Source organism: Mus caroli, unplaced genomic scaffold (genome assembly GCF_978045245.1).
Source record: "Mus caroli unplaced genomic scaffold, Mus_caroli_1 scaffold_15, whole genome shotgun sequence".
Lineage (NCBI taxonomy): Eukaryota > Metazoa > Chordata > Mammalia > Rodentia > Muridae > Mus > Mus caroli.
In genome coordinates, this window is record NW_028227270.1 from 73,388,342 (window position 1) to 73,460,430 (window position 72,089).

A 72,089-nucleotide genomic window follows, 5' to 3' on the forward strand; every position below is an offset into this window, starting at 1 on the left:
CCTGGGACGATGGGGGCATGCCACACAGGTTGTCAGACACTTGGACTTTTGATCTAAGTTTGCCAAATATGTATCCTCAGATATGTGAGATTAAGCCATTTGACCATTTTTGGTCCTACTGAATTCTTTATAGTATAAGAATGGTGAATTTAGTTTTCGATATTTATGATAACTTTCAAATACCACAAGGGTATAAATTATGAGAAGGAAAATATGAGGAGTTTGGAGGCAATTTATGATGTAGTAATAATCTTGGCAAAAATACATTGATTGGAGAATTTACAAAAAAATAAAAGTAATGTATGCAAAGGTATTTGCCAAGATGGAATGAAGAAACAGGAGAGATTACATTCCATGGCGAATCCAAGTTATGACTTGGGTTATTAGGAGAATAGACAATTTTTGGAAGAAGAACAAAAATCAAGCCAAGGATGTGTTTTGGCGAGCAGGGTGATTATGTCGATTTGCGGCATTGGGAGGTTAAGGTAGTGAGGCTGCACATGGCGTGAAAAGTTGGCAGAAAGAAATACAAGTCTGAGGTTTCAAAAGGCAAACATGAGGAATTTATAACTTAACCTTATGAAAGTGATTCGTGAACTACAGAGTGAGCTATGGGTTGAAATATGCTGTGTCTATTGATGCTCTAAACCCCTAGAGTGTGTAGTGGCATCTAGAGAGGGAACAATGGGAGGGAACTAGGTTTAGATGAGTTTACATGGTACACTAGAAGACCATATTGAAACTCACTCTCAAATCTGACGTGAAATGGTTGTTTCGGTGTGGTACCTACATGCATTAAGAGAGTGGTAGATATATGCCTTGAGATTCTAGAATGGACAATATGATTTCCAATGGGGAGGTGCTCAAGAATCTTTCTTGATGTAACTAGTATCACTTGGATTGTGCCCAAAATTCTCCACATTTCTCATGTTTTTGTAATGCAATTCTCCATGCAAAGAGTGCTTCAAGGACAGGTATAGATGGAGTTAATGACACTGACTTTGAATGTTCTTGTAGGAAACCTGTTTTATGGAGCTATAAGAACAACCATAGAAGGGACCATTTATAGTGATTGACAGAGTTAAGGTCAAAGAAAAGAGACACTGAGAAGCCCAGGAACAAGTATTATGTAGCAAATTTCATACTGGTAAGAAGTTCCTTAAGATTCAAGGTGTTTAAAGAGAGGTGAAACATTCCATATGGCAGAAAAACTTATTGAAACACAGGAAGTAAACAACAGAATAATTTCAGGAAGTCCCTAAAACTTACTAGATTCACTAAGCCCATTCCTTCCAAGTGTATATGAACAGTAAGGGCACACTTAGTCAAGGCCAGTTACCTAGAAGAGGCCCAGATCAGACCAGCTGCTTAGAAGAGGCAGAGACAAATGAACATTTCTAGAAGAGGCAAGATCTGTGAGCTGCCTAGAAGATGCTCAGACCACCTGAGCTATCTGAAGGAGGCATTATTCACGCTGTGAGCTAGCCACAGGCATACAGGGAACTTTAGGTTCCAGCTTTTGTGGGCTGTCACCCATGTTGACATGGGCTTTTGCTGATGCAACTGTCTTTGAGTCATTTTTGCTTCTGTGACCCCTTACCCATTCTCCTATAAGAAACCTCAGTAAGTCATTAGGGGGTAATAGAAAACTAGGACCAGGAAGGTAGCTGAACAGTCAAACTGTCTTCACACAAGTGTGAAGCCAAGTTTAGGTCTCAGAAGCCATAAGAATGCCAAAACAAAACACACATCACTTGAATATGGAGACAGGGGAACCTTAGAGCCAACTGGATAGGAAGAATAGCCAATGAGTCAGCTCTAGGTTTGCCTGAGAATCTCTGACTCAATGAATAAGGTAGAATAGTGATAAAGGCTGCATCTGCTATCAATCTGGGGCCTTCATGATGCCCAGGCATGTAAATGCATATCTGAACACATGTGTGCCCATAACATTTGGAGACATGCATACACACACACACTCACACACACATGTACACAAGGAAAAAAATGAAAAAAAAAAAAAAGAAAGAAAGAAAAACTACATACTATTAAGCTGAGAGAATTCCATATGATACAAAGAGAAGCCAAGCAAATGAAAGCATAACATCAACCACATTTCATGCATGTGGAGTTTTGGTGAATAGAGACAGAAATGAGGGATCTTTGACCTAAATGATGTTTGAATTAGCATCAGTGATCCATTATGTTCACAAGACACAAGAACTTCCCATATGAGGCCCACCATGCTCACCTGTCCGTCTTTAGATACTACTGTGTCTGGCCTTTCTGTATCAATGGCCAGAAATGATACAGGTGCTCCCATTTTGGGAGAAAATAAATATTTTCAGTGGTTAAGAGCTGCTCTCCCTCCCCGATCCCCAGCTTTTGACATCGTTCCTGGGCTTAGTAGACGTTACTACTAGATAATAAAACTTTATTCCAGAATAGTGTTGTATACAAAAAGAAAGTCATTAATTTTGTCTGTTTTTTCATGTCCCCTTCCATCTTCTTATCCTTAAGTGGTATTTTCAATTCACTTTCTAACTGACATGTTTTCCATGTCAGTCACAGACATGGGGTTTCTTAGGGACTAGAAATGGGTAAGAAGTTTAACAAGTGACTGTTTGACTGATGTTATTCAAAGAGTAGAGTCACTTGTCCTTTGGTAATAGTTGATCAGCGACAAGTGACAGGCACTATTATAGACATCTTCTATCACACTGGGAGATAAGGTGTGTACTGAAAGAGCAGCGTCAGACATCACATATATGGGCTCTATCAGTGGCCATACCAGGATGGGTGTGGGGTTGCTATCAGGATAGCAGTAAAGGGTAATGCATTTCACCCTCCAGCATCAGCCATGTAAATGAGTGAAGCTCAGGTCCAGTACAATGGAAAAATGATCTGCAGTGTGACACAGGGCATAAAAATTCTACTTCCATGTGTAAGTTACCATATTTAACATCTCTATCTTAGTGTTTTATTGCTGTGAAGACAAGCCAAGGCAAATCTCATAAAGGCAAACATTTAACTGGGGCGAGCTTACAGGTTCAGAGGTTCAGTCCATTGTCTTCATGATGAGAAGCATACTGGCCCTCAGCAGACATGGTGCTGGAGAGGTAGCTTAGAGTTCTACGTCCAGATCAACAGGCAGCAGGAAAAGAGAGAAACTGGGCCTGGCTTGAGCATTTGAAATACCAAAGCCCACCCCCAGTGACACACCTCTTCCAACAAGATCATACCCCCTAATCCTGTCAAGGAGTGTCACTCCCTAATGACCAAATATTCAAACATATGAGCCTATGAAGAAATCATATATGATTTCTATTCAAATCACCACGGTCTCAAATTTTAGTTGATCTCTTCCCAACATATGAAGAACATTTAAAATGCAAATTATATGGACCACTTATAGAAGTTGCATTTGTGAAATTCTGCCACTGAGCTCATAGCCTAAAAGATCAGATCCTTGATAACGGCTTTAGCCAGAATTCTAGGTATTTTTTTTCCTGTTGCGTGTGTGTTAACAGAAAAGGGAGGTTTTCTAGAGAAGAGCTCATGGAGGAAGGCAGTGGGGTAGGGAATGGCCCAAGAAAGTGTACTAGAAACCCAAACACACTATAATAAGCAGAGACTCAAACAACACTGGCCAAATAGAAAAGTCTCCCCATTCCCTTTCAATGATCTATGCAGAAGACCGAGACCAACACTGTTGTTAAACTCATGAGATCACATGAAGACTAAAAGCTCATATTATGTTCAGAATCCAAGTACTTTGAATGTGGTTAAGGTTACCATCAGGGACTATAATTCCATGTGCCATGTACCTCTGCAGAGTCTAAGTCTGTTCTGAGAAGCCTCATGGCTCCCACCTGGTAACGCATTGGTTCCTACAAGGTATCCAATAGGTGACTGTTGATCCCACAGACTTGTGTCAAGCTGTTACTGGTCTAAACTAGCTGTGTGTATGACTAAATCTTTAGGTTACCTGTTACTAACAGGAAAAAAATATATCTTCTGGTTATAGCATGGGTAGAATTCCTAGAGTAATTTCTTTATACTGCAGTGATCTACAAACATGAGGTAAGGGGCTGGAGAGATGACTCAGTGGTTTAGAGTATTGGCTGCTCTTCCAGAGGTCCTGAGTTCAATTCCCAGCACCCAAATGGTGGCTCATGACCATCTATGAAGGGACCTGATGCTCTCTTCTGGCATGTGGGTGTACATGCAGCTGAGCACTCATGTACACAAAACACATAATTATAATTTTTTTAAATGAAGTAAAATGAGTTCAGTTTTCATATAAAAGCTCTGCTTCCATTTCCCTGGGTGAACATACTGGGGAGCAGGTTGCAACTAACTCATAAGACAGTCCAATCATACTGTGCTCAGAGTAGCTCCCTACTTGGAATTGAAATATTTATGTTCACTAACCTAGGCTTCACTTTCCAGCCAGATAAGACCTCTTCTAATCACCCTTATCTTCTACTTGCCACTATGAACTTGTCCTACTGAGTTAGTGACCTGCTCTGAACACTTACATTTAAATTGAGGCTTAGGACAGGATAGCATTATTACAGGGGTATCAGCGGGAGCGTGACACTTTGAAAACCATACTATCCAAGAAAGAGAACAATGGACTTATTGACTAGGAGTCCCCTCCCTCACCCTTATATAAGCTCTACTGATGTTCTACATATATTTGAAGTTAATCATTGTCTTCTTCCAAATTATCAACTCTAGAGTATTGTATCTGTGATGTTTTGTACATGCTTGGCCCAGGGAGTGGCACTATTAGAAGGTGTGGCCCTGTTGGAGTAGGTGTATCACTGTGTATGTGGGTTATAAGACTCTCATGCTAGCTGTCTAGAAGTGAGTATTCTGCTTCAGATGAAGCCTTCAGATGAAGATATAGAATTCTCAGCTCTGCCTGTAACATGACTGCCTGGCTGCTTCCATGCTCCTGACTTGATGATAATGGACTGAACCTCTGATCCTTTAAGCCAGCCCCAATTAAATGTTGTCCTTTATAAGACTTGCATTGGTCATGGTGTCTGTTCACAGCAGTAAAACCCTAAGACAGTATCCTATTTGAGGATTAGATCTACTAATGGAAAATTATGGTTATAATGTAGAATTAATCTACCATGATTCAAATATCAGTGGTTAAGAAGTTACAGTTTGAAACAAGAAATATACTTTAATGATCTCAGTAACAGTGCTCTCTCATAGTTTCTTGGATAAGTTAAAGCTAAGTACAAACTGAAACTCATATATTGAAAGTTAGAACATCTATGTTCATAACTGTTACAACTTGGACAGATTAGGTATCTTTCAGGAGGTAACTGACAATCTGTATAAGCAAAAGGCTAAATATTATTTGGTATGCTAAAGACAAACAGGCTGTGTAGATGTAAAAGATACCATAAAACTTAAATAGACACTAAAAAATGAAATAAACCTATCAGAGAGACTTCATACTGTGGATGTTGAACTATGGGCCTCTATGTCAGAGCTACAAGGACTGTAAAGAGGTGAATTGTTGCCAGACTTTAGCACGTGGGAGGAATAAGTATAACTTAAGGGTGACTACACATCATTATATACTTGTCCAGACACATAGACTGCACAGAATCAAGAGGGAACCACAGTCTTTAGGTGACACTGGTTTGCCTATGTAGGTTCAGGGACTGCAACAAACATACCAGTCTGGTCCTGATGCTGAAGGTGGAAAAGCTGTTGCATAGTGTGGGCAGAAAATGGGGGAGCTCACAGTGCATTCTCATCACATTTTCCATGAACCTAAAACTGCTCTAAAAATGAATTCTGTTTAAAAGAGTAGTCAGAGGTGGGTGTGAGCTATCAAGAGGTGAATATTAATATCTGCAGTGTAATCCAAATTCTATCAGGAAAAAAAAAAGCACAGCTCTTAAATCCACCTGTGGAATGTTTCTATTTCTGAACTCATGAGTCTTGATATCCTGTCGATAATATAGGGCAAGAATATCTGCTTAAGCAAATTGTAAAGGGGCACTGAGTTAGTTTGAAAACAAAGAAAGCCTCCACACCCTTCTTTCTTTGGGATTGCAGGCATATGCCTCACACATTCCAGACCTGAAGTGTTAAATAATCATCTCCATCTGGATGAGACATCCACCCTTAAATAATCTAGGGGAGATTTCTCCAGACACCAAGATATCCTGGCTTATGGCAGCTAATGGAATTAGTTATTTCACTCCAAACTCCAAGACAACTTTAAAGCACACATTATCATTTCCACTTTATTAGAATTCTGCATGAGGCAGGGTTGGGTTTCTATCATGCAAACAGCTCCCTGCTGAAACATCAGTACAGAAAAAGATAATCAGTTAGTCAGAAGTAGGGGTGATGGCAAATCCTACAGGAGGGAAGAGGCATTGCAGGTCTGGAAGAAATCTGGAGATGAAGCAATATTTTTTATCAAGGAGCAGAAAGTTGTAGAAGGAGAAGAAAACGTTGGATGTGGATGTTAAAAAGATGAAGAGAGACCAAGATGGATCAAAAACTGGAGGCTATAACCAACCATGGGTCCGTGATAGAACATAGGTGATAATAGGTCATATGGAGGATGAATGTGTGTGTGTGTGTGTGTGTGTGTGTGTGTGTGTGTGAGATATGTGTGTATCCATCTACGCCTACAGCTAAAGTGACTTCCACATCTACATCTGCATCCATCTATGTATACCATCTATTTCTATACCTGTATTTATCTACACACAAATAACATACATTTATCATACATCTCAGTCCCAGCTTGAAGCTGGTCTTTGACCTCATGATCCAATGTACCAAATATAAGAAGCAGTAGAACTGGAGCAGCAATCCTTGGAGCTTGCCTCTGAGGCCCTGAGCCTGAAATATTGACACTGTCCTAACCTTAGAATCCGGGTCTTTTTTCAACACCAAGAACAGGCTACTTCCATGGTGTATGTTACCATCACAAAGTGGGAGCATGAAATTACCGTGATATTTGCTAACTCTTGAAGAATCTAAAGCAAGCAGACTTTTCCTTTTTCTTTGCCTTTGTTTTTAATCCCTTCTACTTGATAATGTAGACATTATAGTAGGCTTCTGCCCTCTGTTCTGCTTCACTAACTGAAGTTGCCCAATGTTGCTGTTGTTCTCAAGCCCAGCTACCAAACAGACTCAACAACTGTGTAACTAAAAACAGAGAAACAAAATCCTGGGTCCCTGTGATGACTTGAATGAGAAGTTTCCCCAAGTTTCATGTATTTAAATGTTGCTTGAGTATGGCCATTAGGAGGTGTGGCCTTATTGGAGAAAGGTATGTCACTGGGGGTGGACCTTGAGGGTTGAAATTTCCACCCCATTTCAGGTTAGTTTCCTCTGTCTCTCTGTCTTTGTCTCTCTGTCTCTCTCTCTCTGCCTCTCTGTGTGTCTCTCTTTCCTACTCCATTCCCAGTTAGCACTTTCTCTGTGTGTCTCTGTCTCTTTCTGTCTCTGTCTGTCTGTCTCTATCTCTCTGTCTCTCTCTCTCTCTGTCTGTCTCTGTCTCTCTGTCTTTGTCTCTCTGTCTCTCTCTCTACCTCTCTGTGTGTCTCTCTTTCCTACTCCATTCCCAGTTAGCACTTTCTCTGTGTGTCTCTGTCTCTTTCTGTCTCTCTGTCTGTCTCTCTCTATCTCTCTGTCTCTCTCTCTGTCTGTCTCTGTCTCTCTCTCTCTCCATCTCTCTGTCTCTCTCTGTCTCTGTCTCTTTCTGTCTCTCTGTCTGTCTGTCTCTATCTCTCTGTCTCTCTCTCTGTCTGTCTCTGTCTCTCTCCATCTCTCTGTCTCTCTGTCTTTGTCTCTCTGTCTCTCTCTCTGCCTCTCTGTGTGTCTCTCTTTCCTACTCCATTCCCAGTTAGCACTTTCTCTGTGTGTCTCTGTCTCTTTCTGTCTCTCTGTCTGTCTCTCTCTATCTCTCTGTCTCTCTCTCTGTCTGTCTCTGTCTCTCTCTCTCTCCATCTCTCTGTCTCTCTCTCTTGCTCTCTCTCCCCCTGCCTCATGTTCATGGATGTTACCCCTCAGTTACTGTTCCAGTGCTACCTCCCATGATGCTCATGAACCCACCCTCTGAAACTGTAAACTAACAAATATGTGCTATGTTTTATAAAGTAGGCTTGGTCTATGGTGTGTTTTATGGGCAATGGAAATGTAACCAAGAGTGTCCTACTTCAGAAACCAACCCTAAATCAAGCAGGCATGGAGCTCCCTGGTAGTACGGTTTGTACTATCCTCCAGGTGACTGCAGTGCATAGTCCAGTGTCATAGCTCCTGAGGGAAGGCATCCTTTGCTCAGAGCTTCCTTGATGAAATGAAGGAGTAGGTGGGATTTCTGCTTGAATGGGATTTCATATATGAGCTGCTACCTTTCCTCTGAGATCATTTTTCTAGCAGTGCAACTGTTTTTAAAAAGGTTTTGGGGATTCTGACGTCTTGACCATAGCACTAAGACCAGCATATGATAGTATCAAAGCACAGCAGAGATCTGGACTCAAACAGATCAGGCTCATTACCTTTATGCCTTATTTTTAAAGATGGATTTCTGGCCATCTTCTCTAAGAGAAGCAGCTAGAAGTAACCACTTTCAGGTCACGTAATGGCAATGCCAATCACTCCATTCTAAATAATTCACCTACGCACACATTCTTCTTCCCATGAAGAAAAATAAAATGTCTGATATTCACAAGAATAGCTTTCAAGTAGTAAGACTATAAAATAATTTCATTTTAAAAAAGGTTATATCTGTATTGGGGGGCATAACTACCAGCGTTGAAAGGCCAAAAGATCCTGAGAAGTGTTCTTGCTCCAGTGACATGAACTCTGAAATAATTTCCAGCTCCTAGAAATGTGATCTTGTCAAGGATAAAAGTCATTAATTCTTGGAGGTAGGTGTTCCCAAGGACAACCATATGACTAGAATATTTGCAAACTGTGTAAAAGTGGAAGAGTGAATCTAATTATCTGGTGGAACAAGCTGGGGATGTTTCCGTAGGCATGACCCAAGTTTCTCTTCTTGGGCATCCTGCCAGTCGTGGCTGGAGACCAACATCTGTGATGATGTGTGACTTACTTCAGTACTTTCCATGTGCGGCAGCCTCTCTCTGGCCATGGCTCAGTGTTTTCCTGAAAGTTGCATAAGTCACTTAGCTGATTTCTCCAAAAATCTCCATTTTCATTTTTATAATCAGTATATAACTGTATTCATCATTGAAAAGAAAATCTAAGTTTTATCTTGTACCTAAAAGCATTTAAAAGTTAAATTATTAAATTGATTTGACAGGTTTATAAGACTCCAGCAGTGTTTCTCCATGAATAATTTTCATACATTTTCCTGTGTTCTTCACTCTTAAATATAACATCCCCGCCAGGAATTCATGTCAGGATCTTAGAAGAAACCACTTGGTCCTAACAAAGAATGTAAGGTTGGACAGATTGAAAGGCCAACAGCCCTTCCTTAATCTCCAACATTGATGAGGGCACAGCAAAAACCATAGGCCTCAGTACGGGGCTGTAAGGGAGCGACTGCTCACTGGGACAGAGACCTTGCTCAGAACCAGTTCTTAGGAACACATGAGCTTTCCTTGTCAGTTTTCTGGAAGCTCAGCTCAGGCAACTGTGAGAGCAGAAAAATTCCAGAGGGGCTGCCTCCTGGGGACCCTCCCAAGTCTGCTAGGCTCATCTTCTAGTTTAAGCAAGTTCTCACAGTAAATACCAAACACAAATGCCTTTGTGCCTGTGTGTGTGTGTGTGTGTGTGTGTGTGTGTGTGTGTGTGTGTGTGTGTGAGAGAGAGAGAGAGAGAGAGAGAGAGAGAGAGAGAGAGAGAGAGAGAGGTTTTAACAGGGTCCTTTCTTTCAGAAGCAGATTACCTAGAACCCTCTCTGCTGAGATCCTATTACCATTTTAGTGAGAATGGAAATATTCAATTGTAGGAGCTGCAATCCCTCTATGTACAGGTAGAGAAATGCCAAACTCCAGACCACTCTTACCACATTGCCCCATCCAAGGAGAGAGAAAAAGAAACTGCAGACCTTGTGTGAGCTCACAGGCTCACTAAACACTGGAACTTAACAACCGGGCAGCCACACCCTTTCCTTATTCACATGCCTGATGCTCGAATTGCTGACAGTTGGCTTCCAGATGCCTCTTTAACCTGGTGCATCCCATCTGGGTATAAAATTCATTACAAAGCAGACTAAAAGACAAAAATAAATCGAACCATCATTTGAAAAGAAAGAACAAGATAGAGCAGGGATGTTGGGAATTTTCAGACCAGAGATGTCAGTAGCAGCACCCTTCATGGTCCCTGCTGCAGCAGCTCCTGAGTTGTTCTGGGGCCCTGACTCTCCTCAGTGATGGACTGTGACATGAAACTGAAGGCCAAATAAACCTCTCCCCGGCCCCCCCCCCCCGGTTGTTTTTATTTGGTGTTTTATCACAGTAATAGAAAACAAACAAAGCCTGCAGAGACAGAATAGATTCTCCAGGGTCCGTGGGGCAACCACTTACGATGGACGCCACATATAATAGAAATACCAGGAGACAAGAAAGGAAGGAAAGACAGAGTTGGCATAAAATTAACTGAAAATTTCTGCAACTTAATCCAAGAAACTAGATTATAGGTCCAAGAAGGCTGGAGAAAAACTCACTACTTACTAACAAAGAAACAGAAAACACACCTAGGTATATAATAACCTAACCACAGAAAGTCAAAGGTAAAAGCTGAAACAAACAAAAACACCACCACCACCAACAACAACAACAAAAAGATAAGAAAGATATCCAACTTGTTGGCAACTGTTAGAGCAAACAGGGAATGGAATAGGTGTTTTAAGTGTTGAGGAAACATATCCACACACAGAATGGTAGTCTGCAATCCCAAACCTGTGAAATTGCCTTTCAGAAGTATAGGAGAATCAGCAAGCTCTCAGACAAAGATTGAGAAATATGTTGCCAGTACGTTTACCCTGTAAGAAATCCTAAGAGACTAGAGAAATGAAGTAATATGGGCTGGAGGCTCTAATCTACATAAAGGAAGAACAGTCAAGAAGTGAGCACATTAAGTGGGTTACTGTTGTGTTCCTGGACACTGGAGCTGAACCCAGGGCCTCACACATGCTGAGCAAGTGTTCATCTCCTGCCTTCCTTTTACACAAAGCATCATTAAGTTGCCCAGGCCCATTCACTCCTGCCTCAGCCTCCCCAAGAGTTGTATTGACCTGGTTTGCTTCTCTGTTGTGATAAAACATTGACCAAAACCAACTTGGGAGAGCTTTCAAAGGGTTTATTTAGCTCTTACTTCCGGTCATAGTCCATTGTCACAGTTCTATGCCACCAGGTCTGGTTCTTTGTCCCATACTTGAACTGACAGACTACAAATTATTCAAAACAACCATTGCAAGGAAGTACCTGGTTACTTTCTTAATGTGCTTTGTGCTACCGCATAGATCACCAGGGACTCAGGGTCACAGTTCAGTGTGGGGAAACTCGTGGTCAGGGTGCAGGCCTCTGGGGAGGACCTTCTCCTGTATCCTCTGAAGGGAGCAAACACTTTGTCCTCACCTGCTGGAAGGCAGAGAACAAGACAGGAGAGTGCACTGTGCCTTCACCTACATGACCTTTTAGGACAGTCACAAGCTGCAGGAGGGAGGGAGGGAGGGATGAGCAGGTAGGATGGCTTTTAGGAGCATAAGCTACACTGATGATAGAGTAACAAATACATCTCATTATGAGTTAATCTCCAGACATCAAATGTACAGTACCCAAAACAAAACACAATGCTTGCTGTGGCTGTGATGAGGTATCAGTGTAGATCTGTAAGTTGTAACCATCAGCAGAAAATCTAAATAATGGGAAGGCATGGGTGTTGGGAATGTATGGAAAACCCTCTATACATATCCTTTCATTTAACTGTGGACATAAAACTGTTCTAAAAATAAAGCTATAGATGATTGACAGGTAATAGATAGATGGACAGACAGACAGACAGACAGACAGACAGACAGACACACAGATTGATCCATTGGTGGAGCTTACCTTCATCATGCACTTTTTAAATCAAATTTAAACCACATATTATAATGTATAATTCTGGCCAAGCTGTGAAGAACAGCTTCTAGGAGGGTTGGGGTGTATTTGTCACATGGGGTATGTAGTGGGGTAGTTTGACATAAACTGATTGTTTTGTGTCTTGAGTTTATACAAGTAGGAGATCCTATTCACACCTAACAAGAATGTCCACGTACAATTCTCTCTTTCATCATCCAACTTCTGTTAAACTATTCTTTTTTGGACATTAAGATCAAGGAAGAACTTTGTCCAGGTCTAAGAAAGGCTTTATACAAAGTTGTGAAGAGGAATCAGGTAAGACAAGCTCCTGGCACAGAGAATGGAGTTAGTGGCCTCAACATCTCTTGGCTTCTTCTGGAAGAGCGCAATGCCTGGGGATTACATGTTCACAGAAGTTAAGAAGGGCTCTTCTGGCCCTTATCCCCAGCCACAATTTGATGGCCTTGAGCTTCAAGAATCTTACTCTAGCCCCAGGGGTATGTTGATGCTCAGTGGCATGAGTCGCATGTGTCAGGAGGCAGGCAGGGCCTGGGAATTTGCTCCTGTTTCCAGAACCACGAAGGATCCAGCTTGAAAAGACAGCCAAAACTTCATGAACGCTGAAAGGACAAACACACCAGCAATCATCTCCTCTTGTATTCCGTGTATCTATGGAGAATTATCCCACGAAGCCGAACTCTGCTGAACACAGTCCAGGAGAGCTTGATCCAAAGGAAATGATGACATTTTTCTATTTGCTTCTGTGCTCTGAGAGAGATGATTAGAATGATGTCCTTCTTCATCATGTCAGAGAAGGTTGCCAAATTAAATGGGATCCACTCTTGTTTGCTAAATCAGAGGCCTGATACTAAAGAGTAAGAACTCCATTCAGTCAGACTCTAGCTTATTTCTCCTGGATTTAGATGTCTATGAGACAAAGGACATCCCCACCAGCTCTCAAGAACTCTGGTCTCAGATAGAGAGGGCTTAGGGAAAGAAATGGGTGGCATATGTAGCTCTTTCTTTGTTTGCTTTTTTTTTTCCCACACATTTACTTATCTCTGTGTGCCTGAGTGTGGATGTGGAGGAAGTGGAGTGGGTACGATGCATTACTGTGACTTAAAAGCTAAATCACTAGATTAGAGTAAAAGATACCTCTTCCTACCCCCTTGGGCTGACAGCCTAGAAACTCAGTGGTATCTGCTACGTTCCTATTTTACATGACCTACCATCACCTTAATACTGGCCGTCTGGCTTAGAGAAGATGCTATAGATATTAGAGTGAGTCTTAAACCTACAGCTACCACTGTGGGACATCTTTCACAACTGCTACCACCCTTTTCCTGGGGACAGGTTTGTGATCTTGTTTTCTCCACAGAACACAGAATTAAACAAACAAACAAACAAACAAACAAACAAACAAACAAAAAACAAAGAAACCACAAAACCACCTCTCAATCTTAGCCTTTGAGTTACAAGCTCTGTGTTTTCATCAAGGAAGAAAGAGTGCCAGGCCAGTAAGGGCTACCTATGGACCATACAAAGAAAATCTTGTGGATCAAATGAGCGATGCCTTTATCTTTGCTTCTGGCCTGTGTTTTAGAGAAGACTTTGAAAAGGACTATCCCATTTCATTCTATGCAATGGGGAAACCTTATACTTGATTTTTCTCTTCACTGTGACAAAATGTCTCACAGGAGTAACTTGGGAGAATGTATTTTGGATTATGCCTTTAGTCTTGGCAGAATTTGTAGCATGGGAATGTTCGGTGGAGGCTCCACACATCTTGAAGAACCAAAATGCAGAGAGCTTAGACCAGAAGCAGAAGGTATAATCCTTAAAGGCCCATCCCAGTGATTTATCTCCTCCAGCCACACCCCATGTTCCAAAGGTTCTAAAATCAACCCAAAGAATGTCACCATGCAGAGACCAAGTGTTCGAACACGTGAGATCTTTGGGGACATTTCTCATTCAAACTACAACCTTGCATTTTTCCAGCGGGCTCATGGCCATCTTTCATTCAGTCTGATTTCTAACATCTCCATCCTCTTAACAGCTAACACTACCCTAAAGTCCAGAGGTTCTTCTGACACTTAGGGCAGACTCTGAGCTGTAAGTCCTTCAAAACTCCCAAACAACTTACTTGCTTCCAATATCCATGGAATATGGCAGAGGAAATAGTTGCACTTCAAAAGGAAGGACAGGGAAGATGACAAGGAAAAATTGGACCAAACCATCCCAACAAACCACACTGGGAAAACATTAAACCCTACATTCCATGTTTAATATCAGATCTAATGATGAAGTCATCTAAGCCCTGGTAAGTTCAGTCCTGGTAAGTCTCTATGGTCCAGGTTCATGAAGCACACGTGACCTCTCTGTTTGGTCAGATCTGTGGGGTTCTTGGAGCTCTGTCAGATGAGCCAAACTTCTGTTATCATCCACAGCCTGATGTGTCCACTGCAACTCAAACATTACCTTCACAGCTTCACATCCAGCTCAGGTTGCAGCCCTATATGGCCTGGGTATCAGGGTAATGTTGGCTTCAAGAATTGTGGTGTTAGTAAGAATCCAGCAGTTACTCTACCCAATTCTAGGCTTTTCTCTGTGGGGAAAACTTTGATTACTGTTTCAGTCTCCTTCTTGTAATGGGTCTATTTAAGTGGTTGATGCCTTCCTAATTTAATTTTGATAGTTATATGTATCTGGGAATGTGTGCATTTGTTCTAGAATTTCCGGATTTTTAGACTGAAGGTTTTCAAGAGATTCTGCAGATTTCACTGGACCCTGAAGTAATGTCCCGTGTCTCATTTCTAATTGTATTAGTTTTGATTTGCCCATTCTCCTCCCTTAGGTAGGTTTGCTAGAGGTTTGTCAGTCTTATTTATCTTTCCAAAACCCCAACTTTAATTGATTGATTGTATGTATTGTTCTTTTAATCTCCCTTTCATTTCTTTCTTCCTTCATCTGTATTTATCTCCTACTGGCCAGTGCTTTTGAGCTGCCATGTTCTTGTTTGAGTAAGACCCAGAGGTGCATCATTAGGCTACTTATTTGGAATAACTCTGGGTTTTTAATGTAAATAATTATAGCTATCTAGATTGTTTTGTTATCATATATAAGAAATAACAAATAATATATAATCTATATGCAAATACAGATTATTTATTATTATAATATATTATATTGGCTGTATCACAATGGTTCTTATTGGTTGTACTCTCACTTTATTTGATTTTCTGGTTTTAAAATTTCCCTCCTGTTTTATTAAAAAACCTATTCATGATTCAAGATTGTATTTTTCAGTCTGAAAGTTTTTCTAATTTTTATGGTTTCACTTGCTATTGATTTCTAGTGTTATTCTAATATAACTTAAAGAAAGAGAGAGAGAGAGAGAGAGAGAGAGAGAGAGAGAGAGAGAGAGAAATTATTTCAGTTCTTCTACATTTGTATGACCTCATTGGGTATATTTTAAAGAACATTCCATGAGCTTCTGGGATGAATGTGTATTTGACATCTGTCTGGATAGGGCATTCCAAAAGCTTCACTATACATTAATTTTTGTAATAGAGCATATTCTGTGCTAGGTATTGCTTCATTGCTTATGCCATTTCTTAATCTGCACATCGGTGTTACAGAGCACCGCCACTACCATCATCCTTTATCTCAAGGACATTAGAAGCACAGAGAAGTTAAGTAACCTGTACAAGGTCAAAGATCTGGCAGTGGGGAGACAGGCAGTTGAGTTGTATGCGCCATTTTGTATTTGAGAACAGGAAGTTCTCAGATCTATCAGGAGATCACCTCCCCTCTGCTACATACCTGAGTATTTCCTTTCTGTTTCCACCATGCCACTCCTTCTCTTACATGGCTGGTTAGACACAATGTCTCTCTCTTCTTGCATTCCTAGCTTATGTAGTCCACACAGATTTATGCAGACTAAATGTCAGGGTGTTATATGGGAATGAGAGAATGGATAAACTAAGAAACATTACCACAAGGCTCATCACCATTGCCAATTTGAGTGAATTTGGAATTACCAAAGAGGCACACCTCTAGATATATCTGTGATGACATTTCTGAAGTGGTTTGACAGAGGAGGGAAGACCCACTCTGAATGTAAGTAGGTACCATCTCATTGGCTGTTGTACTTCATTGAATAAAACTGGGAAAGAGGCGATTTTGAGCTGGGACCGAGCATCCATCTGCTTCCTGGCAGGGCACACAGTGTGACCATCTGCCTCACGCTCTTGCACCATAACTCAAGCTGCTCCTGCCACCACAGTGATGGACTGTGCCACAAACTATGAACTGAAATAACTCCCCTTCCTCATACACATACTCAGATGCCAGAGGATTTTATCTTTAGTGCTAGAGCACGCCACTAGTTCATGGGACCCAGAACAAGATGACCTCCCTTCCTGTAAGCTGCTCTGTCAAACAATCAAGTCGACCTTTGAAATATACTTCTTTCCTTTCAGATAATACTCCCATTACTCAAGCTTTCTGATAGCTCAAGACTGGAAAGGGGATGCAGAGAGTCCATATTCCTTTAAATCTAATTGCTGTAACATTGGTTCGCTTAGATTTGAGTGGCAGCCATTGCCTTCTTGGCTAGGCTGGATCCATTAACCAGGATTTCCTATAGTACTGTACAAAACTCCCCCACTGTCAGAGCAGAAACAACCAGTCATATTCCTTTTATATGGCCAAGCATGGCCAATGTGCTTCATTTTATGACATTTTGAGCTCTATAGTTGTTAATGACTTGGGAGTAGTAACCACTCTAATCTGAAGGAAATAGTGAATCTACTACCCTGAACAAACAGACAGGCCAAACAATTCAGGAGCTTTTATTTCAATTTCAGGGCCTTAGGTAGCTACAGTAGACCTCTCTCCCTTCCAAAAGCCCTTTGACATTGATAATGACATCGTCCATATGAGAATGGTGGAGGCCTCTATTCCAGATGAACTGTCCAGGCTAGAAGGAGTGCCGTGTATGTGTGTGTGTGTGTGTGTGTGTGTGTGTGTGTGTGTGTGTGACATTTCTGTCCTCTGCAGAGTATGTTGCTATATTCTATCAGGTGTATCTGAGTCTTGCAGCTGAACACTCCGTCTTTATCCCTGTAGCCCTTCAGCCTACTCAAAGCTCTTCTCCCTCTGAAGAGGCACCATTCTGCGAACCTCAGGAAATAATGATGCTACTCATAGTCAGCCCAAGTTTCCAGTGGCATCTGCAAATAGAGTAGCGGGAACACCAGTTCAACATCTGACACCCAGAAGGCTTGCCCACATGTAAAGCATGAGCAAGCCCATCAGAGACACAGAGAGTACACTCAGTGCTTTCTTTTTCATTTTGCTTAATACTAAAGGGGTCAGGGAGAAGCCCTGGATGCTTTCGAAAGTGTGCTTATAATTTTGGAGCCAAGCTGTGCGGGTACCCATTGGAGACAACTGTTCTCTCATGGTTTGCTTTGAATAAACAATCAGGGCTCTGTGTGATATCGCTTCTCAACCAGATTCTAGCATTGAAGCGCAGGCTCGCCATGGTTACTTGCATTTTAAGCCAGTCACTCCTTTTCCTTCCCCTTGGCTCACCTCCTGCTTACTTGGCGGTGCCTCCTTCTCATTTGAACTTTTGGCCTCTTTTAATCTCCACCAAATTTTGCCTGAAAGAACCTTTCTTGAGCACCTTTTGTTGCTCTGGGCTTCTTTCTCCTGTGAGAGGGAGCGCGGGGAACTAGGGATTGAAAAACACTCAGTGGTCTGCCTTCTTCCTCCAAGGCCAGCAATGACAGGCTGTTTTGTGTATGGTATTTCTCTCTCTCTCTCTCTCTCTTTTTAAATCAAGGAAGCACAAGATACAAGCTGTTTGCTGAAAACAAAATGTTTGCTGTCCAAAGACCACACACACACATTTGCAGAGGTCCACACACGGGGCTCCGTTCTCATCTGAGGCCCGAGCCTTTCCTTTCTTATTTCTTCAGTGAAATGTTCTGTTGAAACGTAGCTCAGATCAAAAGCCAAGCCAACGCAGCTTTGTACCCCCGGTTACTTCCCACTTCAGTCATATCTCAGACAGCTCCTCCAGGACCTCAGCAAGCCACACGAGTAAGTTTCCATTTCAGAGAAAAACGAATATTCCATTCTCTCCTCTCATTGCAAAGTTAAACAATCTACCTCCCATATCAAAGATCTGCTGTTTCCTCTGAACCTTGTGACTGATGCTGATGTCCCTTCTATCCTTCCCATCAGCCTGAAGTCTTTAGCCACTGTGTTCTGTCCCGTTTTCCCCTCCTTCCCAGGGCTGTGGCTAACCACTGTCATCTTTCTTCTCCAGAGCAAATCTGCTACCTTCTTCTGCCTTCTCTCTCTAACCCTGCGGCATACACAAGTGAGATCACAGCTTCCAGACCTACCAACAGCTTCATGTCCCACCCATCTAGAACCTCTTCTAGAACCCATAATTCAGCCCTGAAAATTCTTCTCCACTCTCCATGGAATAGACCTTTCTTGTGCATTTCCCTTAACTATTCTCCATTATAGCTTCCTTGTCTCTCCGTCTTTTCCTCCTTCCATAGAATGCCAAAGAAGGGCTTCCTGTCGTCAACTACTCCTTTTGCTTAATTAAGCTTCTCTCACACTCTCATGAATACTCAGACACCATCATTCAGCCTTGGAAGGGAAAAGAACTTCCTCTTCTCCAAGCTAGTCCCCAAGTTGTGTGAGTTGTGATCCAGTGGTCCCAGCTGGAGGACAGGGCACCATGTTCTCACCTCCGTCTCAGCCATTCACTCTCAGCCAACTCCTGCTCTGCTCTCAAAGACACTTAAGTTGTTACAGAACAGAGAAACTCCAAGCACTCACTTGCTCCATACACCACTCAAACAGTATCCAACTTTTACACATCCTTATAGATGCCCTCCTGGAATTGTTTGCCTGGACCACTTTTGAGTCATCACCTCCCTTCCCTTTAGCACTCTCTTGCTTTCAGCCAGCTTCAGCATCCTATTGAGTGTGTGTTGGGGGGGAGAGGGTTCTCTTCTCACCCCTTCTCTTCTCTGTCTTTCTCTGTCTCTTCCTCCCTCCCTCTCTCTCTCTCTCTCTCTCTCTCTCTCTGTGTGTGTGTCGTGTGTGTGTATGTGTGTGTGTGTGTGTGTGTGTGTATGTGTGTGTGTGCTGGCAATCAAACCCAGGACCTAGAACATGCCAGGAAAATGCTCACAAAGCCACAATTGCATACAACAGGATTTTCCTAAGAAAATCATCACTGAACACACAGATGTTTCTTTCCCCTTTAGCCTCATTGTCTTCTCTGTTACAAATGCCTGACTTTTCATAGAACTCATCAGGTTCTTGCACACTGTCTGGATTTCCTTCTTCTCATGCCTGCTACTTTCTTATCGGTGTCTCTCCTCAAGCTTTACACCTTAATTCAGTTAAGTTTGTCAAGGGTCTATAGGACAGCACCAATGTAACAGGATGGTGCAGAGTTGAGATTCTCTTGCTATCTGGGGGTTTTCCCCATAAGCTTCAAACCAAAGGAAGCCAGGCAGTTATCCAGGTTATCATTCAGCTGGTTGCTGAAGTTAAAAGACAAGGATACTGAGCTGGTGCTATGGTTATTGCTTTTTGATCCTATGGGGCTTGGTCTTGGGGTGTCATACATACTAAGCAAGTACTTTACCACTGAGATGCACCCCAATTAACTCTCAGTGAGCCAACACTAACCTCCCTGGGATTCCTCATCCCACTGCCCTGGCCTCTTCTTCCTCGATTCTCTAATGATCCCTTAACTAAAGGACCATATCCTGGCTCACTAACACCCTTGCAGATTCCTTCTTTAGCACTGAGTCTGCATCCACACATGGTTCCCCATAGTGGCCAGCAAGCATACAGAGCATCAACCTTGTCAACAGATGTCCTAGCATCTCAAAAAGCAGTTGCCAGGGTGATGCTATAGTGAACTGAAATGGAGTTTGTTATTGTTGTTGTTTTATTTATTTTTTTCTTTTCTCTGCACAAGCTACTTCTTCAACCTTCAGACAAAGACAAGAATTCTTGGTAAGGAAGCTATATCATGGAAAGAGAAAAATATCTGTATAAATAAGGGAAGAGTGGGTGGAAATCTGCCATAAAGAAGGAGAGAAAGGGCTCTCCCCACCTATCAAAGTTAAGGAGGCTCTGCTGAGACTTTTGCAGATATTTCAAATACATTCAGAGGCAAGGAGTCTCGGAACAGACACATCCAAACGCCAGAAGTTTTTAGCCTTAGTACATTGGTATTTAACAAGAGAGGTCTGGGGAGCACTTGACATTTAGAAGGGATTTATGGGCATACCCTGAAGTTTGACAGTGTTCTTAAAAATAGATACTACTTTCTGTTGCCAAACTGGAAAAAAAAATCAGCGAATCTGGCTAGCGCCATCTTCGATCATCTGACAAGGAAGAGAACGCATGGCTGGGGTGGAACTCCCAATGGCCTGCTTTAAAAGTGAGTCAGGAGTTTCCTTCAACCCGAATAGGCTTGAGTTTCACACTGAGATTGATGGGAACATGTTGTAAAAGGAGCTGTGAGGGCAGGGAGCCTCATAGAGATAACCCCTGTAGACCAAGGCTGAGAGGATGCCACTTGGGCTAGATAGAGGGTGTGTCACCTGAGTATGCTGGCTGATGAACCCAAGAAATGGATGGGAAGAGGAGAAGAGGAGAAAGAAGAAGGAAAGAGAAGGAGGGGGAATGGGAGGGCAGGGGACGGGCCAAAAAGCAAGAAGGAGGGGGAAGGAGAGGGCAGACAGAGTGCCAGGGCGAGCATTCGGAAGCTCTTCACAATGGCACACCAACTGCCCACTAACTGACAGCCAAGAGACAACCATAGAAGCAGCAGCTAAATGAAAGCTTGACCCCATGGGAGGAGTTCTCAAAGCTGAAGTGATCTCCCCTCCTCTACTGCAGGCTCAGAGCCACAGGTCTGGCCTGAGTTGTGAGAAAAAGACACCCAGATCAAACCCAATGTAGCCAGACTTTTGATTTCAATTTGCCTAGAAAGGTGACTTTCCTGAGTGTGTTATGTGGTTCTAAATGTTCTCAAAGGTGTAAATTACTGGAAACCATGGATTCAACCCAGGAACTCTAAAGGGAATAAATGTGGGAGGGGGAATATGAGGAGTCATGGCAGGAGTCAGAGAAATGTGTGTTTTCTCTGCCCAGGAATAATCAATAGCTGCCCGTACAGGTTTTCGAATGCTCACACTGCAGACCCACTTTTCCTGCTAATTGCTGTTTTGTTCAAGACGCTTTTCGTTGCCAGTGACACAGTCTTGAGTTAAGTGCGCTTGAATAAAAGAGTTGGCACCACAGAGAACTGTGGGACATTTCAGATTCGTGGATGAGCTAAGATTCTAAAGAATGTCCCCAAGACCTGGCTTTCTCATTTGAAATCCATTCATCTCTATTCAGTTGGATTCCATGTGGTGAACTTTGTCAATTGTAAGCAAAATTTGTAAGTGTAGCATTGCACACACACACACACACACACACACACACACACACACACACGATGTAGAATAGAAACAAATTGTCATTTGGTTCCCTAACTAGCTAGTGGATTCTATCTTAAGGCCAGACCTCACATTACCCTTCATCGGTAGGGCATGCATTTGTTATATGACTACTGCATACGTTACCTTTCTTATTCTAATTTTATCAGGACAAAATTCCTAATAAAAGCAACTTAGTGAAGAAAAGGTCTATTTAGACTCACAGTTAAGAAGAGTACAGTTCATCGTGATCAGATGTCCTAGTAGCAGGAGTGTGAGGTGGCCAGTCACAATGGCCTGTCAGAAAACAGGGAAGAGACAGAAAGTATGTTCTCAGGTCCCGTTGCCAGTGACCCACAGTGATGCTCCACCTGTTTAAAGGTCCCATGACTTTCCAAATTAGTGAACCTTTGGGGAGAATGTTAAGAGTAACTGATTTCACGCAGTGGTAGAGTACTTGATTAGCAAGGACAAAGCCCTGGGTTTAGTTCCCAGCAGAAGCAGTGGATGATGGGATTGAACAGGATAACAGAAATTAACCATTGTACTATTCAAAAATGTCTTTGCGATGACAATTTTATCATCTTAAAGTCCGTTTTGTCTGACATCGATATATTTAAAGAGAATGGAACGAGGAACCTGTGAGCTGGCTAATCAGGTAAAAATGTCTTGTCACACAATCCCAATGGCCTTAGTTTGTTCCCTGGAATCCCTGTGAAAATATGGGTGTGATGGAGAACATCTGAGATCCTGGAACTGCTGAGGTAAGACAGAAGGTGGGGATGGGACAGTCACCTGGACATTCACAGCCTCAATAGCCTGATACACAGCCTGACAGCAGACACAAGAAGAGTGATCCTGCATCCACAAGTCAACAGGTACCTGTTAGGATACATTTCATGAAGGTGTGTCTCTGTATAGTCAATTGCAGATGCTGCACTGGTCACTGTTAATGCTGTGTAGCCAGATCTTTGTATTGTTATTTCTATGGCCCGTCACAGGCCTCAGACTTTGTAAGCATTATACCTCTTTACTTGTCTATTGCGTGTCTGACAATAAAGATCTGACAGTCCATAGCTGAGCAGGAAGTGCAAAGTGGAGATACTTACAGATGAAAGAGATGGGTTATGAAACTCAAGAAGAATGAAGACCGAAGTGTGGACACTGTGCCCCTTCTTAGAATTGGGAACAAAACACCCAGGGAAGGAGTTACAGAGACAAAGTTCGTAGCTGTGATAAAAGGATGGACCATTTAGAGACTGCTGTATCCAGGGATCCATCCCATAAGCAGCTTCTAAATGCTGACACCATTGCATACACTAGCAAGATTTTGCTGAAAGGACCCAAATATAGCTGTCTCTTGTGAGACGATGCCGGGGCCTAGCAAACACAGGAGTGGATGTTCACAGTCAGCTATTGGATGTATCACAGGGCTCCCAATGGAGAAGCTAGAGAAAGTACCCAAGGAGCTAAAGGGATCTGCAACCCTATTGTTGGAACAACATGATGTACTAACCAGAACCCTGGAGCTCTTGTCTCTAGCTGCATATGTATCGAAAGATGGCCTAGTCGGCCATTACTGGAAAGAGAGGCCCATTGGACTTGCAAACTTTATATGCCCCAATATAGGGGAATGCCAGGGCCAAAAGAATGGGAATGGGTGGGTAGGGAAGTGGGGGGCGCTATGGGGGACTTTTGGGATAGCATTGGAAATGTAACTGAGGAAAATATGTAATAAAAATTAAAAAAATTAAAAAAAAAAGAGATGGGTTAGAAAACTCAGTTATCTTTGGCTGATTTTTTTTGTTTATTGGTCTTTTTAGAATGAAAAGTCCATTTGCCTCTAAAAGATCTCTAGTACTATGAATTACATTACCATCGGAATGAGACACTGATGGGTGATACCAGTATGTGAATTTGGTAAGTTCGGGGCTCTTAGTTTAACACCATAGCAATACTTAAATAAATCCAAGGTATTCTAATACATTATTATTTTGTGTATCCACAGAAAAAAAAGAAAATAAAGCTGTCTGATTATGCTGTGACAATCATTTAAAGGTAATGCTCAGAAGATACACGTCAATTTCAGAGATATTGGAAGGTAAAATAAATAACACCTCTCACCAACTCCATTAAATTCTAGCTGAGACACAGTTTTAACAGGCAGAGTCCCCCCCCCCACACACACACACACACACATCCCCGGTATTCAACACCTTATAAATCAAATGAGGGGTGACGATCTTAACCACACAGGTGTACAGACACAAAAGTCAGCCAGCCTAGGAACCAGATGGGCTGGTGCATTCCAGGGAAGGCATTTCATAATTCTATGCACTGATATTAACGTTCAAAAAAAGAAACCCAGGGGATTATTTGTCACCATCAAATGACAAATGCCCCCTTCTTATATTAGAGATATCTCATTTATCTTAACAAAAAAAAAGTTACTTTAATTTTCCTACTGGCAGAAGCCTGGGTCCTAGTATCTATCTCTAGTGGGTGGAGGGTTTGCCTAGGAAAAGAGACTTGAATTCGGTTTTCAACAGACAGAGAAATCAGAGGTATGGATGGATGCTGCCCTGGTGAGGGTTATGTTTGCTGTGAGGATAAGCCATGACCAGCAAAAGTTGGGGAGGGAAGTGTTCATATGGCCTATGCTTTCGCAGAACTGTTCATCATTGTAGAAAGTCAGGACAGGAACTCACACAAGGCAGGAACCTGGAGGGAGGAGCCGATGCAGAGGCCATGGAGGAGTGATGCTTATGGCTTGCTGTACTGCTCACTGGCTTGTTCCCCATGCATTTTCAGCCTGCTTTTTTGTTTGTTTGTTTTGTTTTGTTTTGTTTTTTCGAGACAGGGTTTCTCTGTATAGCCCTGGCTGTCCTGGACCTCACTTTGTAGACCAGGCTGGCCTCAAACTCAGAAATCTGCCTGCCTCTGCCTCTGCCTCCCAAGTGCTGGGATTAAAGGCGTGTGCCACTGTGCCCGGCTTAGCCTGCTTTCTTATGGAACCCAGGACCACCAGCCCATCGATGGCACTGCCCACAGTGGACTGAGACCTCCATCAATCACTAATTAAGAAAATGCCTTATAGGCTTGCCCACAGCCTGATCGGAGGAGACATTTTCTTAATGAAGGTTTCCTCTTCTCAGGGTATTTGGTCAAGTTAACAGAACATTAGCTAGCACAGAGACCTAATGGTATACATGGACTTTTTTTTTTCCTTTTTTGTTTTCCTTCTGTCACTTGGACCTTTCTCTCAATCAGAAAGTATTTTGTAGCACTTGGTATTCAATACTTCACAGGAAGAGTGAATCAACTTCATTACAAGCCCATCAAATTCTAAACCCACAGTGATGATTTCGAATTGATTTTTCTTTGCTAAAATTTAGCTTCCTTGCTGCACAGTGCTTTGTTTTGTTAAAAAAAAAAAAAAAAAAAAAAAAAACCTTTATTCCCTTCTTGTCTCTTTATTTTCTCCTTCCTTTAACACTGCAATTGAAAAACTCTTCAACTCCTCCACCTCTCACGTTGCCCTCTCTACCTGGAACCTCCTGTCCTCCTCCCATTTCTTTGGCAATCACAGAAGCATCTTCATTTTCTCTGGAACTCATGCAGAAGAAACATTTTAAGCTCAGCAAAATAATTATCCACCTACTTTATAGTTCTTCCCAAGGGGAGGGGTGGGGGGAGTCCTGATTGACTTACAAATCACCAGGTTGTGTCACCAGAAGCCTTCCCACGAAACTCTCTTTATGCTTTTTCCTTCTTCGGATTTTTGTGTCTGCTGTGGGAAGTGGCGAAGTGAAGTGAGGGGGATTTGTGGGCTGTCTTGGAAAATGCCACCAGATAAATGAAAGGACATTTAATTGAGCTAGTCTTCACAAATGTACCCTCTGCACATAACTGAAATTCCAGAGAACCACAGAACATGAGGGCTGTGTGGTTATCTTCCAGGGCGCCACCAACTCTTCCAGCACCAGGCTTATTAGATCTCCTGGGAAACTTGCTGGAAGCAATGCTCACAGTCCTGGAAATACAAGTTCAAAGTACTGGAAATACAAAAGAATGGTAAGAGGGTTGGCAGCTAAGGAAGGACTGGACAGGACAGGTCAAGACAATGTCCTTCTCAGCAGAACCACACTTCTGTGGTTTCTCATTTCGATTTTGTGGGAAATGCTCTGTTTTGAACCCGGGAGAGGAAACCAAGAACTGGATTGGGAATGTCTCTGACAAAGCAGCCTCATGAAGGCTAGCAAACTGATCCTGCTTGTAAATACTTAGACACATGGGAAAACAGATCCATGCATCCTGTATTCACAATCAACTAAGTCCCTGAGCAAGATGGCGATGTAGTAAATTTGGATTTTCTGTCCCATGGCTTCCATGGGTTCCATGGCTGCCATTTTTCATTTTCTACTTACCCAAATGTATCTCTTAACTCTGATGGCTTTAAATGTATATGATTTAAGTAAGTGGGTGCCTTAGTCTATTTGCTCTGCTTTAACTAAATACCTTAGTTTGAGTAATTTATAAACACATGCACATATGCACACACAGGAGCTCACACAAACACACATATACAGACAGAGAGACAGAAAAACAGACAGACAGACAGACACACACACACACACACAGAGAGAGAGAGAGAGAGAGAGAGAGAGAGAGAGAGAGAGAGCGCACAGTCATAGTTTTAAAGGTTAGAGAATCCAAAAATCAGTAACTCAAACCCTTGATGTCTGTGAGAATCTGTGTTTAACATTTCATGTTGTTATCTTCACAAAAGATGGGAGCCCTTTAAGCCTAAGAGGCACTAATCCTATTCTTTGCTACATTGCTTCCCTGGAAGTCTCAGCTCTTACTGATTTAAACCCAAAATTTAGGTTCAAACATGAATTTTGGAAGGTCCCAACAGTCGGAATATAGCATGGGCTGTCAGGAAAGTCCTTCTACCTCAGAAGCTGGCAAGTTGAACGAGAATGGCCCCCATTGCCTCATGTCATTGACTGCTTGGTTCCTAGTTGGCAGAACTGTTTTGGGAAGGATTGGGGGTGTGGATTGCTGGAGGAGGTGTGTCACTGGGGTTAGGCTTTGAGGTTTTAAAAGCCCACATGATTTCTCATATGCCTTTGGATTAGATGTAAGTTCCTGCTCCAACTCCATGCCTGCTTGCCTCTGATACTGTAAGCAATCCCCCAATGAAATACTTTCTTTTATGAAGTTGTCTTGGTTGTCGTGTTCTGTTGTGGCAATAGAAAAGTGACTAAGATAAGAGAACTTTTCAGTGAGAATAAGACACCCAAGATTTAAGAGTACTTTGTTGAAGATGATATGCATTTTGTAAGTAAAAGGACCAAAGACTCTACCAGAAAAATGCATAAGACTGTTAAACCAAGCCGGGCGTGGTGGCGCACGCCTTTAATCCCAGCACTCGGGAGGCAGAGGCAGGCGGATTTCTTAGTTCCAGGCCAGCCTGGTCTACAAAGTGAGTTCCAGGACAGCCAGGGCTATACAGAGAAACCCTGTCTCAAAAAACCAAAAAAAAAAAAAAAAAAAAAAAAAAGACTGTTAAACCACTTTCATAAAAATGTTGGGAGACAAACACATAAAACCAAGCATGGTTTCCATAGACTAATGATAAGACTAGTGAGAAAGAAATAAAAATAAACAATCCCTTTCACAATAGCCTCAGAAAAACACTTTGAATAAACCAAGGAAGTGAAAGATTTCCACAATGGAAACTTAACAATATGAAGAACACTTTACAAAAAGAAAGACTGTTTGTACTCACGGATTGGAAGACTCGATAGCATGAAAATGGCCATCATAACAACAAAAGAAGCAATCTATAGGTTCAATACAGTCTCAGTCAACATTCAAAAATTCATGCAGAAGCAAAAAAAAAAAAAAAGACCCCAGATAGTTGAAGCAACCTTGAGCAAAAACAATAACACAAGAGATAACACTATGCCTGACTTCAAGATATACTACATGCATGGTATAGTATCACAATAACATATATATTATAATGTAGTAATAAAAACAGCACAGCATTGCTTCAAAAATGGAAGAGGTAGGCCAGTCAAATAGAATAGAGAACACAGCTGTAAGTCCATACAATCACAACTACCAGAATTTTTTTTAGAAAGATGCCAAAAATACACACTAGAGGAAAGAGAGCATCTTGTCCAAATAGTGCTGAGAAAACTGGATGTCTACACACAGAAGGATGGAACCGGATTCTTACCTCTCATTCAGAACAGCTCCAAATGGATCAAAGACCTAGACAGAAAATGTGAAACTCTGAAACTTCTGGAAGAAGAGGTCAGGAGTGTGTGACAAGGTAGAGGCATAGGTAAGGATTTTTTCTAAACAAGACTCCGGTGATTCTGGAAATAATGCCAAAAGCTTCCATATGGAATCCCAAAGCTTCTGCAGAGAAGGAGCCCTCATGCTGCGTGAAGGGGCAGCCTACAGAATGGACAAAATGTTTGCCAGCTATACCTCTAATCGAGTATTCGTGTTATATAGATAACTCAAAAAACTACACACAGATAAATCAATAAACCCACATTAAGAAAATGGCCGTATAACTGAATAGTTTCCAAAAGAAGAAACACTAGTAGCTAATAAACATTGTCAACCTCATTAGCTGTCAGAGAAATGCAAATGCAAAATACCTTGAGATCCTGTCTCCTGCTGGTCAAGATGGCTAGCATCAAGAAAAAAAGAAAAACAAAACAAAACAAAAATAAGTGCTGGTGAAGATCTGGGGAAAGGAGAATGTGCACCTGCTGTTGGTGGGAATTCAAACCATGAAGTCAGTGGAGAGGCTTTTTCAAAGGCTACAACTAGAACTGCCATATGATCCAAGCCATTAAAGAGGCCTTATGACCTCTGACTTATGTCGATGTTGGGTTCAAAATTGTAGGTTTCTGGGCTTAAATTTGAGTGTCAATAGAGACCAGAGAGCAAGAACATAAGGTGCCATTTATGGTGTGTGTGTGGCAGATGGTTCTTGAAGGGAGGGGAGGGGAAATACAAATGATAGGAAAACAGGCAGTGCTAGACTAGGGGTGCAAACGATTAAACAGGGGATGGGGCAGCATTGCCAAAGGTAGGGATTTGGAAAGAATAATTAAAACTTCGAAGACATAAAAAGCCATATAGAAACTTACTTTATAAACTAAATGGTACCCACAGAAGTTATATATTTTCCAACAACAAAAAAGCCAGTGCCATGTAAAAAATTCTTTATCTACAAGTTGTTGGCTAGGAAGCACCCAGACACTCCCAAAACAATGTAAATTACTGCCATTGTTTCCTGTGTTGGACTTCATAATCAGACCTTACTGCTGATAACATCAGGTTCTTGGGAGATAAACCCAGTGGGAACCAAAAGGCAGCTTCCCCAATGCTGGCTACTGTTCACAATGTCAAGGGTGTTAGAAGGCTGCTAGGAGAAAAAATACCCATCAGTTTGTTTATCCGAATGTGGACCCTATGTACTGCAACACTGATCTGTCAGGGAAGATGTGCCTACCGATGGCAGTGATACAATAACGACACGGTTCATAAGTAACCACTTTCTGATTGGACCTGAGTTTCATTCCCTGGGCCTCAGTACCATCGTGCAAACTTATCCAGAAGCTTATAGCTGGGGAGGCTGCAGGCCCTACGAGGAAAGGAGGTGTACTGGTTTATATATGCTTGGCCCAGGGAGTGGTGCTACTAGCGGGCGTAGCCTTGTTGGAGTGGGTGTGGCCTTGTTGGAGTAGGTGTGGCCTTGATGGAGTGGTCATGTCTCGGTGGGCATGGCCTTTAAGACCTTCATCCTAGCTGCCTGGAAGTCCGTATTCTGCTAGCAGCCTTCAGATGAAGATGTAGAACTCTCAGCTCCTCCTGTACCATGCCTGCCTGGATGCTGCCATGTTCCTGCCTTGATGACAATGGACTGAACCTCTGAACCTGTAAACCAGCCCCAATTAAATGTTGTCCTTATAAGACTTGCCTTGATCATGGCGTCTGTTCACAGCAGTAAAACCCTAAGACAGCGACTATGAACACTATTTATTCTTGTACAAAACTGACCAAAATGTGAAAATATTGGAGGTTATGTATACGTGGTCATAACACGTTCATCCTAAGTGATGTATGCAAAGTCCTTGGAGGCAGAAGAATGATTGCCACAGGCAATTCCCACCCCACACATCATAGTAGTTTCCAAAAGTCCTGCTTGGCCAAAGCAATACTTGTTACATACCTTGTTCTGGGAAAGCTAAGGAACTTAGTGTAAGTTGTCTGAGAATGCTGGACTGAAGTGTCTAGGTTACAACACAGCCTCCCATCTCTGAGATGTTTATAATTACAAAGGCTTTTTCTTTAGAAGACATATATAACATCTCCCAGCTATTGACAGAAAACACAACAGAAAACCAAAGACCACAAACACAGACACCTCATAGTGAAAAACCCAAGTGCCACAAGGTCCTCTGAGTTGTCCATAGTCAAGGAAATGGAAATTAGAAAAGTCCAGGGTTTCACGGATTTTTCTCCAGTTAAAATATCTGTCAATTCTAACAGCTCCAGAGAAAATGAAGACCAGCGGGCATCAAAATGTCACAACCCCTTTGGGAAAGAATTTGCCCTTCTCTTTGGAAGATGAGTATTTTGTATCATCTCTACCCAATAGTTACATTCCTAACTCGGTGGCTTTGATCCATACAAGACATGTGGCTATGTCCAGAAACACTTCCAGTGGTCACAACTTGGGGACACTAGTGGCATCTAGTGGGAAGAGGGTAGGGAAGCTGTCAAGCATGCCCCAATGCATGAGGCAGTCCTCATAGCATATGATCTCAAGGGTGTCAAAGGGTCAGATGCTGTGTTTGTTTGTGTGTGAGTGTGCATACATTTATATCAAGGAAATATTTGTGTATATGTGTACCTAGTAGCATAGAATACTACATTAATAACAGGAAACTGGGAACAGTAATTTCCCTTTAACAGAACAAATACATCAACTGTAGAATGATTATCCACAGTAGTGTATTTAATGTAATGCTCAAAACAAGAGAGGCCAGAAAATGTTATTTTATCACATTTTTAAGTATATGAACAAAACATACATTTTTAAAAGTGAGGTAATAATATGGAACTCACGGTATTGGTTCTTTCTTATATAAGAGCTTGAGAAGATGTGGAGAAAAGATGATAAGTAAATATCAGGGCACTACTTGAATGATATCCAGATTCTTGGATAGATGGTGGATGGAGTTATTCATTACAGTATTAACTTTATAACTTACGTATAGACATGTATATCACAATTGTTCCTTCACACCAAAGGTTATATTATAATTTAAGTGAATAGAGTGCTTGAGAGAACTCAGTTTGCAAACTGCCTTCCTGGCAAGCAAGAGGATCTGTGCTCTGTCCACAAAACTCGCATAAAAAAAACCATAGGTATGGCAGAATGTGGTTGTAATCCCTGCTCTGGAGAGACAGACACTGGAAGATCTTTGGGGCTCACTGGCCCACAAGTTTCCTACTTGGTACATCTGGAGCCAGTGGGAGACCTTGTCTCCAAAACTAACCCAGGCAAAGGCTTCTGAGGAATGACCTCTCTGAATGACTGCTGGCCAGCGCTGTCCTCCAACGCACACCCCTACATACACATACAGAAACACATACACAAACTAAATGAATAAATTAAAAAATCACTTCCAGGCTCAAGTCATTGGATTGAGTTGTAAATCTAACCATAGCATAACCTTTTGAATTTAGTGACCAAACCTCTTTTTGACGACTCTGAAGGGGAAGATGCTGCTGTTTCGGCTGAATTATGCTGCAGATAAACAGGCAGTCACATGATGAGGTCTTTTCTGTCAGATAGATGGAAGAGAAACCTCCCCCGCCCCATACGACTACGGTTAGCTCAAGAACCCCAAACTCATACTTTCAGGATGTTCTGCCAGTAAACGTCGGTCACAGAAAAACACATAGACAATGTAAAGATACGTTTCTCTGTGTGCCGTGGACATCTATGATGGGACATGCTGTTTATGTTACAGCAGTAAGAAGTGACTCCTCTGCCGGATCCATTCATCCACTATGGAGATCACTGATCTGTTTATAATCGTGTACCTTTAACCACAAATTAAAAAGCTGAAGTCCCCAAATGGTTTCTGCTACCCTGACCACTCATGAGTTCCAAGCAGAAATGTCAAAAAATCCTTTCCTTCCTGTTCCTTTGTTGTTGTTGTTGTTGTTGTTGTTGTTGTTGTTGTTGTTATAACCAGGTTTTCCAAGTGCTAGCCTGCCCCTTACTCTCATTCTCTGCTGACTTCTGTGTAACCCTTGCTGGAGTGTTAATTGAAAAGTAAGATATTAACTGATTATTTAGCCTAGGACAATCCCTCCTAGGGTGATTTTATTTTCACTGGGGACCCATAATAGTTGGTGTGGGTAGCAGGGAGTAAAGGCTCAGACATGACCTTCAGAGGGCTATAGCTAACTTTAACACCCAACAGAACAAATAAAGAATATTTGTTATGCGGCCCCGGAAAGGTTGGCAAACCCTTGCTTCAGGCCCTTGTTTAAACACCCAGGTCCTGTCTACTGCATTTGGAAGCCGAGCTGCAGAAAACCTCTTATTTTCCTGACTCGAGGGGAAATATTTTATAAATAATAGTCTAGAGAATTATTTGGTCAATATTTAGTCACGAAATACAGCGCCCCCCCCCCCCCCGTGCTCGCGTAGGAGTGAGAAAGCTGATGTGTGCAGATGTGGGGACGGTGGAGAACGTACAAAGGCCAAAGACAATCAATAACATGCTGCAGAGTGCAAAGAGAAGAAACTGCCCAATTGTCCGAGTACAAATGTCAGGAGGATTTCAGCAAAACTGGAAAGGCTGGACAGCAAAGCGAGTGTTCAGAAGCGGGGAGCGTTCCTGGAGAAGGTTCCTGGGAAGGCCCTTACAAGCATACTGGAAGGGCTTCTCTATTTGCAAAACAATTGGTCCAGCACTTGTATATGCCCCACTTCTTGGTTGCTTTGCATCCTAAGAAACGAGCCGCTGAAGCTGCCTGCCCAGTGCTGAGTCTCGATCTAGGTATGTGGTGGATGCTCAGTGTACTTTACAGATTCATCGAATGATCTTTATTTAAGATGAAGACTCCAGAACACCAGCCAGTGACTCTGACTCACCAGTTGCTGGGGAGGACCGAGGCCTCTACCTTCCTTAAAAAGAGCACGGCAGGTAATTCTAATGCATGAGCAGGCCACAGTGCAAAGGTCCTGGAAACCTCAGGCAGGGCCACAGTGCAAAGGTCCTGGAAGCCTCAGGCAGGTTTGTGCCCACCATGTGTGCCCAACCTTGCATCCTCCGAAACTGCCTTTGTGACAGTAATTGCTGGAAAAAAACCTTTCTTGGTCTAGTAAAACCAATAAGGTCCTCCTGATATATTACACAGCCTTGCTTCCTGTTCAGGTGAGGTTTCTGTAAGGCCGCCTGGGGAAGGGCCTTCTGTCCATCCACGGGAACAGAAATGGAAAGACAGGAAAGTCAGCAACTGCTGAGGGATTTCTCCAGCCACCACGGCAGGGGCCAGCAGAAAAATGATTCCACATAGGACACCTTGTGTGCCCCAAAGTATAATAGCAGACATAAACCCATGACCTACTGCCTTCCACACTTGCATATCTTCAAATGTGAAGATCATATGAAGGACCCTCTGGAGAACAGAGTCTGGGAATGGAGCAAAGGCGATGAAGCACGTGAGTTACCGTGGGTGAGTCACTGCCCATTTGGATCTTGTGTAGAATTAGTAGTTTCCCTGATCTAGCTTCTGTAAAACTGGAGTTACAGGACTCCGTAGCTATGCGTACAACATGGTGCCGTATACAACATCCATTTGCCTAAGGGCAGGGGAGTTAATTGATGCACACTCTTATATGCTTGCTTTTCTTGGGTTCTTCCCAGATTTTGCGTATTTTAAAGGTAGCTTCTATGAATATTCTGAAATCTTGGTGGCGTGGTGTGCTGCCCTGCTTAGAGAAGTGTGTTTAAAGCAAGTCTCTGGCTGTCCATGATCACTGTTTGCCAAACTATTTTCCAAAACTACTGGCAATGAGCAAGACAGTTATGAATTTATAGGTAGGGCCAAGCACAGTCAAGACATTTGAGGAGGAAAAAAAATACTTATGTTAAAAGTGTTTATATCAAATCTAAAGTTTAAGGCAATGTGGTATAGATAGCAACTATACAACTGAATGAGTGATGGAGTCTAGCAGCATGCATACACATACATCTGATTTATAATGCATGTGGTACTGTTGATAGCTGTGAATGAGTTAGAGTCCTTCTAGCATGTTGTGTGAAGTCAATACTAGATCCACATTGAAAAATTAAGTTAGATGCCTGCCTCACACCATACACAAAACAACCACATTGCCTAAATGGGGCTATCAGTCCTCACTAGGTATTGACTGTCAGAAATGAATGAACTTCTAAACCTTAAGCAGTAATAAACTTTAGTTCTCTTTGGATCATGATTTATTTTAGTACTTCAGAGGGTCTTTACTGATATTGACTAAATTGCCTATACACTCTGAAAAGCAAATTTGTATCTCTCTTTCTCCATTGATTCTCTCATCTTCTGCCTGTTTCCCAAGACTTCCACCATTTTTTCCCTTCATTTATGTCATGATATAAGTGATTCATTGTGGGTATAAATGAGCCACCCTCTAGCAGATATGATCTGTGGGGGAAAAAATCTTAGAGATGTTTTTAAAATTCCATTATCAACCTGATTTTGAGATTTTTTTTTTTTTACATGAACTCAGGATAGGCTGTCTCTGAAGTTTCTAGATCTGGATACCACAGACCAGCAGTCTTTCATGGTAACAGGATGCAAATTTTACAAAACACAAGTATGACAAGTTCACTGTCATACCCACCAGCTCCTCCTGGCCCACTTCCCTGGCCCTGCCCCCTGCCACCACCCTGTAGGAATTTGTGCTTGTGAGTCTTATCACCATAAGAGTTTGAGTATAGCTGCTAGATATTACAAAAAAAAGTTCCTAAAATTATAGATGCAGAGACGTCAATATTGTTTTCTATTTATGCACAGTTTCGAGTACTCTACATATGGTAGCTGAAAAGATTTTCTTCTTCGCCTTTAGTTCTTGGGTGTAAATCTCTTCTTGTTTTCACAAGAACATTAGCTCAACTCTGCAGATACTGTGAGCTGCAGATAAAATTGTCACATTTAAAACCATATGTCACACTGAACTGTTCAGGAGGCATCGGGCCCTCTCACTTGCAGGTCTTTAAAGATACAATTCTATGCTCAGTTAGGATGCAGGAGGCCAGCCAGGGAATTTGTAGATAAACCGATTTACTGTGGAAGAATCCACTAAATTATTCTACCAAGTGACTAGGTAGGAAGACACCGGGGTACTATGTTAAACCTGTAAGTTTTCCTTCTGATCCCAGTTACTAGGAGGAGAATACAGATGACAATGAGCTAGGTCAAGATCTGCCAAGTCCTGGCCCCAGCATGATTGCACATTCACATTCCCGTTTTAGAAGATGTAATAAGGATCTCAATTCACAAAGTGGCTATGAATCATTTAACGCTTTATGGAAATTTTCCCTCTACTTCAGGTCATCATTACATTATGGTTATAGAAAGGCATAAAACTCTATTACTATTTCATAGAGGTAAGAAAAGAAATCAACTTGAGTTGTACATAATAAGTAGCTCGTAACCATGGAAGTCCTTCTGGAATAAAATGCATTCCACTATAATTATTCTTCACTTCCAGGTAAATACCTGGGGCATTCGCTTCAGACAAGGAAATACATAATGGAAGTGTATGTTTGGTTTTAAGAAAATATGACCCTCGGGGCCTTCCTCTCTTCAAAAGTACATCTCAGACAAAAAAAAAAAATTCAAATGACAAACAGTTGGACTAAATTCAGATCTTAACAAAATAATGGCTTCAGGATTGGGGCTATAACTCAATTAGTAGAGACCTTTCCTAGTATGCACAAAGCTCTGGATATTATTCCTTGATCCTAGATAAACCAAGAATGGAGATGCATGCCTGTAAACTCAGTATCTATCTACCTTCAGAAGTAGGAACATCAGTAGTTCAAGGTCATCCTTCATTTAGCTAGTGTGAAGCCAGCTAGGGACACACCCAAAACTGTCTTTAAAAACTAAATGAGGAGCTAGGCAGATGGCTCAGTTGATAAAATCCTTGCCTTGCAAACATCTGGAGACACTGAGTTTAACCCCTGGAGCCAATGTGGACGAAGGGTGGGTGTACTGGCCTATATATATATATTTCTTACTACGCAGAGGCTGGTGGATGCCTAATAGATATGCTCCCAGCCAATGAGTGACTCTGTTGGAAAACTAAAGTCCACAGCACATGAGGAATGACACCTGAGGTTTCTTCTGGCCAACACACACACACACACACACACACACACACACACACCTGAATACAAATACAGAAATCTAAAAATTACTTTCTTCACTGCCTGGCATATATATAAATTCTTTTTTCTCATTCAAGTGAGTCTTATGAAACAGTAAAATATAAACAAATATATACAGAACAAGAAGCAGTCCACGGTGGTTTGAATGAGAATGCTCCCCAACCCACCATCGTCACCAACCCGTAGGTTCAGATGTTTTTATGCTTGGGTTCCAACTGATGAAGTGTGTCCTTGTTGGAGGAGGTAGATCACTTTGGATGAACTTTAAGTTTTCAAAAATCCAAGATAGGGCAGAGTCAGTATCTGTCTGTCTCTCCCTCCTCTCCCTCTCCCTCTCCCTCTCCCTCCTCTCCCTCCTCTCCCTCCTCTCCCTCCTCTCCCTCCTCTCCCTCCTCTCCCTCCTCTCCCTCCTCTCCCTCCTCTCCCTCCTCTCCCTCCTCTCCCTCCTCTCCCTCCTCTCCCTCCTCTCCCTCCTCTCCCTCCTCTCCCTCCTCTCCCTCCTCTCCCTCCTCTCCCTCCTCTCCCTCCTCTCCCTCCTCTCCCTCCTCTCCCTCCTCTCCCTCCTCTCCCTCCTCTCCCTCCTCTCCCTCCTCTCCCTCCTCTCCCTCCTCTCCCTCCTCTCCCTCCTCTCCCTCCTCTCCCTCCTCTCCCTCCTCTCCCTCCTCTCCCTCCTCTCCCTCCTCTCCCTCCTCTCCCTCTCCCTCTCCCTCTCCCTCTCCCTCTCCCTCTCCCTCTCCCTCTCCCTCTCCCTCTTCCTCTCCCTCTTCCTCTCCCTCTTCCTCTCCCTCTTCCTCTCCCTCTTCCTCTCCCTCCTCTCCCTCCTCTCCCTCCTCTCCCTCTCCCTCTCCCTCTCCCTCTCCCTCTCCCTCTCCCTCTCCCTCTCCCTCCACATTCCCTCTCCAACCACTGCCTTCAGATCAGGATGTAAAGCTCTCAGCTACCTCTCAGGCACCATGCCTGCCTGAATGTTACCACACTCCTCATCACCAGTGGTGGAGTAACCCTCTGAAACTGTAAGCAAGCCCTAATTAATTGTTTTTTTAAATAAGAGCTCCCTTGGTTATGGTGTCTCTTCACAGCAAGAGGACAGCAACTAAGACACAGTCACTAAGAATATCAGTGGAGATTTCCTGACTAGAACTCAGTACCGTTTAACCAAAGTCTTAAAAACAATACACCAACATTGTGACAGTCTACATAAAACATTAACACTCCAAGAAGATGAACAGGACTGTGGGAAGCCACATGTGCCGTTGCAAAGTGGCTCAGGCTTCTGCTGGCCACCACGCATATATAGGCAGGAAAGTTTTTTGCCAAGATGAGGTTTTGAGAATTGACCAAAATTGACCAATCAGAAGAGAGAGAAATTGACCAATCAGAAGAGAGAGAAAGTAACCAATCAGATAAGAGAGAAAGTAACCAATCAGATAAGAGAGAAAGTAACCAATCAGATGTAGGAATGCAAATGAGGTTGTAAGCATCAACCAAACACAACACAATCCGGGTGTGAGACACGCCTCTCCTAGGCCTATATAAAGCAGCACCAGGGCTGGGCTGAGGGTCTTTTCGCCTCTGCAATCAAGCTCTCCCAATAAACGCGTGCAGAAGGATCCTGTTGCAGCGTCGTTCTTGCTGGTCGAGTCGGACGCGCGCAAGACAGGACAGCTGGTCAGTGTAGGGGACATAAACACATACTGAACACAAACCTCTTTCTAACCTAGTACTGAAACTACACACTATTATACTTTGATGGTCTAACCCTCCCCACTCCTCCACAGAACAGAGACCTAGAGCCTTTTCTTTGGCCCCACTCATTGTTCTGCTACCTCCAGTCCACGTCCTCTCTCCTGCCCTGGACCAGTAATTTTATTCTGAACAAAGGCAAAAATAAAACGTGGCACCTATGCTCTCCTCCCAAACTCTGCTTCTTCCCTTATCCCAGGGCACAGTGTACCAAGGAAGAAAGGAAGTGGGGCTGAAGATGCTCAATGTAGCTTGGACACAAAATATGCAAAAAACAACAAACAAAAAACCAAAACACTCTCTTAATTCTCTCCAAATCTTTCTGTTTCTTTAAATCACATGACTGCCTTTTCTCAGCATAAATTCATACGCAGCCATGGTTTCGCCCAAGCACACTGTGGTTTGACCACATTCACTCCCATAACTGTCCTTTTTGTCCCCTTCCCTCCTAGTAGATAGGCTCACTTCTTTTCCTGTCATATCTATATATACATGTATATATGTGTGTGTGTGTATATATATGTGTGTGTGTGTGTGTATATATATATATGTGTGTGTGTGTGCATGTGCCTGTGTGTGTGTGTGTGTGCGTGTGCGTGTATGTATGAAATAGAGCCGTAGAGGATACAAAGTGTGACATTTACCTTTCTGATATAGGGGAATTTTACCAAATTGAATGATCTCAGCATCCACCCAAATTTCTAAATCCTTGAAATTGGCATAATCCCATTCTTCTCTGTGGCTGAATAAAAAAAAAATCAGCTTCTTCAAAAGGCAAGTTTGAGATGAATATGAAGCAGTTCCTCCTTCTTCCCTATCTTATTCACCTCCTAATATCTCTCCCCACATCCATATGGTCATGAGCTCCTGACTTTGACTGCAGCTTCAGAGTAAATTACCATGGGCCTTGCTGGATGTCTGCCACAGGAGATGGCTAGGCATTTGGAACTTGGTGCCTGAAAGTGTTCTCTTCTGATAGCTCCCAACCCAGTTACAAACACCAGAATACTCGCCACGGACTCTCTCGTTCCACTCTTTATGTTCAATAAGCACTAAAGAGTGCAAAGCCAGGGGTTAAAGCTCAGTGCTCCACTTAGCCGAGATGTCACTGAGCCACCACAGCCTGCTCACCAGCTGACCAGAGAAAACAGAGGCTCAGATAAGTATGGCTGTTTGGGTTTTGTTACTTTTATCACCTTAATCAGAAGAGACAGCTAATGGCTGCGGAGTTCCCTTTGAGAGGAAACTCATTTGTGTTCAGAGTCCCATCTTAGAAAAGAGGAAAGCAGAACTGGTTTCAATTAAAAATCTAAAGACATCTATTCACCTAGCCAGACTAATTCTTTGTCTTTTTCCCTTTAAGACCATTACTTCCTAATTAACACATGAGACGACTTATCTAAGTTGGCCTGCTATTAGAAGTTGGGAAGGAAACTGATTTTTAAAATGTATCAATTTGGGGAGCTAAGGAGATGGCTCAGTGATTGGAACATGGCTGCAGAAAGGGCTTGGGTTCAAACCTCTAGCACCCACATAATAACCAGGGAGGCTGGGCAAGCCTGTAGTGAAAGTACAGGAGGATCAAGCTTGCTGTCAGCCTGCTGAACTCCAGACTCTGTCTTAAGGTAATCAGATAGATTAACAGAGTGATAGAACAGGACACCAGACCTCCTCCTCCTCCTACACACACACACAGACACACACACACACTACATGTACACACACATGCAAAATCCACTTATTAAATCCTGACCTCCAGGTAATAAAGTGCAGCTATTTTTCCTTGGTATTGTTTGAGGCAGGGTCTCAATCAGCATCCCAGGCTGACATGAACTTCCGGCAGTCCCCCTGCTTTCTTCTTGCCATATTGATGTTTAACATGTTTTGAGGGGACCACTGAGATGGCTCAGTGGGTTAAAGCATTCGCTGAGCAGTCAGCAGTCCTGGAGACCTGAGTTCAGTCCCTGGAACCCACTTAAAGCTAGAAGGCAAGAACTGACTGGGCAAAATGACACTGACATTCACAGGGCTCCATAGCACCCATCTTTAAGCCAACAGATATAAGCCAACTTATATTCGAGAGTTAGGTCAAGAGAGAAACAGATAAACCCTCACCTATTACTTGGTCTCTTATGAGTCAGAGAGTATATAACAGTTCAGGGACAGATAGCTTTGGGAGTCAGAATCATTATTATTACAATTCATCTGTTACAGAAGTTTTACCTATAGACAATGATCATATGTTTGGTGACCAACTAAACTCAGAATACTATAGTGATCTGAAGTCCACTCTGCTAAGTTTAATTGGTCATGACTCATTGTGGCATGTGGGCAATGGGAACCTCAGGGAATCTCATGAACTAGCCATCAACATCACACTATTGGCCGACTACTGGCTTCATCTCTGGGTTTTTTTTGTTTTGTTTTGTTTTGTTTTGTTTTGTTTTGTTTTTTGTTTGTTTTCTCTATCATACAAAGAGTCATAGCTGGTGATTAGGCAAGTTCCACATCGTGATTCAATCCCTGGACACCTCAGAAGAAACACCTTTATAACAGTTTGTGCCTATGTCCCAGCATAGTGAGCAGAGACAACCTTCGTTCCCACTATGTATTTAATTGCCTGATCATTTGCTGTACCATGTGATCCTTGAGGCCAGATCTGTGTCCTTTTCACTTTGAATATTCACTGGGGGCCCTTTACAAAGGATTATGCCCTTGCACACACAGAGCGTGTATAAGAGATGGATAAGTACCCACGGAAGCTGTATTTCTATGAGCAGGAATAACCACTTCAGTTGTCATTTTCATCAATACTGTACATACTGATGCTAGCATTTTTTATCTTCTATATCCAAGAGCTGTTCCTAAAAAAATTTAAGAATATTAAGGAAAACCAGTGAATGCTCAGAATTGCCTACCTCTTTGATTCAAAACATGATAAACATGCAACCAACACATGCTTTGCTGTCTACTCAGTGTGGGCAAAGGAGAAATTATGGCATTGGAGACTGTCAGCTCTCTCACTGCTGCTTCTCAAATGTTGTATTCTTCAAGAGTTATCTGTGAAATAGAAGTGTACCAATATTTACCTAATAATAAAGAGAGAGTACTAAATCACATAAAATACAGAGAAAGTATGACCCAGTGTAAGTGCCTTATGGCCTCATCTGCTCCTGTTCTCTCCGTGTGTGTGCGTGCAGAAGTGCCTTAGTACTGAGTACTCTAGAGCACCAGAGTGAACATGATAGTGGTACAGGTGTGGTTGAGGAGACCCAAGCTTAAAAGAAGAAAAGAGGGATTTCATTTCTCCATAACTCAGACCTCCTTTCATCTTCCTCTGAGTGTTATTTTGAAGGTCAAGCTCTTAAGCATTGAGAACCATCATGGGATAATACCCCACTATCCACAAAGGAAAGTAGACTGCACCCCTTCCCCAACCCAACACCCCCCCTCCCTGGAAAACACACATTCCAGAGAAGAGGAACAGAAGTCTGGCAGGGTTTTACACTTCCCTCTTCCTCTTCTAAGGCTCCGAATGTCTCTCCCTTGCTGAGAAACACTTGCCCTTGGCCCTCCTTCACTCTCCATCTTTCTGTGAGTTACACTTGACCTAGGCTCAGAACTTCTCAAACTTCTCAAGTTCCCTGTCTCTAAATCATAGAAACTCCTGCAGATCTTCAGTTTCTTTTGTCAATAATGCTACCTTTGGCTGTAGCAAGTATCTGATTTTTTTTTCCCCACCACGGTAAATCTGAAAATGTCTTAAAAGAGAGAAAGTTAAAGGATGATAGATAAAGGGAAGTCATTTTAGGTAAAATAAGGACAACTGTTTCCCCCATATTATTCGCATCTTAATTTCAGAGGCATGTAGGTATGTTGACCTTACCCTCAACCTATTCAGATTCAGTCAGCATCCCTGAGATGGATAGATGATTTTGAATGACTCAAGTGGAGCAATTTAACCATCCCTCCAGGTTATGGTCAGAGGGAAGAGTGCTATCGATAAAGGTTAAAGAGCTGTTCCATGGTTTGGTTTGGTTTGGTTTGGTTTGGTTTGGTTTGGTTTTTAAATTGAGGGAGGCCACTACCCAAGCCATACATACATTCTCTCTGCGCTAAACAATCCAAAGCCCAAGATCCTGCCACAAGTCCTACAGAAACACATGAAGCCCTGACAACATCTTCATTTAGACCTATAAGACTCATGTTGGTCTCCAAGTCAACAGATATGTTTGTGTTGTTAGTAGGATACCAAATAGCATGGGGATGGATCAAGATGAGTAAAGGGGTCATTACCCAAGAGAGTGCAGCTATCTCCAGATGCCCTCGTTAGGATAGCCTCCCCCCACACTGGGGAGGAGTCTTTGTGAAGCCATGGATTATGACCTATCTCATAACAACCTTATTTCTTCTTCAAGACCACAATCTTCAATAAGATCTACTTTTCCTCCTTTACAATATATCTCTATGCATACATAAGACTATAAAAATGTAAAGAGCAGAGTTGTCATAGGCAGCACTTGTATACCTTTAAATCTTCATTACGGTCATTAGCTACTGACCCTTCCCAACTGCAGGCTGCATGGAGGATACATTGCTATGTATTAGTGATATGGGAAATTGATCAGTTAAATTTTACCTCACAGGAATATTTATTTGATTTATTGAGTAGATCAAATTTTCTGAGCACTTTTTTAAGGATGAACTGATAAGTAAAGACATCCTTAAAATAAATGCTAACCCTTGTCTATTTCATGCTCTACAGTGGTGCTTGGCTTTCCTAGTTATAGATCCTGGAAAGCATGAAATTCCCAAAGTAGACACCTGGGGAACAAAGTCCTCATAACCTTCTTCCCAGAAACAGCAAAAGGCGTTTTACAATTCCAATGGAACCACAAAGGGCCTCAGACAGCCAAAGCAACAAGCACAAGACTGTAAGACTTAACATTCCAGATTTAAAGACAGGCTGCAGAATTATAACAATAAAAAACATAAAGGTATTTTGTCCTGGCACAAAAACACACATGTACTCCAAAAGAACAAAAGAGAAGACCCAGTTATGAGCACACATAACTGCAGCCCTCTGATAACTTGACAAAGATGTCAACAACACACACTGAAGAAAAAGGGAGCATCTTCAAGAGATAATGCTTGGAGAACTGGATGTCTACATGGAGAAGAATCAGAAGAGACCCATATCTATCGACCTGCACAATAATTAGCTCCAAATACATTTTTTAAACCTTGCCGCAGACCCTCTGGGCCCCTTTGTCTGCATGGAACGGGTCTCTAGTTGCAGGTGGGCAAAGCGTCAGATGAATGACAAACAGATGCACACAGGAGAGGTCGTGTGGAATCTGAATGTATTTGTCAAGTCAAGCATCAGACTTTTTATATAGAAGACAATAAGTTGGGTGACATACCCGCAAGGTACAAATGAGGTAGCCGGATGCTAAATGACTCTTACACAGAACAGAGGAATGAAAACGCAAAGACTGGAAGGAACTGGGCAATAAAATTACTGAGACAAAGTCAGCCCTATCTAAGGTCAGCTATAGTCTTAGAAGCCAGGTGTGAGGTCTTTTCACTCCTAGGGCAAGGGCTTTCACACCCAAGTAATGGTTCTAACTAGGGAGTTCCGTTCTAGCTAACCATCTCATGAATAATGCAATACTCTAAAACCATAGCCCAATCTACTTCCTAAACCATTGTAAATTCCTGTATATGGGTGCGACTTGGCTTTTATTCTAAGTGATAGTGTAATACCAGAGGCTATTCTGAATGTCACTGTCTAGCTCAAGGATGTTCTAGGACGGTTGGAACACTGGTGGAAGGCTTTAGCTATGTCAGAATTCAATCTTAAAAGGCACTTATAATAGGGTAATACTAAACGAGAGCACGTGGATCCATACACTAGACTAACGCGGGAATGGAAAATTAATGTATGGGTTAGAGAGAACGCCAGACTCCAGGAGCAAGTTTCTGTGAAACTCTTTTGCTTCATGAATAGCTTTTAAGCCTCTCGGCTGGTCAAACTGACTCGACCAGAGAGTGTGGCAAAACCTCACAATGTGAAACTTGAAATGCAGAAACTACTAATAGTGCTTTTGAAGATATAGATATAAGAAGGGAACCTTCTGAATAGAACTCTATTTGCCCAGGAATTAAGGCAGCAAATGACAAGTGAGACCTTCTGTACAGCAAAGGAAAGTGTGAAACAAAAGCCCAGAATTAGAATAATTGATATATATGTGTATGTGTGTGTATATATATATATATATATATATATATATATGTATATATATATACATACATACATACATACAGTATTTGAACAGAGAAAGAAGAAATTAAAAATGGCCAAGAAACATCTTTAAAAGCATTTAATAGCCTTAGCAAATAGAAAAATGTAAATAAAAACCAGTTTGAGATCTCATCTCACCCAAACAGAATGGCCAAGATCAAGAAAGCAATTGATGACAAATGCTGTCGAGGATCTGGGGAGAGCAGAAACTTCCTCACTGTTGGTCAGGTTGCAAAATGGTGTGCTCTGTGTTAACTATGGGAAAATCTTACAAAGACCCAACAGAAAAATCACAGGATCCAGGACCAGGGAAGGCTAGCAGGAAGCCGTTCTCTTAAGTGCTTGTTAGTGAGGACCATAAAATTTATTTGCAATCAACCACACAAATGTTAAAATGTACTGAGGGTGGAGCTCAGTTGGTAGGGTTCTTGTCTACCACACACAAAAACCGAGGTTTGAGTGCCAGCACATAAAACAAGAGTGTTGGCATAGTTCTATAATCAGAGCACTGAGGAGGAAAGAGGAATGTCAGAAGTTCAAGGTCACCCTGGACTCCTGAGCAAGTGGGAGGGCAGCCTGGGCTACATGAGCTCCTGTTGAAAAATAAAGAAACAAAGAAGAACAAAACCAAATCTATACACAACCATTCCCAAATATTAAGTTATTCAGAGGATGGGATAAATTTTCAGTTAAGGACAACAATACATTTCTATAAAGACTGATGAGAAATAACTTAAGGGAGCAGACACCTAAGTTGTCTTCATGCACTTGTATGATTTTAAGCATTCTTTCATTCCAGTCTTTAAATATATGCAAGTTTCTGTGCCACGGAATCGCACTCAGGATCAGATTATATGAGTGAAAAGACCCACTGGTGTGTCTGGTACACACACCAGCAAAAGATCTCTGATCCAGTCAGTCATTTGTTCAAAACCTACGTGGCCTTTGCAGATGCAGCCGCATAATCCATGAACATAACGATTCTAGGCATCTTAGAATCGCTGACTTTCAAATTCTGACAGTTGCAAACGGAGTTGCCAAAACGCTTCAACAGAGCAATTATAAGCTGGCTCCCTCTTGTCTCGTGCATGAGTTTTAGATGTTTCATAACTAACTCCGAGGAAAAGAAAAAGACAATCTAGCAATATCAGCATTTTCGAGCACATTAGGATGTGAGCAGCTGAATGACAGTCCCTCCTAGAGGAGAGATTCTCACTCGCAGAACCTGACCTGACAACCATCGGCCCTCGTTCTGCAAATTAGGAACAAGTCTCCAGTGCCTTTTCTGACAACATTTGCTGATGTTAGAGTTCTGATGGAAACATTCAAGTCCAATGCAATTTTACCACTAATTCTTTTTTATGATTTAAAAAAAACAAAACAAAACAAAATGTGTTGTTTTTTTTTAATTTTATGTGCGTGGGTATTTTGTCTGTGTGTATGTCTGTGTACCTGCATGCCTGATGCCTCCAGAGGTCAGAAAAGGGAATCCCATTTCCCTGGAGTTACAAATGCTTGTGAGCTACCACATGGGTAAGAAAAACTGAGTCCCCTGGAAGAGCTGTATGTACTCATATAACTGCTGAGCTGACTCCCCAAACCCTCACCATTGGTCTTGAAGAATTGTCTCTTTAGTTCTGTCCTCCAATCCATGATAAAGGAGTGTGTGTGTGTGTGTGTGTGTGTGTATGTGGATGCATGTGTGTGCATGTGTGTGGTATGTGTGTGTGTCTGGGTCTGAGTCTGGGTCTGGGTCTATTTGTGGGTATGTGACTGTGTGTGCATGCATGTGTCTGTGTCTGTATCTGTTTTTATGTATGTGTCTGTGTGTGCATATATGTGTGTCTCTGTGTGTCTGTGTTTGTGTGTATGTGTCTGTAAATACATATATTTTCATGCACGTGTATGCTGTTGCTTCCCAAGATCCAAGAAAACCTGTTTAGACAGATGAGAATAACTGAATTTTAAAAACTTTACCAATAATTCTTAATCCAGGACAAAATATGGAATTGTCTAGGTGTCTTTGAACAAATATCTATAAACTGAATTGCCCTGCTCAGCTTTGATTGATGATAGGTTACAGATTATATTGGAATTTTAAAAGGTTTCCTAGGTGATTTGAATGAGTTGCCAACATTGCCCCCGTTATCAGCTAGGCAAAGTCTTGATTGTACATCAGTTTTAAGAATGCTAACCTCCTGTGTATGTGCAGGATCTATTAAATAAGGAGGGAGGTGAAAGCCAAGCTTCAACCTGTTTTAAGTCTCCCAAGTGTGTGCTACCGAGGTTGGAAAGCACTATCCATGCTGTACCAGGGATGCAATGGCAGTGATGATGTACATTAAGCATCAAATGACCCATCCTGCGGCCTCATATTTCAACCTCTGCAACTGGGACTCATATTAGACGGCTCATCTTACTTTCACATATGGAATTAACAAAATTAATTTCATGTTCCCTCACATCAGCTTTATCATGATGAATACCTTGTCTGCTCAGAGAACTGCCTCTCCTGCTTCTCACACATTTGCTTTGACAGTATCTGGAGAACCAATAGTCTACTTTGAACAAAACGAAACAAAACAAAACAAAACAAAACAAAACAACAACAACCACAAAACCCCCACCATTCCACAGGGGTACATTTTATGTAAGAGTTGACCCTGGGCAAGGCATAATTTTGTGAGCATCCAGGTTCTTCTTTTCCTTTTGCTAGAGATTGAGGATCACTGATATGAGATAGCTTGTTATAGGGATTGGGAGCCACAGGTGCTTTATGTAAACCTCATTCCTTCATGCTCACCACCCTTCAACATCTGCCAATCTCCAGCGAGCTCTGTAATATTACAGCAGAGTGTGTTGTCCTCATTGCTGGTGTCATGATCATCTGTTCTAAAACCCAGTTGTAGTCAGAGACATCTCCATGGCCTGTAATCATTGTACCCTTTGTCCATTAAGTCGAATATGTCTTGCTGAATAGCAAGGGAAGCAATGGGCCGGATGTAGCGAGCAGTTTGGCGTGGTAACAATTAGTCCTCCTGAGTCCTCCTGCAAATCTGTTTCAGAGTAAGATCCTCAGAGACTAGAGTTGGACGGAGTCACCAATAGACACGAACTCAAATCTATATTCTTTCTATGGCTCTGGCGAAACCGCACTGTGTAGAAATAGATAAGCTCTGACCACCTCAGCCTATGTCCAAGAGATTTACTACATTCTCCTCAGCATCCTCACAGTGCTTCCAAATTCAGCATCATTCTCTTTTATCCTGCTGTTGTTTATCTCTTTGTGAGAATCCAGCTTTTAAGAAACTAATAGCAGCATGGAAATACTTTATGACAAAGAAATGATAGAGCTTCATTGAGTTAGGGATGGTTACTCATACCCAAAACCTCAACATTTAGCAGCCTGGGGCAGGAGGATCAAAATTTCAAGGTCATCTACAGTGAATTTAGATGAGCCTGGGCTATAGAAGACTCTGTCCCAGCATAAAACAATTGCATCACCATGATTAAGTGATGCTTGCACATTTTCTTCTAATTTCACTTCTGCATGTGGCTGTGAATGGCTCGTGTGATCTTCTGACATTGCCTGCAAGCACAGTGAATCCCTTGAATTTCTCTTCATGTTAACATTTTATTAATAGGAATTGATTCTCAGTGACATTACCTCAGCACTTTTGCCAAATAAGGTCTTTTTTAAATTGGAAAGCTCCGTGTAGAATAAATGGATTATACTGTGCAGGTGGAAAGGGAGTGGAAAAATTAGTCTTTAAGTAATCTGTGCACACACATGCCTGTGAGCACGCACATACTCCAGTTATCTCGGTCCATCTATGACTCAGAGAGCCACAATAAAGAAGCAGCTCACTGTCCCTTCCTTTTCTTTATAGGCATAGGGGCCATCATGAATGGCAGCCCTGGTCCACAGGCATTGTTCTTTCACCTCCATTACAAGGGACATAGAATGTCAAATGCTAGAGTCTGGATCTCGCTTGTATCACTCTAATTGGGGACACGATTATGAAAATAGGATGGGTAAGGTCCACAGAGTCCATGACCCTTTGACCTGGCTAGCATCCATTGTGGCAACCATGTACCTTCTTGTACATGGTAACAAGAGAGATGGGGTTTCTGTAATGCCTCTCTTTTTGATCTTGGAGATATAGATATATACATATATACACACACATATATATACACATATATAGAGACAGAGAAGTCTAAAGACATCAATAGCATATTTTCTCACCTTAAATATATATATATATACACATATGTGTGTATATGTATATGTGTGTATATGTATATATGTGTGTGTATGTGTATATATGTATATATACATATGTATATATGTGTATGTGTGTATATATGTATATATGTGTGTATATATGTGTATGTATATGTATATATATATATATATACATATACATGTACATACACACACATATATATAAGCTGAGAAAATATGCTATTGATGTCTTTAGGCTTCTCTATTCCTAAACGACTATTTAGTCTTATTTTTCTTGGTGGTGGTGGTGCTGCTGCTGGAGATTTAAGCAAAGGTATCATTAAAATCATTAATATATGTCAGGCAAGTGCTTTCCAACTGGACTATATTCTCATCTGATGGAAGCCTAGCTTTAAAATATCATTCACTCCCAGAGAGAATGGAAGCCAGGTACTGAGCCCAAAGCTACAATCCTTGAATAACTATGCTCATAGATCTAAAGCTGTCATTTAAAAGAATGATCCAAAAAAGCTCAGGCTCCTGAACCTCATGAGTTAATGTCTCTAAATGTCATGTCATGCACTTGTTAAGCAGAGACTCTCAGGCTCCTTATTTCTGACTCAGGAGATATGAGTTCAGGCTTGGGACAAGAGGCTATATTAATTTCCTTTTCACTTGGACAAAGTACTCAATGAGAAGCAGCAAAAGGGTTTATTTTGAAGCTTGAGGGTCCACCATGATGAGAAACCAGTGGTTCTCAACCTTACTATTGCTCAACCCTTTACTACTTACTGTTCCTCATGTGGGGTGACCCCCAACCATAAAAAGTTATTTCTGTTGCTACTTCATAACTGTAATTTTGTTACCATTATGAATCATAGTGTAAACATCTGATATTTCTGATGGTCTTGGGAGACCCCTGTAAAAGCGTCATTCAACACCCCCAAGCGGTCGCTACCCACAGGTTGAGGACCATGGGCATAAACAAAAGCAGTGAGGAATGCTGGCATTCAACTGTTTTCTCCTATGCAGAGTCCTGAACCCCAGCCTAAGGGATGTCTATAATCAGGGTAAGTCTTCCCTCCCTCAGTTAAAGTTAAAGCAACAGTTGGCATGTCTACTAGGTGATTTCAAATCTAGCTAAGTTGACAGTCAAGAATAACCATTGCAGGAGTTGATATATCTCATTGCACATAGTCTTAAGATATATTTGTTCTTTACCTGTAGCTTATTTTGGGTACCAAGTTACCCCGAGAGTCGCCTAAAGCCACCTGGGCTGTGAAAGGTGCTGAAGACCAGGCTGATGTGAATGGCTTACTCTGCCACCTAAAGCCAGCAGATTCATGCTGCCACTTAGGGCCATGTCCTGGGTCCATAGTTCTGCCACAGGCAAGGGTCTGTGTTGATGTCTACAGCCTATGTTACCAACAAAGGCCATGCAAATATCCCTGGCTGTGCTGCCACCTGAATCTATGTTGATGTCCATGGGTGCTGCTGTGGGCCATGTAAGTGTTCTGCATTGCCAACCTGGGGCCACAGTAGTGTTTGTGGTCAGAGCTGCCTCTGAGGGCCTTGTCTGGGTCCAGGGTCTTACGGAAGCCTGGGGCTGAGTTTGTGAAATGTATTGTCACCAGAAACAATGTGGAGACCCATGATCTATGTTCCCACTGACTATAAAGAGCAAGAAAACCTACTTTTACAGAGATCTCAATGATGGAAGACACTTAGTTGAGAAAAAGGAATGGGAGGCTTCTGCAACAATCCCTACCTCCAGTCCTAACCCCACCCCAAAAGTAGCAGCTTAACCAGAAAGCCACCAAAGAGAACTAACTCTTAAAATGTATGAAAAGGATGTGGTAGTTAGTTCTCTACAATTGATGGTTTCTGGTGGGGGTGCGGGAGGGCTATGTCTCAGTTTTATTTAAGGGGCAGGCCACCAAGAGTTTGACTATATCCCAGTGAGTATATAACATAAGTTGGACTTGCTATTTTATGCTTGTTTGGGGTTTTGAAGTTTTTATTTCTATTTTAATTTTTATTTTCTTTTGGGAGGATCACAAAGGTGGCGGGTAGACATGAAAAGACTGAGAAATGAGTGTGACTAGGGGTGCATAATGTGAAATTCCCAAAAAACTCAGTAAAGGTATCATGTTGAACAAAAAGAAAAGAAAATGATGGAGAAGCAGAGAAAAATCATATGTACAAACAGAAAAGAGGCAGCAGTGTGCTTTTAGAGATACCTAGATGAACGGACTAGAAGGAAATAAAGAAAGAAGGGAACCATGAGAAATAAAGCGAGTGTGCCAGACTCATGAAGCTCCTCTACTCTGGAGCAAACGAAGAATGGGAGGCCTCTTAGGGATGATACAAAATATCCTTAAAAGCAAATAATGAGTATCTCCCTAAAGGAAGGAGAGTGCTCTGGGTTTAGGGGCTGGGAGAGTCAATATTTTAAAGATACCTAGTCCTTTTAAATAAATCCATATTTCAAATCATAGAAAAACAACCTGTGTGAATCTTCGTGGCATTTCTTTGTCCTGTTCTAAAACTTGTATAGAAATGTTAAGGTTAAAAGAAGAGCCCCTGTGATCTGAAAAAGAAGCCACGGGATTAGGCCCCTTCGTGACAGGATGTACTATAAAGCTACAGTGACTCAGATGGAGTTGTAGGGCAAAGTTGTCAAAACAGATTGATATAATAAAACAGAAATGAATGGAACAGAATAAGGAGTGACTCACAGGTAATTTCCCTTTTAGATAAATTCCCTGGGAGCCCAACAACTGCCATCTTCACCATCTTAAAAATCTATCCAACGGGAATGAGCTCATAGTCACTCATAAAATCAAGTTAAATTGTTTACAGAATCTCTCTTTAAATAGTCTAAAACTCTAACATTCAGTTGTCAACCAGTGGCAGACCCGATTAATTGATTGTGGTATATAGCCATAATCGCATTTCATACATTTCATAGTATAATTAACAATAAACAAACCACTACTATATGTAAAAAATAAACAGGGATTTCATAGTTGAGTAAAAAGAGTCAGACATACTGCCTTCCCTTTATACCAAGTACAAGAACGGAAAAGAAGAAGGGGCATGCGCAAGAGTCTGTGAAACTGAACATGGACAGGGTCTTCAGAACACTCTTTTCATGTGTGGTGGTTATACCAGGGAGCTTGCGTTTTGAAGATCCATCCACTGAGCTCCCTGTAAGCATGCACACACCTTGATAGAGAAGAAACCATGGTATAATGAAAGTCCTAGTAATTAAATCAACATGCAGGAAAACTGCCTTTGGCTTGGATGGGAAATGGCTTTTGCTAGCCTTACATTTAAAAAGAAGCCTTTTTATTTTTTCCTTGCTGGACTTCATTTCTCCTTAGATGGTTTTCAATAACAAATATTGAAGTGGTTTGCCTTGAAAAAGAGAGATTATAGACCAGGGTAGGAGATAGATGATGCGGGTATAATTGTGTGGAAAGAGAGACAAGAGGCCAGCTAGAAGTAATGGCTCAGAGATAGAAATCACAGGAATTGAAGTTTAATTATCTATAGGATGAGGGAAAGGGGAGATAAAAGTGACTCCAAAGTTTCTAGCTTGATAGATCTAAATGATTATACGAGGGGCATACTGGGTCATTTTTTTTCAGGAAGTTTAGTTTGAGTTATTAGATAGTTGTTGGTTTTTATGCTATCTAAAATACAGATCTGGAATCTGGTAAGAAGTCTAACATTAGAGGCATGAGTTTGAGTCCCTTCAAATGCATGTGTAAAGCCCCAAGAATACAAAATAATTCCAATCTGGGGGAATTGTATGATATGAAGAGGTATTATAATTACAGACGGACACCAGGGCCACGAATTAAGGAGAGTCTAAATAACAAACCCACATGTCATGTATCTCACCTGCTTTTAACATATATGTTCATTCAATTAGCATAAGTAATTATCACACTTTCTGTCCTTCGATATCTACTTCCTAAGTATGAAAATTATTGTTAGAAGTATTATAAACAATACCCGTTGCTTGTGTTTCACAAACTAAGTTTGTCACTCATATCCAAAACCAGGAAACAATATTATATGAAATCTCTTATGATGGAAATTGTATCAGAGATCCTTTACAGTATAATAAAAGATGTTAACTTATGTTCACAACTTCACATGGGAATATCATTAGTGTAGAACAAATATAATAATCTCTTAGAAAACAAACATTTTTAGGCAAAGTATGATTATTAATGAATATTTACAGATTTGTATAAGATGGTTAGTAAACAGTTAAGTAATTTTTGCTGTTGTTGTTAGTAAAATACAGTTTTTTTCCCCAACATCTAATGGTCCATTCTCATTACCTGGAGACCATGATACAATCCTCTAACTCTAAAAATAATCCCCAGTATAGAAAAACTCGTTCTGCTTCCTCTTATGTGGAACCCCTTATTCAGCAAACTATTTCCAAGTCTAGTATCCTACTACAACCCCTGTTTTACTGTATCTTAGTTTGGGGATGGTAAGAGCTACCAAGCATCTACTGGGCAGCCCTTGTGTTCATATGGCATGACATTGATTGACATGGACCAGGGATGTGCAACTGGCAGACAGACACAGCAGAGAACAGAAACTCACATGACTTCACTCACCTTTGTGACTTTCTCCAGGATGGCTGGAAGTCTGGGTCCAACTGGAGCTGTCAACTGGAGCTTAGGAGAGGAACCTCTCAAACACTGCAGCTTTGGAATAATCATACTTCCTGATGCTCTAGGTTCCTGGAGACTGAAGGCAGGAAATAGATACAGCTTCCCTCTTAGACTCTGAATCTAGAAACATATACGCTATCAATTTTGGACTAATCACTTTGACTATTTTGGAAAAGTCTCAGATTCAAGGGGAAGAATAACAAAGAATTTGGAGATCTGTTTAATCCATTTCACAAACAAATAAATGAGATGCGTCCTCACTTGTTAATGTTTGAATGTGTCAGTCCAGATTCCAGAAACTGAAATAAAGCAAATCTGAATATGGACAAGCTTCATAAAGTAAATGAAGGCTTCAAAAGATAGATCATTATATCTACATCGAGACCTACCAAGGCACAAAAATGGGAAGTTGAGACATACAGAGGTGATTTGGAATTCTGATATATGGTATTAAATACATAGAAACAGAAAAACTTGTCATTGTTTTGGATGCTTTGATTTACTAAATATAAATAAGAAACTTGTGCTTAACACAGTGTTATCCTGGGACTGAGGAGTCAGATCAGACATTAAAGCACTTGTCATGATGTAAGAAGACTGACAGAGTGCAGAGACTCATGGAAATGCCAGGTGGCCAAGGCAGCCTGCCTGGAATTCCAACCTCAGACGGTGGAACCACACAGGTGGTCCCAGCTGAGTACAGAGACTAGACTACTGTAGTTAGAGAGCTCTGGATCTGCTTAGGAGACCCTGCCTCAAAGAATAAAAGATGAAGGAGGAGGCATCACCCCAAGTTGATGTCAACCTTGGGTCATCGTAGAGAGACCCACACATATGTATGTCCACATGTTTAAGACTATGCATACACACACTACCCACACACATTCTTGGGAGTTCTTCTCTAATAACCACTGAAAATAATATTTATTCAAATTTTTCCACATGATTTCTGCATATTTGTTTTTGATGTTTAAGCGTTAAAGAAACTTATGACCAATATGTTCCTTGTGGATATCATCTCTTATTTTGGACACTTTATTGATTTTTAATCAATTAATCTTCAAAGAGAATCTTTGAAATCAGCATTCACATCCTTGTTTTATAGGTAAGGAGATGCATGTTCAAAAGTACCATAAATATGTGGTACACTATATAAATCTATATGATATATATACACATATATATGCTAAGATATTTAGAAGCTCTTTGTAAATATATGTATATTTATATGTATATACAATACATTTTCATAAAGTATAACATAAAGTATATATGAGTATTTGTAGTTTATATAATATAATAAATTATAAATATTTTATTATATATAGAATATCCTTACATGCTACATGCTTACTGTAATATAATATATATTCTATAATAATAATTGGGTATACATATATCAAGTATCTGCTATCCTTCTGTTTCTTATATTGGGACAAAGGCACTTTGTTAACCTCTAGGATGTATTACCACTCTAGACAGTATAAGATCCTAAAATACGTTTCCAAATCAGCATACTCTTGTGAATATGTTAGGTAAGCCAACTGATTATGTGTTTTAGAACAACCCAAATTCAGTGAATGGGAATAATGACAGGCACTTTTGCTGTAGATAGAACAGATAACATACTTCCAATCTGGGGTTTCAAAAGAAGCCTATGCCATAAACATCCGATGAATGTCAGTCCTCCTTTTTCTTCACATGATCAGTTATAGTGAGTGACCTGACAAAAGCTAAGAGCGTCACCTTGATGTGAGTTGAAGAGTCAAGATCAATGCTGGGTTGAGGCACAGGTCAGGCTTTCAGTTCTCTTGACAACACCCTAGGAAGCCATGATACAATGACCTTGATTAGCATTTATCTGCTTTTGGTAGAGATATTCATGCAAAACCTTCATTCACATTGCTCTTGAAAAGAAATCACCCATCCAGGAGCATGGGTCCTAGGTTGAGAGATGCCTCTACGCATTATGTGACCATACCATGCTATATTCCACTTAAAGCCAGATTACTATGTGACAACTCCACTTGCTTTTCTCTGCAGATATTCACATTTATGAAGAATCTATGACATTTCTTGGGAAGTCCAAAATAGAAAGTAGGTTAAAAGTTGCCTTAAGCTAGTACTTTAATAGTATACAATATGTAGATAAGATCAACCCCAAGGGATGGCAATAGTTACTATCGACAGTAAAGCTAGTGAGAGAAGCCAGCTCAGTCAAGCGAAGTCTGGAGAACAGCATCCCAAATAGAACACGGAGAACCAGCAAAGCCTGTGGGAGATGGAGTCAGGTATAAAGCTGGCATGGCGGTTAATCTGGCACCATAGGAACTAGAAGTTAATTCAATTTTTCTTCAATTCTAGTCCCAAGAGAGTATCTGATCTTATAGAACATCTTCTAAAAGTGTCAGAAAAGAAGGGAGATAGAAAGGGTGGATCACATGCTCATGCTTGCCTTGTGGTCATGTAAACATTGTAAAGAATCGTAAGACATGAAAAGCTCACTTAGTGATGTGTTTGCATATAATGAACCAGATGGTAGATATACATACATAGCCACATATGAAGATCTTGCCGAGCCGGGCGTGGTGGCGCATGCCTTTAATCCCAGCACTCGGGAGGCAGAGGCAGGCGGATTTCTGAGTTCGAGGCCAGCCTGGTCTACAAAGTGAGTGCCAGGACAGCCAGGGCTACACAGAGAAACCCTGTCTCGAAAAACCAAAAAAAAAAAAAAAAAAAAAAGAAGATCTTGCCGTAGAATTGAAGCAAACATTCAATTGAAAGTAAACTTGTTCCTCAGACATGCCTACCAGATTTAGAGAAAAACTTACCACATAACTATAGTAATCCTGCCAGAATGGCATTGCCAAAGGGGTAGATAAATGGATTGTTTATCCACATAAGTGTAATCATCTGATCTTTGGCAAAAGAGTAAAAACCATAATGCCGGAGAGAACAGTGTTTTCAACTGCACTGAGAGAGGTGTGGGTTAGACGCAGACTTTAACCTTTTAGAAATACTCTAAGAAGATAATATAGAAGAAAAATTTATAGCCTTGGATTTGATGACATCTTTTTAGATGTGACAGCACAGCCAAACTCCCTGAAAGGCACGAGTAATCAGGACCTGGCTCATTCTAAGAGGTTCTGCTCTGCAAAGGGTACCATCAAAAACATGCTCCCAAGACTGGCATCCAAACAGAGGATATCCACAAATAGCAAACAAAGTGTGGGAAGAGGCTCTGAATCATAGGTCATAGAGGGATACAAATAAAGATGGTGATAAGATGCTGTTGACACACTATTAGATTGGCCTAAACCAAAAACAATGGATCAGATGCTAGCAAGGGTATGGAGAAATGAGACTGTTGTTCACTCTTGGTGGCAATGTGAAATGAGATTGCCATTCCACATGGCAAGGTAGTGGTTTCCCATAGAACTTATTCTATGATACAGCAATTTCACCCTGTGGTACTTGTACAAAGAAATTGAAAACTTTTGTCTATATGAAAGAATCTACATGTGAACACTTATAGCAGCCTCCTTCATAATTGCTAAAGCACAGAAGCCACCAAGACATCTTTAAATAGATCACTGGGTAAATAATTATGATACATCTGGACAATGGAATGTTATTCAGTGCTGAAGGAAATGGGCTACTAACCCCCCCCCCCCCCGAAAAGACCCGGAGGAAACTTAAATGCCCTAATTGACAGAAGCAAAACTGAAAAGGTCACACTGCAGATTCATTACTCTGTCTTATTAGAAAAAGAAAAACCGAAGACAATAAAATAAGCCTCTTGCTGGGGTTTAGAAAAAGGAGAAAATTCATAGACAGAACAAAAAAGAAATCTGAGAACAATGAAACAACTCTGTGAGAAACAATGACAATGGCTGTATTAGTCAAAATGTATAGACGATACAACCCCAAGAATTAACCCAAATACGAACTATAAGGGACACACAGTAACAAGGTGTCAGTGCGCGCACCTCATTCATAAAATGCAGCATGCTGCTAGAGAAAGTTGATAGAAAGAGGGTGTGCCTGTGTGTAAACAGAGATATAGGATACAGCTTTACTCTTTCTTTCAATGATGCTACAAACCTTAAACTTAGCACTCTCTAAAGAAAAAGAAAACTTGATGACAGACAAGGGGATATGAGTCAGATATCAACAAACTTCACCCCAACTGAATCCCATCTTGACACAACACAGCAACAAGAAAGCTAAGTTTCTATTATGAAGTATAAACTCTTCTAACCATTCATTTAAAATCCCATCAGAACCTACAAATAATTGTTCAATATTATTCCTCTTTGTACCTTACCACTTAATCAAAATATTTTTTAAAAAAATACTTCTTCACTTATTGGCTTATTCAAGTCTGCACATTTGTCCCAGAGACTAGAGTCTCAGTAAGTAATGAATAAAAGACAAAGAATATCATTTCCCTGTAGAGCCTACATTCTTCATCATCGGGGTGAATGAGGGATGACAAGGAGCCAACAGCAATTTATTATTGATTTTAAAGTCTCCCCATGTAGAATAACAGGAATGACAGAAAGGGTTATGAAAAGCTTCTTTCAACATCAAATAATGACACCACATCTCCCAGACATCCTTTTGTTGCCCAGTGTGGCAGAAGCATCATTTGAGACCCACCTTTAGAATGCCAATCATGCTGTGGCCCTCCACAGATCTACTGCACTGGGAAAGGATCTGTACTTCACCACACAGAATGTGGCGGCAACAGATCATGCCGAGGGTTGTTGCTAAGGGGCTGCTCTCCATAAATTAAGTATCCAATATTAACCCTAGTTTCAAAAGACAAGGGATCTCTCTCTCTCTCTCTCTCTCTCTCTCTCTCTCTCTCTCTCTCTCTCTCTCTCTCTTTCTCTCTCTCTCTCTCTGTCATCTGCATAAAATGGAGAAGGACTCCCTGATGGTTGGGTACTGGTCACCCCATGCCTTATATACACACCAGCCATACTGTGATGTTAAGTAATATCTGGTTTATCTTTTCGATTTTATACTTTCTTCTCCCCTTATCCCTTCCTGTTTTCTACAGTGATATTTATTCTTTCTGATATGCCTCCATTTCTTTCATGAGGATACAAGGAAAGGATCAAAGGTATCAGGTTGTCCCCACTTTTAAAAGTACACAACTCATAGGCACTTCTTCCCTATCACCAGGCAAAGACTAGAGGCACTGTTTATAGAGGGGTGTGCCTCAACCTCACATCCCCACACCCCTTTCCCCCTTCTAATTCATATCAAGCCCCCTGACTCCCTCTCAAATTCATTACCTCTTCTTTGTTATTGTGACATTATCTTACATGTATGTGTGTGTGTGTATACATATATAGATGCATACAAGTAAAAATGTACACATACTGCTAAGTCCTTTTAGCATTGCTCTTACATATATGTGCTTAGGGCTTATAACCTATCAGCTGAATTACTGCTGGAAAAGACCCATTCTTCCTCTATAGGAAGTCTTTAATTGCCTATAGCACTTCAGCTAGGGATAGGAACCCTGTAGGATTCCCCCCATTCACACTGGTACACCAGTTGGTGATGCTAGTATGCAGGACATGTTTAGATAATCATTTCATGGGTGCAGCTTTCCTATTGCATATAGAAGGCATTATCTTGCCGCAGTATCCTGGTCCTCTGGCTCTTACCATCTTTCCACACCCTCTTCTGTGATGTTCCCTGAGCCTTACGTGCAGGAGTTGTGTTGTAGTTATATTATCAGAGCTGGGCACCTCATGGGCTACATTCCCTACATTTTTGAACAGAGATGGATATGGACACCATTACAGAAATCCGCCATCTTTGTTACCTCCCTCTTGCTGTTTGTAATATTTGCAGTCACTTTCGAATACATGTAGTCCTTGGCTGGTTTTCAAAGAGCTGGAAGATCCTCTGAGTTCCTGATGGCAACATAACTGAGATAAATTTCTTCTGTTCCCACGTGCAAGTGATCATAAAAGGAATGGAAAAAGCAAGCATTTAAGAGACTATTTTCACAAAAATGTGAATGCCTGTACCCTTCAATTTCAAACTGAAGGTAAGCAGCCTGGTATATACACTTCTCAGAGGTGGGAGGTTAGACTTTCACTCCATGGAAGCAATATACCACTGTGCAAATAGGATTCTAAAACAAGAAGACAGCATAGACAACCTGTTCTGTCCTAGCTTGAAGCTGTATAGAATAATGGGGGAAATTAACATATAAGCAGAGTTACCATTTAAGAAACCATTGCAGAATTTCCCTAGTATAGCTAGTCCCTTCCTCTACTTCTGGTAGAACTAAATGCTTAAAAAAAATTCCATAGTAGACTTTTGACTGTGGCTTTTCAGTTTATTTACCTCAACCCATCATCTCAACTTCAAAATAGGAAATGAATGCTTAAGAACCAAACCAAGAAGCTGGGGAGAAGACCAAAGTAAACAGGTTCCTCCCAGCGCTGACCTTGACAATTGGCCTGGGCTGGTACCAGTCACTGCGGCTGGAGTTCTCCTGTGAGAAAGGCAGATGCTTTCTTCCTTCCGCCCTTGGGATCTGCTCTCTGACCTGATTTAAGCTGCAAGGCATACACACCTAGAGAGAGGGTTGAAAAAACAGATATCTGGGGGATGGAGTGCCAGGACATAGTACCCACAGAAGAACAAATTCCTCTTTCAGCGGGCTGCCCTGCGTGTGCGCAGGTCACAGTCAGGCTTTCTCATTAAAATGAAAATGCCTGCTCACCTTGCTTTCTGGTTTGCATGACTTCTTTCTCCAGGAAATCTTTAGAGGCAGAAAATAGGTGTGCACAATGGAGAACATCTTGCATTGTTAGATTGTTTTAAGTCATTAGACAGTTCAACTAATGACTAATCAGTTATTGGTAAAACAAACCAGAAGTGAGAGAGACATTTTCCCTTACTGATCTGTGATCAGTTAGCTAGGGAAGACTTTTATTAGCCAAAACCACGAGACCTCTGTCTCCTACATATCTTTTAGCTTCAAAGTCTAGAAAGTCAGCAGTTGTCTGTCAGGAAGTTGCCCACAGTGCAGGAGGCACAAAACACCAATTTATCAAATACCTATCCATGCCTTGCCATAACCTTATTCTGGCTGCTGCCCAACCTGAGCTCTGCAAGGGCCAGCCTGCCAGCCCTGAGGAGGAGATGCTCAGAGGTTGACGGCCGATGAGCTCCCCCTAGAGGCCAATGATGCTTCGGAGCAATGAGGGCACCATGGCAGGTTGCCAGGAAACCAACTCCTTGGAGCCAGGGCAGAAAAACACAGGAGCAGAGGTTCCCCTGTCAGCGCATTGTTTGGTTAGAGGATTTCATCTCTCTGGAGGGCATAGCTGAGTGCAGATCCCGTCTAAAACCAAGGAGAAGCGGGACTCTATTAGTCCCAGCGGGGGAGCTTCTTTTATCATCATCATCATCATCATCATCATCATCATCATCTCTATGCTTCTTGGGGGCCACCTCCTTCCCTTGCTTTGCTTACACTCCTGGTATTTATTTTCCATAGCAGCTCTTGCAAAGGCAAGGCAGAGCTGGAGGGGAGCCCTGTGTTCAGGAAAGTAGATGGCTGAGCTCCAGCAGTCAGCATAGCAATGTGTATTTGGTTCCCGCGCCTTCATACCTACAGAACTCCTTTTCCTTTGAACGATCTCGGCCTTGTTTTTTTTTTTATCCCCCCTCAGCAAGATACCATAAGGTTTTAGAAAACGCAACTTATAAGCGAAGGCTCTAAAGAAAACTCACACAGCATTTTCTGTGATTATTATGTTTATGTAGCATTTTAAGATGTATGTAGTTATAAGTGTTGCTGGAGCCAAATCTTTCATAATACTGATTATTCTTTGAATGGTCTTCATATACTTTAGGATGGATTTTAGAATTGTCTCCCTTACCTCCTCAGCTCTGTGTTGCCAAGCCTCTTGCTAGGTGTGAACCCCCTGTGTGTGTTATTTATAGCATCACTCTTTCCCTCTCGTACTTTCTCTTTCCTGTTCCATTTGCTGTTTCAGAATGCATTCGTGTGTCAGAGGTCCTTCAGGACAGCCAGGCCACTAAGAATAGAGTGGAGCCTATATTATTTATAGAAGCAGGGCCACACCCAAGAAGTTGGGGAGTGAGAGGCTGAGGAAGGGCTAGGGGCCCAGAGAAGTCTGCCCCCATTAGCCCTCGGGGAGGGGCACAAATGAACAAGTGGGAGCTTGCAGGAGAACTCGGGGGAATGAGGTCAGGCGCACCCACCTGAGGTGAGTGTCAGGACAAGCTGGTGCAGTCAGCAGGAGAATCTTGCCTCTGCCTCTGGTGATCAAGCTGAGTTAGCGCAGGTTAGCAAGAACACAGAGTGCCCAAGAGGTAGACACAGGGCAAGGACTGAGAAGGTGAAACAGCCTGTCTCCTCTCTGTCTGTCTCTCTCTGGGAGCATCTAATCATGACTGAACTCACCTGTGTTTACAGTGTCTTGGTTCTACTTTCCGAACGGTGCAAATGATGCTTTGGGTCAACTTTAACCTGGAGCCATAAAAGGAAAAAAAAGATTCTGAGAGCCAGGCCGATCTGAGACAAAGCTAAGTATTTGGCATTCAGCTTTCTATGCCGCATACGCAATTATAAATTTCTTATTTATCTATCTACAAAGACCTACATAGAAGCACAAACCGAATTTCCTCCTGAGGAACTTGGAAGTGACAACTTGAAGACACGATAGCCTGTGTACCAACAGCTGCCTGGGAGCTTTCGTTGGGAGTCAGAGTTTAGTTGGCTGTGGGCCCCTTGCAGACCTTTACATCAGTTTGCACCACTAATAAAGGAATCAAAACAACACTGCACGAACAATTCAGGAGACTTATTAGCTTGAATGATTGAGAAGTTCAGCCTTCGGGCATGAACTGATTGGAGCTCCAAACACATTGCTCTTTTTTTTCTCTTCCGGAGCCGAGGACCGAACTCAACGCCTTGAGCTTGCTAGGCAAGCGCTCTACCACTGAGCTAAATCCCCAACCCCATTCCAAACACATTTCTTTTGCATTTTTATTCCTCTGGCAGTTTTGCAGGGCACTGGCCCACAGCGATGCAGCTACATGCTTCTTTAGCCACATGCATGAGAACTAAAGCAACAGGCTTCTCTGCTGGAAAACAAATCCACTGTGGATAGTGTCACTGGAGTCCCTGTGATGTCCAGGGAAAAACCATGAGACAAGTAGCTATCAGAGACAATATTGGTGGGGTCACAGCATCAATTACTCCCAATTTAGCAGCTCATGCATGTGCATTGCTTTACAATAACAGACTATCACAGGCTACAAGGCTTCATCTACAGAAATTAATTTTGCATAGCTCTGGATTTTCCTGAGGCCTTTTGATTTCCCTGGGGTAAAGGTGGTTGCCACCTCATTGTGTCCTCTCATGATCTTTGCTGCTCAGAACATGGTTGTATCTAGTGTCTCAGGTTCGTCTCCTAGGGACACAGGCACTGCTGGGTTGGGTCTCCATCCTCATGACATTGTTTATCAGTAATTGGCTTTGTATCTCCAATGTAGTCACACTGGGAAGAGGTCAGGCTATATTGTATGACTTTTGGGTGACACAGCTCAGTTTAGAACACATGGGAACAATGGAGATGATCTTTTCAAAGAACAGGACCTCCATAGCATAAGAAAGTGACAGACATTAGGGAAGCAACTATAACGTTCTGTACAATCCACAAAGCCCTCTAAAGTTACTTCCTTTCACCCTAGATTCTAAAAACATCATTAATTAGGTGTTTGTCTTCCCAGGGGGCAAGCTACTACTATATATGGGCCTCCTGGGCCTTAATATTTTGTCTTAGTAAACATTTTTTAAGGCATATTCCAAGGGACACTTGACTGTCAAATACTCCTCTCACTTAAATAAATGTTGGTAAATCCTAAATGATACTGATCAAGATTTTAAATTACAAATTAACCTATTATTTAAATGTCTCTAAGAAGCTCTAAGAGTTTTTTTAAAAAGGTATTTTACCATCACACATCAGGGGACCAGTCAACCTCTTTGTCAATGCAGGACTTTCCCCCAAATCTGACCTATGAAAATATTCCCACAGAATACATTTCAGGAAATGCTATTCTCAGAAATTCTCTATTCAAAGCAGTATGAGATGAGCTGCATGAGAGAACACTGCAGGTTGAACGATTCCCTGGGTATAAGTTAGGCAAAGAGGACATCCCACTATCCACTCGTCTAATTTATTTTTATTCTGCTTTTGTTCTTGTTGAGAAACAAAGTTTCCTGCTTTGGGAAAGTAAGCCAATACATGTCTATTTCAATCTCCTCTCACAGAAAGGCTGTTATTCTGGTGTTGTTTGATAGAATCCATTCAAATGGAACACCTGGAAGTGTGTGGTCCCCGCCTAGGTGCACCTGTTGTGGCCAAGGGCTACGAGAAACTATTAACAGGAACAAGGAAGAGAGGTCCAGAATAATGGAATGTCTGTGCCAAAATGATTATACTCTAAGAACTCTGCAAAACAAGAAAGTGAAGAGCCAGTGACCAAAGGAGAAAATAAAGTGGCAGCCGCCCAGAGACAGGAGCAGCTCAGAGCTTCAATTTGTAATGACTGAGTGGGATGCTAAGCCAAGATCTCAGTACCGCCCCTTTGCTCTTGGGACGCTCTTTCCTATTTTAAACACTTGGACACCATAAGGAGCGGATGCATCCAACATATAGCCTGAGACATCTGTTAAAGCAAGGTAAAACAGAAAAACCTGAAGGTAATTTGGAAGCTTCCAAACACCTGTGAGTCCGACAACAGTCGAACCTCCCCTTCTTCCGAAACACAGATGAGCTTGAACCTTCTGGGCATTCCGGCAGTTTACCATCTGTACCAATAACCCTCGTCTGCAGTACAGAGTCTTCTAGGAGGATGTAAAATCCAGGAACCGAGATAAGAAAGCTGTTTACACCTGCAGCATCTGTTTCAGCATTTCCAGGCTCCTCGCACTGGACTTGTGTATAGGCATACTCTGAAACCGTCTTTTCAATTTGTATTTCAGATGAAGACAGAAAACAAGATGAGGAGGAGGAGGAAGAGAAGGAGAGGGAGGAGGAAGTGAAGGAAGAGGAGGGAGAGGAAGAGGAGGTGGGGGAAGAGGAGAAGGAGGAGGAGAACAAGAACAAAGAGATAGAAAGCAACCTTAACCCTCCCATACTAGTCAATGGTGGTGTTTAGAAGGAAATACCATCACGAATTTCTCATCACATTAAACGATCACTGCACCTAAGTCATCATTAGGAAGCTTAAGTGCAACGCCAGAGACAGGCAAGGCAATTACGAAGATGGAAAGGGCATTCAGTCAGTACTGTTGAAAAGTAAGACCTTGAGGCCAGCTAATCATGGAAAAGCAGGAGATAAAACAATAGGTTTAAAAAAGAACAATAGTAATCAAAGGCCACCATGTTCCTGTCCTTCAGGAAAAAATGTTAACAACCCCAATTCACCTGCTTCTCCCAAGATGGTCAAAAACTTCCAAGGGGCAATCAAACCCAAGGGAAAGTGTGATTCACACAAAGCACTCTGATATAGTTGGGTCTTCAGATTTGTTCAGTGGTGGAGCACACCAGGGATGAGAAGTTCAAAAGGACTCAAGGTTTATAAAAGATCCGTAGTGATTTAGGTAAGAATCAGGCCACCCTCTGCTCTGAGAACCGCAGGAAGGGTTGGCCTGTACAGACCAAGTGCAGTGACAATCTTACTGCAACACTGATGACTTTGTAGCTGTTCAGAGCTCCTAAGATGTGACATTGAAGGAAAACAAATGATGTCTGAACTACAAGAACTGTTTTCTATTTAGTAATAATGCTGAAATCCATGTTGAGATGTTTGGGGAACCTAGAATCATCAGATGGCATATAAGTTGATAATGCGTGTTATTCTAAAAGCAAACAATTCCCTTGGGCTTATTCTCAGGTTCTATTTGTTTTCAACCTCTCCCAAAGTGGAATTGACTATAAATTAGAAGGTGTCATTACTAAATCAGGTAACCCAATCTGCCCACCCTACTTCCTTGAATAAAATGAGGACCTGAGGCACAGAAGATCCACGTGTGTGATCTCAGACATCAGGATGTTCAGACCTCTCTGACATTAATTCCCACGTTCATTCAGAGCTCTTTATGGTCCTGGTTAAAAGAGCCTAGCATTTTCCCCCCACATTTTGAACATGCAATACTTAGAACTTTTCTTTGAATATCCTTCCTCCTCGACAATTTCCTTAAATAATTCCCAAGGTTAATGTTTTCTATATGACCAATGAAGCGTAGACACAATACTTTAGAATGGATGCTGGCATTTTGCCTAACAAAACTTTTAGCTTGTTCTTTCTCCATTTTCAAGATAGGAAGAACATCAACAAAAGAGGGAAGGTATGATCTATCCAATGAAATATAAAAATGAAGAGGTAGTTTTTGCCACCTCAACTTTTGCCATATTTATAAACTTGTACCTGAGGTCTGCTTTCTGGGACCCTAGAGCAAAATGATGAAGAAGTCCTGGTGAAAACAGTTCAGTGTAAATCTGCTTTGATTATATGGGAAATGCCTTATATCTCCAAGCATCACTGTGTGGAGTTAAGAACTGGATTACCTCCTCAAGAGTTACCCTCTTCATCACTGTGACTAAATACCTCACAGAAGCAACTGAAGGGAGGGCTCATTGTGTCCAGTTTCATAGGGTTCGATCTATGAATGCTTGGCCTCGAGACCTAGACAGAATAACATGGAATCAGGATCACATGGCAATATAGACTGAAGGAGAAGCAGAGAAACATCCTTTGATACTGACTGCTGATCTGGGACTAGACTTATTTAGAGTCTTATTTTGAGTGTAGTTTTATCTACCCCACTCTATGCTCTGGGAAGGCTGTGCTTCCAGCCACCTGCCCAGGCTCTCTTTGGATCTGTGGATGAAACACACACACAGACACACACACACACATTAGCATATTTTAATGTGCCTTACTGGCTCAGTGGCTGGGCACTTCTAAGTCCCTGTGGCTCATACGCCCTTTCCTCTGGTACTCCTGGCTAAACAACCTTCCAAATATACCTTTAACTTTGCTGCCTGGCTACCTTCTGTGATATCCATTGGTCTTTGGTATCATGACAAGGTAACCATGAGACAGAAATTGTCTATTTCATCTTCAGACAAAATGCTATCTAAAATGGACAAACAGATCTGGGATAGTTGACTACAAATCTCTGCCAATACTGGGTAAGATAGTCCCTTATATTCCTACTTCTTTGCTGAGTCTGCCAGAAAAGGCTAAAGATAGATGTTCCAATGTTATAAGAAATTAGGAAATCGTTCAGGTCGTCAACTGTCTCTACAATTGTTTAAGTTTTAAAAGCTATGTCTGAGCTCTAGTTGTGGCTGAGTGCCGTCTTGCTTTACCTGCATGTGTGAATATTATACCTAGGTTGTTTTCAGAAAAAAAAAAAAGCTATGTCTGATGCTTCCTATAGATTCATGTAATATTTAATTTGTTCTCATATTTCTGACGGGGCTGAAGACTAATTATAGTACCATTGGCAAAGTTAAGTTATTTAACATTAAAGATATGATATAAAATTTAAAACATGGTTTTCAGATGGTGTTACAGGCTAAGATAAAAACGTAATTCAGGTATAGGATCATAAACTCTTTAAGTTAGGAATGATGGTAGAGTACTTTATCTAATTGACAAATATGATAGACTAGATGTTAATTGTATATTATATGTTATAATTTACTTAATTGCTATGGTTATACTCAATTTATGTCTGAGAGAAGAGTTTGGGGTATTTTGTTTTGTTTCATATTTGGACAGAAATGGTGAAATGCAGGGGAGTGATTCTGATGCTTTGATTTATTCAGGAATCTGCATATCCATAACCTGAAGGTCCTTGTCCCCAATTGGTTTTTAATCTATCAATAAAAATGCTAGCAGCCATTGGCTGGGCACAGGGTGGGACACTTAGAGTTGCACAGGTAGGAGGCAGAGAGGAACATGTGGAGATGGGAAATCGCCATACTTGGGGGAGAGAAACAGGATAGATTCAGAGCTACAAGGGATATCATCCAAAATGTAGGCAGATAGGGAAAGCAGCCCATGGAAGAGCAGCCTGGAAGCATTTTGGGCAATAAAGATCAATGGACATCACAGAAGGTAACTGGGCAACAAAGTTAAAGGTAGATTTAGAAGGTGTTTAGCCAGGAGCACCAGAGGAAAGGGCACACTAGTCTCAGGAGACTTAGAAGTGCCCAGCCACTGAGTCAATAAGACATGTTAAAAAAAATAATCTAATGTGTATGTTTCTTTCATCAGCAGATCCAAAGATTCTCTGGGTGGGTGGCTGGTAGAGCTGCCTTCCCAGGAGCACAAAGCACTACAGTAAACACCTCACCGCAACAGTCTAAGTCATTTTTTAAAACTGAGGGCCATTAATTTTTGGGAAGCAGAATGTCAAAATGTCATTAGCTCCCCCAAAGTGAAAGCCTGGAAGAGAATATTCACCATGTCTCTAAAGATTGTTGACAATGTCTGTGATTCTACCCCACATTCACACACACCCTACCTCTGACATAAGCACTCACACACTGTGATTCGGCTTAGAAACTCTTAGAATAGGTTGGACATTCTTGATCATGGATGCTCCCTTGCAAGATAAGAGTTAAACTGAACAATATGTCTTTATCACCTCTTCAGAATCTTCTGTTGATTTTGGGATGAGGCACACTATATAGCTATTTCCTTCTGGTTGGACAGGAACATTGCTACCCTGAATCGTCGCAGTTGTGATCATCCATATGATACCCTCAGGAGGTGTGGCCTGCTAGCATTCCCTCATGCAGTCAGGGATTTACAGAGACTCATGAGTCTTCATGAGGAACCGACTTTCCCTGGTGCTATATTTGAAGTGGAAGGATGACTGGCATGTGGGACTCTTCAGCACTACAGATACCCATCAGGCACCAGGCAACTTCCTTTGAGCTGTCCATGTTTCTGTAAGTAACATCAATAAATGCAGTGCTTCACCAAGCTAGTCTTACATCATTTCTCTTCATCATACTATGGGTATGCTCTCTATCTGGGATGACCAGACCATTTCTGTATAGCTCCCAGAGAACGTTACATGACAGGAATTTTTCCCAAAAAGTCATTATAAAAGAAAAAATGTTTAACCCAACCAGAGGTGGCAGGGGGGAAGCTCCATAAACCATAATGTCACCTTTGGAAATGTTCCTTTAAATGAAGTTGTCTGGGCCCCTTCAGCTACTTGGGATTCAACCTCTTACTCTAGTCTACTCTTATTATAGCTAAAGGTCAAGTTTAAGGGTGCTGCAGCTTTAAAATTCTAGCTTTCATCTCTAACATTTCTAATGTATTTTCTTTTTCTACTGTAGGTCAATGTTTTCTCACAGTCTCACCTTGAACACAAATTCTTCTCAGTCACTCTCCACATCAGGCTGCCTTTTGTTTCTGCATAGGTTACTCTGTCATCTCTATCTTTACATTTAACTTGACTTCTTCTAGTACCCTGAGACCTGGCAGTGCCACTCTTTGTGAGTTCTTGCTATGTGGGGGACCATGCATAAAAGAAAACAAATATAATCTGTATTCTACTTTTCTTCAGTATTTTTCCCCAATCCACCTTTCCCTGAAGCTCCTTTGGGCTCTTTTTGAAAATGTCTAATATAAAGTTCAAAGCATAAGTGTCCAGAGAGTTTTCTCACCCTGATTATTTGGAGATGAGCCATCACTAAGAAAGAAAGAGCTATCACTAAGTACCTACTCTATACAGAGTACTTAATCTGAAACACTGAAGGTAAATTAGATCTCCCATTAGATTCCACCAAGGAATTTACTCACCAGGAGGAGAGATAGGATGGGCCAAGATATCTCAGCTGGAGAAGTGGGGATTCCTGTCATGGGCCTTGTTTCTCTGTTCATCTAAGAGAATGTTCATATTGTTTGTAATTTTAATCACTGGATTATCTAACAACTCTACATGGACTTAGTGCCATTGTTGTTAGTGATCGTAATGTTTTATCGTCAAGAAAAGTCTCTATCTTCAATGCTTCATACCTTGGTACAACTTGGCTGCTGTGTGGGATGTTTACTCTGTGTCAGGCATGGAACGGATTCCCTTGCAGTAAATTGAACTGATAAAACACAAACTGTGATTTGTGAGACAAGCTGTATTATTTTAAAGAATACAAATGAAATGACTCAATCAAAACCAAATCTCTGTTTTTCTTCTCCCTCTATCAAAACCCCAGATTTCAGGTTCAGATATTTCATCAGCAGACAGGAGTTGTGGGGAGACTTCTGAGGGTAGGGTCCCTCCAAGTCCTCTGAAATTCGAGGTTTAGATTATCCACGTTCCGTCCCCAGGTTCTAGTTAAGCTTCAAGACAGAGTGGAAAGAGGAAGCTTTATCTTAGCCATAAATGTTCTCCACTCTTGATTCTTCAGTATAGTGAGGATGCTGGTAGTTGATTGGTTTAAATAAAATTGTCTGCTTTCTCTGAAATAATAAAGCCTTGTGTGGGCATGGAAAGTTGAAAATAAAATGCACAGAGGCCTCAACATGTAGCCTCTACTGCACACCAAATGCTACTGAATAGTATGCAAGCATTCAAGGCAGTCCTTAGCAGTCCTTGAACATTGCTGAATCTTGCTGGGTATCCATTTCTAAAGATATAAAACAGGGATAGTGATGGCACCTCCAAAATTTAGATGAATAGAAAGATCATTATCCGAAGTGGTTGGTACAGGGTCAGTACTCAACAATTGCTCACCATCTTTCCTCATTATCTTTATCTCTATCACCCTTCATATAGTCTAGTTCATCTATCAATCTGATCATCAGGGGTTGCTCCCATCACCTCCGGTCTCCAGCATAACTGATTTTCACAGCTCATCTTTTAATCTATGGAGATTTCCATTTTCTTTTCCTTTTCTATCTTATCTTTTTCTTTCTTTCAAAATATTTTGAGAATTAGCTGTGAATACAACAGATAGGTACCGAATGCACACAACCAACACATTAACGCATACTTTTATATGCATACATCTATATAATTATATACACCCTCTAAATCAATCAAGCTGATATTAGCTAACATTAATTGTCTCATTAGGATTCTTGTTAGCTAGAGCTGAAGCTGGGATCCTTGAGAAATAATTGACTGAAGTTAATTGTAATTCTTCCTGGGGGTTTTATTATGATAACTCCTAGGTTGATTGTAACATCTATGCTATGCACAGCACTACAAGTCTTCAGATGACTTCCATGCTGAAGAAAGGCTTGCTAGTAAGACAAAGACATTGACAGTGCCTTCAGTTTCCCTCCTTACCCTCTGCATCCACACTAACCCTTCTCATTTCCTTTGTCCACTCTATATTTTGATCCACTTGTTCCTTACTATCCCTTTGTTTACCGTATCATCATGGTGATAGGGAAGACAGACAGAAAATACATGTGTTCAAGACTCAGAAACATGAGTTCTAGCTTTTCTACATAGTGTATGACACTGGGAAACACATACGCACGCGCGCGCACACACACACACATAAACACAGGTGTGTGCATGTGCACACACCTATGCAGTATTTATTGACTTTGTTTTCTCTGCTTTAATATGACAATGACTCAATTGTAACACCCAGCATACATGTGGTAGCGTTTAATGTGACAACATAAACATATCAGCACCTATAAGATTGTTTCAGGATATATATGTTCATATAAAACACAATAGGAGCTTCAGAACTCCCCTTGTCTCTCTTTCTCTGTGTGTGTGCATGTGTGTATGTGTGTGTGTGAGATCATGTATGTGTGTGAGCATGTGTGTGTACATTTGTGTGTGTGTGCATGTATGTGTGTGAACATGTGTGTTCATGTATGTTCGTGTGTGTGTGTGTGTGTGTGTGTGTGTGTGTGTGTGTGTGTCTATCAGTGCAGGTTCAGGTGGTGGCCAGAGAAAAACCCAGTTTTTGGCTCTCAGATTCCTTTTGTTTGAGATTGTGTCCCTTTGACCTGTAACTTTGCAGGCTAGATGCCTAGCCCCTGGGTATTTCCTGGTTTCTGCCTCACCTCATTATTGCTGTGAGCACAGGTATGTACCACCACATTGCAGCTTTTCATGTGGGCCTCAGGGATTTGAATTCAGGTCTTCATGCTTTCAAGTGCACTATAAACCGAGCCATCTCCCCAGACCAGCTTCAGAGGCTTTTAAAAAGGGCTTTTTGTAAGTAATTGTTATTTAAAATTATTTTTTTAATTGTGCTGTTCTTGGGATTGACCCCAGCACTCAGATATAATAGGCAAGCTCTCTGTCATTGAACTATGTCACGGAGTTATGAATGCTTTTATTATTAAGTTATATTTTATAAGTAATATAAAAATATTAGAAATAAATTATAAAAATCCTTTAAAATTTGTTCTTTTATAAAATATTTCAAATAATTGTCACTTTCATTGATTTGTTATTGGAAAATGTCTTCTTTCTGAGAATGCTCGGCCCTGCTTCTCTCCTTGTTTGCCTGAGAGCGTCAGTGAGTAAATCATTTAACTGCCTGGGTCTGCTGCCTCACTGTGAAGCCCAAGTGTCTAAGGAGATCATTTCTAAGTTGTTCCAGGTCGGGGAAAAACGTTGAATTTTTTCTTACTGAGTGAAAACATTAATTGTTCCTTGGTAGTAACATGTTCATACAAAACTATGCAATGGCTTATCTACAAATTAAACTGCATGGCACATGCTTGCCGGGGGCTGGGGGGAGGACAATGTTAAAACTTTTTTACATTGTTTTTTTGATTAATACAATGGCTGCTTTTTGTACTCCAGCTGTCATATGTATAACACCCATGTGCCTTATGATTTATACGTCATCAGAAGGACTGACTGCTACGTGGCTCCACA

General features: G+C 41.5%; 1 long non-coding RNA gene across 1 annotated transcript; it reads right to left on the reverse strand.

Annotated features, from left to right (window-relative positions):
* Positions 1-21,852: 21,852 nt before the first annotated feature.
* On the reverse strand, positions 21,853-59,725 carry LOC147001011 (uncharacterized). The gene is made up of 5 exons (XR_015045340.1): positions 59,601-59,725; positions 58,968-59,086; positions 54,869-54,944; positions 53,066-53,198; positions 21,853-21,925 (listed from the first exon to the last, which is right to left on the reverse strand). It is a non-coding gene; the product is annotated as an uncharacterized LOC147001011 (long non-coding RNA).
* Between the last annotated feature and the right edge of the window lie 12,364 nt (positions 59,726-72,089).